Raw genomic sequence first — 58,388 nt, 5'->3', positions numbered from 1 at the left:
AATACAAATTGCTTTAAGACAAGTTGCTTTAAGATCTGTGCATTTTTTTTAAAAAAAAAGAGTATTGGAGCAGTTGCCTAGGAACACACACAAATGGCAATTCTGCCATTATGTAAACTGGGCTTCACAATTTTGCCATCCCACAAATGGGATTCGCACATTTGTCATTTTCAAACGATGCACACCCTCAAATATGCCCTGAACAAGATTTTGATCTAATTTAAATTCTTTTTTGCCATATCCTATTTCTCTTCCCGTTTTGCCCCTCCTCATTATCCATTCAGTCACGGCCTCACGGAGACAGTCACGCGCGTTCACGGCAGAGTCGCGACTCGTGCGGCGGCGTCGGCGGCGGCAATGGCGTCACGCCGTCCAAGCGCCTCCCCTCCTACTGCCTCTTCGTCGAGCAGCTCCTCGGGCTGGACTAGCGCGCCGTCCGCGCGGCCCTCGCCCCGCAGCGGCAAGCTCCACCCGGCGTGCGCGACCTCCTGATCCGGAGTCGTGCCTTCTTCCTGCTGGCGTTGAGGCTCCTGTCGGCGGAGCTGAGCTGCACTTGCCGGAGCTTCCCTACGACACGGCCAGCGCGGCGAAGGGCTGGTCGAGGGCGGCGGAGACGTCGTCGAGGTTGGACGCACCGACGTCACGGGCGAGCTTGCGGACGGACTGTCTACCGTGACTGAATGGATAAGAAGGAGGGGGCAAAACGGGGAAAAATAGGGCATGACAAAATAAATAAATAAGTTAGATCAAAATTCTGCTCAGAGCATATATGAGGGTGTGCATCGTTTCAGAATAGCAATTGTGCGAATCCCATTTGCGGGATGGCAAAATTGCGAAGCCCAATTTTCATAATGGCAGAATTGCCATTTTCTCTCATTGGTGAGGTGGTAGCAGCGGAAACTCAATGTGGACAAACCGTATTTGGATGTGTGCACTTCTGGTAATAACCAGATTTAGACGAAATCCTTTGTCGACGCCGTAAAAAATTTAATTTTGTCAACCGAGAGGCGTCGCTCTCACAGTCTCGCGAGCAAATTACGCAGGATTCCCAGCCGTAGATGTTTTCTGCAAGGACGAGCAGGCAACGTGCGTGTAATGAGCTCTAAAATTAGTAAAGGTTGTTGGCAAAATCGTTTGCCACGTTAGCTATATCTTTGAGCGAAGCTTGTTTGCCACTACTTTATATGTATGTATTTTCCAGGCAATAGGCGTGGCCTGAATTGCGCTTCTTGCGATCAAGAAATAATCTACCTAAACACAGTCACTTTCAGCTAACCCTTGTAGCCATGTTATCGACGCTAGAAATCCGGCTTGCGTACGCAGCTACGTCGATTCTTGATCGATTTCTAGAATCAACACATTCAAGCAGCAATTGGTTTGCCTGACTCTGACAGTCGATCTGAATAATGAACGAAAGATATATTGGAAGTCCTTAAAAAAGTCAAGCATCAGTAGTCAGTACCACCACCGCCACTGCGCCACATAGAGATGAGCAACGGGCCGGCCCGGCACGGCCCGGCACGGGCCCGTGCTAGGCACGGCCCGAAAGGGCACGGGCCCGTATGGCCCGCGTGCCACCGGGCCGTGCCTGCACAGCCCATCATGCCTGCCTGACGGCCCAGGCACGGCCCGTGGGCCGATTTTCGTGCCGGGCCGGCCCGAAAGGCACGAGGCCCAATAGTGCTTCGGGCCGGCCCATGGCCCAATATATGAAAAACACCAAATTTAATACAGAATTTAACAAAGCATAAATACATTACATTCAAGTCACATACATTAATATTTCACAATTCACATAACACAATATACTCTCAGATCATATTTTACTTGCCAAAAGTCACAAGTTTCACAAGTCATAGAACCTGATACTTCAAGTTTCACAAATTTCATTATACCGTGCCGACACCGTGCCTGCTGTTAAAAGCGTGCCGTGCCGTGCCGTGCAGCGGGCCGAGGGGTCGGCCCAAGCACGGCCCGCAACGTGCTTCGGGCCGGCCCGGGCCCAGTTAGGATCGGGCCGTGCCGTGCTCGGGCCGGGCCAAATGACCGTGCTTTGGGCCGTGCTTTTGGCCCGCGGGCTGCATGCTCAACTTTAGCGCCACACATGTCGTTGTAATTCCCTTTGCACCCCCAATTGCTCGTTCTGATTTCATGCCCGAATTCACCTCCGCTGAAAACCAAAAATGAAGCTGATGGATACTAGCATGTTCCGCATACTACTCAATTCATCTTAAATTATAAGATATTGATTTTTGTATCATCAAATTCGACCACTCATTTTATTCAAAAAAATGAAGCAAAATATCACTTATTTTATCGTGGCTTGGTTTTTTAATAAAATTTCTTCAAAAAAATTTGAATTTAACTATGTTTGTAAATTTTATAGAAAAACATAGATCTAAAGATGCATCTAAAAAAAATTTGTACTAGAACATACTATATTATATATTCAATGTGTAGATCTACTGATCTGAAGTTCAACAAAATTGAGTTTTCTATTTTATGATTTTTATGTGATTTACTGTGATTTTTCAAAAACATTCAGCCAAAATAAATAAAAAAAAGGTAAAACCGCTTTCAAAACCAGGTGAAGGATGTAATGTGCACGGTTTAGAGTTCAGAGATTAAAATCAAACTTTCGCAAAAGTTGAGGGACCTAAAGTAGACTTTTTCCTTTTCCTAGAGGCCGTGGACAACATTCACCAATGCTGAGATGAAGGAACAAGTCTACATGGGCCTTGGGTTACTGGACTTTCAATTTGCATCCTTGGGCGTGGTCATGTTATTATGTGCTGTGTGTGTGTACTGGGCCATTCTACAGTCGTGCACAAATGGCCAGCCCACAGGTGATAATAATCCAGCAAGGATGCCGTACGTCACATCAATCAAGGCATGACGGGGGTGTTTAGTTCCCCTTTTTCCCAAAAAAATTTAGGTTTTAGTCCATAATTTTGCAAAATAGAACTAAATAGTATGCAAAAAATTTTGGCAAAAAAGGTGATAATCTCCGTTTTGAAATTTGGCCTCAAGAGGCAAAAAAAAAACCCAAAAAGAACCTAGGCTCTCATGAGAGCAATAAATGCATTTTGGATGGAACTAAACATGACCCTAAAAATTTTGTCATTTTACATTACATTATTCTAAAGTAGTTGGCATTTTGGATTCTATGGAAAACTAAACACCCTCCGAAATTCCTCCTCCACTCGAAAATAAAATGCAAAAAAAGGAGCCACGAACTTCCTGTGTGCAGTACAGAGTCTCTGAGAATTTCTCATAATTGTTAACTGTTTTCCTAATCACACTACACACCCGTAATAAGTAAACATGTACTACTAGTTAGGCCTTGTTTAAATTCATTTTTTTTTTGAATTTTGACATTGTAGCACTTTTGTTTTTATTTGACAAGTATTATTCAAATATGGAGTAATTAGACTTAAAAGATTTGTCTCGCGATTTATAGGCATATTGTGTAATTAGTTTTTATTTTTATCTATATTTAATGTTTTATGCATGTGCCGTAAAATTTGATGTGACAAAAAATCTTGAAAGTTTTTTTTTTGTTTTCGGAGTGAACTAAACAAGACCTTACATAGCGTGCACGGTGCACGATGTGGAGACTGCAGAGGCTGTTTTCCATTTCAGGCCTTGTTTAGTTCGCAAAAATTTTCAAGATTTCCCGTCACATCGAATCTTTGGTCGCATGCATGGAGTATTAAATATAGACGAAAATAAAAACTAACTGCATAGTTTACCTGTAATTTGTGAGATGAATCTTTTGAACCTAGTTACTCCGTGATTGGACAATGTTTGTCAAATAAAAACGAAATTCTACAGTAGCTAAAAATAAAAATTTTTGCCAACTAAACAAGGCCTCAGAATGAAAAAACACGTACAGTTTGTTTCCACAGATTACTCACACCAGACCAGACCTGGGCTACAACTACAATTTCCTTCCATTCATCTCTCTTCTCGACGTGTCCTTTGCTGGTACCTTCCTTTTCCCCAGACGACGGGGCAAGAAAAAAAAAAAAGCTCACAGATGACAGATACACGGAGCACATGATTGTGGAGGAGAGGAGTCCATCATCGAGCAGGTACGGGCACAAAAAGGTTTTGAGACGAGAGGACACGGACACAACAGGGCATGGGTTGAGATGGCGGCCAGTAGAATCCTCGCAACGTGCGTGCCGCTGCAGCTCGGGGCTGCCCGCCCGGTCGTACGCCGTGGGCACGGAACAGCTGCCGGGGCCGGGGTCTCGTCGTCTTCTTTGCTCTGCAGCGCCGGCGCGGCGCTCGTTGCGGCCTCCCGTTGTCGTCTCGTTGTCTGCACGTGCCGTAGATGCATGGCGTGGGGACGCCTGGCCTGGCCGGAACAGGACGACAGGAGAGGCTGTGGAAGGGCATCCGAGGCTGCCTCGCTCTGGCCGCACAGCTGGAGTGAGTGCATGCATGCAGATGCAGAGACAAACTGCCGGCTGAGTGCAAGAAAGGCCCCGGCCGGCCCCGGGGCGGCACTTCCGCCTCCGGCGGCGCGGCGCGTCTGTTTGCGCCTGTGTGTCCGTCGATCTGTCATCTGTGGAGGAACAAATAGGGTGCGTTTGTGAGGGTGTACCAGCCCAGCCTGGCTAGCCCATCAGGCCCAGCCAAGCCAGGCTTGTTTGGAGCAAGTGCTGTTGTTTGTGTCATTGTATGAAACTAGCCTGGCCCAAAGTAGCTGGTGTTTGTGTAGCAGTTGGGAGCCAGGCTAACAGGACAACTACCTCAACTACCTTATGGAGATTGTGTTTGGCACATATGAAACTCGGCCAGGCCCATGATCAGAATACAACAATTCACATGTTTTGAACTGAATTTTGCAAAGATGCAGCAAAATAAACATAACACACACAGAAATCCTCCTTGTTACAACATCTAAATTGGGCCTCAGTTTTAACATCATTGCCCATTGGAATTAATTTAGTTCAGCATACAATACTTAATCTGAAAGCTAGAAAAGCTGCAGGACCTACTTATTTGCAGGACAAGTGCAACAAGATTTAGATACATACATAACCATGGCCACCAAGAGCACAATCAGAGATATAGCTATAGGAAGAAAGATGTTCATTGTACCAACAACTTGCTTGGGCTCAGTGATGCCTTGTTGTTTGGGAAAGCGATTGGTTTCCATGGCATCTTCATCACAGCCCAGGTACTCTAAGAAAGAGGCTACTGCCTCTTCCTTTGTTGGAAACCCCTGGTAGCAGTTCTTCTTAAAACCAGCAACCTGTGCATTGCAGTCAGCCCAGTCTGCATACACTCCAGGCTTGTATCCCTTGTACACAACATACCAAGTCATGTTCCTTCAAAAAAACCCGAACATCAATTTAGATTTCAATTCTGCTAGTCTTTGAAATGGAACTGAATAAGCCTCAGTCATAAAGAACCAAATTGAAACAACTATGACTGCGGCATTGAAGAACTTCAGTTTGGTTTGAACCAAATGGAAGTTCTTCCATGCCGCAACCATTTGTTGCTTCATTACTACATCATGTGACATCATAGGCTAGGACATAAGCACATAAAGGGGGGGCCTCAGACCTTATTGACTTTGCACAATTTATTCTTAAGACAATCTTCACTGGTGGCAACTTTGAGGATCCCAAAGAACTGTTTCATGAGTACCATGGGGCCATGAGATACATCCATCCTCAGCCATCAGGTGGTAAGACCAAGACCTGTTGCATTGGGGATGGATGTATCCCATGTCCTGATGATAACCATGAGTGAATGCTAGCCTTACAAAACAAATGTAATGGAAAGCCACCTCAGTAATCATTGGTAGCTGTAATGGAAAATCCAAACATTTGTGTTGGATCCTTTGGCATCTGGAGGACCATAAACTTCTAGCCATCACCTTGAGTCATAGACCCAATTGTTGCTGAGTAAAGTTTATGGTTCCTTCAGATGTGATGAATGACACAACAAAAACAGGAAACCCATATCATAAATTTTTGTCATCATCGGCCAAGAAGAAACCAAAAAGCTTCATAGTACACAGGAAACATGAAAGACAAAACCAGTGTAGACAAATAACAGTGTAGACAGAATTCAAGCATGAAATAAACAACAGCCAACAGAGGCTGCTTAAAGTATGTTACAAATACTAGTTCTGGCCAATTAACTAAGGGCTCAAATGCTGCCCACACTCCCAACTAAACTGAACCACCAAAAGGTTAGGTGTTAGTAGAACCACCCTGCACAAAAGCCTAACAAGTACCCTGTACTCCAAAAGAAAGGGAGAGTGGGGGGGGTGGAGGAACTATACATCTCAACAGTCAACCCCCACATGGACATGCACCCATTGATGTCCAACTACATGAAGTAGTGCTTGGCTAGGTAATTCCTAAGCCATAAGGTCCTATGTGCACCACTCATTAGCACAAAGCCCCTAGCTTGTGCCTTGTTGTCCAGGAGGTGGCCATAGGCAACCAGCAGTGCGTCCTCACTGTACCCCTCCATCTCCATCACTGCCTGGTACAAGTTATCCTCCACATAAGCAGCACCAGTCTCCCTGAGAGCATTGGCCACATTATTCACTCGTCAGACATGTTGGTCAGCATAAGCATCTCATCCTCACTGAAATTCCTCTTCCTCTTTCCACAAACAGTAGAAGCAGGCACAAAAGTGGTTTTGCTGCCCTCAGGGAGTATCTCAGTTTGCTTACTGCTGTTGGTCATGGGAGGGGGCTCAACCTTGGTAGGAACACTGTCAGCTTGAGACTGACCAAGTGGTTCACCTGAACCTAGTGCATACCTACCTGTGGCAAGATTACCCCCAAAAATGGCTTCCATCTCTGTGTAGAACCTAATGGGAGTGTTTAGGAACTCAGAATCTTTTGGATGGTCCTGAAGAAGGGGTTGGAAAGATATAGTTATAGTTGATTCACTACAAAAAAGAGGGTAAGTACACATAGGAAAGAGGTGAACTCATCTACCTTGCAGTGACCAAGGTAGTGCTCCTGCTCAAGCATGATAGCATTGGTGTCACTATCCCATAAAGCCCCACTAAGGTCCTTCAACTTAGCAACCCTAGCCCACTTCTGCCTCCACTTCCTCAGGTGGTTGTAGACCTGAGTTGGGCTCACTATCTCACCACAAAACTCCTTAAGGCATTTGGCCACGTAGTTGACATCCTTGTCCTTGAAGACCTTGTCAGGCCTGCTACCATCACTAACAAGCTGAGCCATCCTCCTAAGCACAAAACCTGAAGTGTTGTTGTTCCACCTCATAACCCTACCACCTCCAGCATTTGCAGGAGCAGGAGCAGGATCTGCTCCTTCTGGGGCAGCTACAGCACCTACAGGAATAGGGTGGGCAGCAGTCGACCCAACCCTGATCATCTCTTCTAAAACATCAACACCACCATCCACACCAACCAAATCAACACCGAGTTCACGCATCCTAACATTTGGTACCAACATAAAATGCAATTAGACACCCAAAGGCATAATGGAGAACGCAGATTGCAAAAAAAAACAATTCAACAGAATACCAGAATTACATGAAATTACATTTGGTCTCAGCAGCAGCTCGATTTCACCTTGGGCTCGGGGTAGGCGAAACGGAGAGGAAGCAGATCTGGAAGTAGGGGAAGCGGATCCGATGGGAGTGGACGAAGACGAGTCGGAGAGGTGGAAGAAGAAGCCACCAACTCGGAGTCCCGGCACAAGCAGCACCAAGGCGGCGCAGAGGTTCCACCGCCGGGAACGGAGACAAAGCCGACGCTTGCCGCCTCCGCAGCCGCGCAGTGGTCACCGCCGCCGGTCTCTCACGAGGTAGGGTTAAGGGATTTGAGCTCGGAAGGGGAGGAGGAGAAGCGCCAGGGCGGGTACTACTTATAGCCGGGAGATTTCACCAGGTGAGAACGCGCGCGCGGAAGTTTCACCTTCCCGCGCGAGCTCCCGCCAGCCACCCTCCACGCCCACGCTGCGCCCCGAAATCGTCCACCGCGCGCCGCGAGCGACCAGGCTGGGAAGAAACGAACCCTAGCGGCGTTTCCCCAGGGCCAGGCGGAGACGGCGATTTTGGCTGCCGGAAGCCAGGCTTCAGAATGGGCCAGGGAAACAAACACGGCAAGTTGCAGCCCAAAGGCGCAGCCGAGCCGCTGGGCCGCCCCCGCAAACGCACCCATACATCCTTGAAAATGTCACCTGCTGCATGCAAATAGTCCATGGTGGAAATGATGTGTACGGTTTCGGTATATACTCACGCCCCCATTTCTTTGGACACAAAGTAGACGGAAACGCTTGGTGCAGGTTAATCTGCATCTAATTAATAAGCAATTCCGTTAACACATCGTTAGTGTGCCTAGCTAAGTAAGTACTACTAGCTATGGTCCTATACACAATCCTACTCGGCTACTCCTATCGTATTACACATCATTCAATTCGTTGCGGCCTAGCCGCTGTGTATGCAGCTCTTGAACCTACAGTAGTGCTAGTAGCTAGCGACGAGCGCAACCCTGTCATAGACTCGCAATGCAGCAGCGCGGGACACGAATGGCCAAAAGCATCGTCGCGTGCACCAGCTAGCACCACGTACTGTGCGCGCGCGTACATGCATGTACGTACAGGCACGGTGCACCAGCTCCGTGTAGCAGCGCGCACAGTCCGCGCCTGTGCGGAATTGATGCCCGCGCGCCCTGCCCGTAATAACGTCGCTGTGCGGCGACTAGAGACTCGTCACTGTTGCCCACTCCACTTGAAGCCGCGCAGGCGCTGCAGCTACCGCTGGGCAACAGTCTGACCAAGGCAACGTATAGTAGGGCCTTGTTTAGTTCCGAAAAGTGAAAAGTTTTCGATACCGTAGCACTTTCGTTTGTTTGTGACAAATATTATCTAATCATAGACTAACTAGGATCAAAAGATTCATCTCGTGATTTACAGCTAAACTGTGTAATTAGTTTTTGTTTTCGTCTATATTTAATGTTTTATGCATATGTCACAAGATTTGATGTGACGGAAAATCTTGAAAACTTTTTGATTTTTAGGATGAACTAAACAAGGCCAAGGAGTAATGCCATGAAATGTGCGCTGTATATTCTAGCTGCGAATGGCGTACATGGAGCAGCAAGTAGTAATGGGTAGACGACGTACAGTACATGCGTACAGGTAGCGTATACTAGTGGTAGATGAGTAGGTATGCGTAGGAGGAGGACCGAGCAGCGCACGTAGAAAACGCGGGCAGTGTGCCGTACCGGGCAGCATGGAGCCGTAAGGTGCGCCGGGGCTACCGCAAGTCGCAACTGTGGGGAGCACATGCTGCTGCTGGGAAGTGATGATTAACCAGTTATTATTATACATGTAGTATATATATATATCCGGCCACCGGTTACGACAAAGCAATCGTGCGTGTGTATGCATTATTAGGTTAATGGATTCGTGTATTTAGCAGGCGGGAAAATCCGCCGCGGATCTCCCCTTGTGCGTGCTGCTACCTGCATGCATGCATGCTTGCGGTCCAGTACGGGCGGACGCACGCACGTACACGTCGTGTCATGCCAAGCCGTTTACCAGTGCGTTCAGTGCACTGGCACTTGTTTGATCCGCGTGACAAAAGATTGGTGTCGTGCGGCGTACGCGTACGTGTGCGCCGGGGTCAGGGTTTTTTTTTTGGGGATCAGGGGGTCAGGCGTCAGCATGGAGAAGACGAGCCTACGATGGAGCGCCCACCCACCCGGACGGAACCGAACATTGAGGCGCGCAGTTGGGTCATTGGGCCGCGTGGTGTACCGGCGCCCCGTACGCGTGATCTGCTGCATGCTGCCGGCACCACCGCCGCGAAATTAATGGGGGCACATGCATGCCCACCCGCCCTCCCGCGCGCCCACCCGCTCGTGTGCTCTGGTGTGTGTGACGACGATGGAGCCGGGACGGACGGGAACCGCCGTCCGATGTTTCCCGCGTGGACCTTTTCCCGCGCCGGGAGCCGAGGCGGAACGAGGGCAGGAATCGGCAGCCAGGTACGTTGCGTTAGTTTTTTTTCCTTATTCCTTTTATTCTTTCCGTTTCCTTTCTTTTTCTTTCCTTTTTGATTTCTCTTTTTCCTTTTCGTGATTTATTTTTATTTTTATTTCTTTTATGTTTTATATAGTTATTTTTATTATTATTTTCACTTTTTATATTTTATATGTTTTTTTATTTCTTTTTATTTTTTTCCTTTCTTTTCTTTCTTTTTCTTATTATTTTTATTTCCTTTTTTCACTTTATCTTTCACTTCTCATTTCTTGTTATTTTCATGCTTCTTTTTTATTTTTTATTATTTTGTGTTTTACATATTTTTTATTATTCTTTTCACTTTCTTTTATATTTTGTATGTTTCTTTTATTTCTTTTTTTCATTCCTTTTTTTCTTATTACTTTTATTTTTCTCTTCACTTTATCTTCTACTATTTGTTTCATGTTGTTTTTCATTACTTTATTTTATTTTATTTTATTTTTCTACGTCTCCAACACATGCGCGGTATGAATTTTTATACAACCACTGGGTTCAGTATTTGATGAACTTTTATCGTAACTAGTAAGTTGTTCATTACTTTCCTTTTTTATTTCTTTTTTATTTTTCTTTTTCTTTTCTTATTTTTTATTTTGTGTTATTTTACAGTAATTAATTATTATATTTTTCATATACATATTTATTTCATATTTTCCAATATAATAATCATTTATTATTCATATTTTATGTTTTTTTCTCTTCTTTGCTATTTTTCATTTTTATATTATTATTGTTATTACTATAATTGATTAATTTTAATTTATATTCTGCTTTTTATTTTCTATATTTCATGAGATGTTTATATGGTATAGATTTATGTTCTACGATATTTCATGTGGTATATAATGTTATGTCCTGTGATGTTTTTATGATGTTTCTGTAATATAAATTTGATGTTTTATGATACTTTTTGTGATGTTCACATATTATAAATGTGATGTTCTATGATGTTTGTATGTCCACATGGTATAGATGTAATGTTTTATGGCGATGTCCGTACAGTATACATGTGATGTTCACGTCGTATATAATGGTGTTCTATGATGTATTTCATGATGTTCATGTAGAATACATGTGGTGTTCTATTACGTTTTTTGTGATGTTCTATGGTGTATCTAGTGGTGTTTACTTACTATATACGTGATGTTCTACGGTATATTTAGTGATGTTCACTTACTTTATATGTGATGTTCTATTATATATTTAGTTGTGTTTATGGTTTATTTAATGTTGTTCCTGTAGTATATATGTGATGTTCTATTATGTTTTCTATGTTTGCACAATATACATGTGATGTTTTATGATGTATATAATGATGTTCACATAATATATATGCGATGTTGTATAATGTATTTAGTGATATTTTATGGTGTATTTAATGTTGTTCACTTAGTATATGTGATATTCTAGTCTATTTAGGACGTTTAAAAAATATAAGTGTTATATTGTTTTTATCTTTTCTTTATTATGTTTTCTCTTATGCTTTACTTTAAAATTTATTGTCATTTGTTTATGTTATCTGTCTATATTTATTTTTATATCATATTATCATAAATCTAAACTAGAATATTATTGTTCTGAACTGAGAATATTTTTTTATTGAAGACGGAACATTGTTTCTATAAACCTAGAACATCATCTCTGCCCAATAATGTTCTATCTTTGTAGGATAAATATTCGTTAATAAAATATTATCTAAATATATCCATGTGAGATCTTATTTTGAAGAATTTATTGTAACAAAACCGTTGGTGTAATCGGAATTTAATTTTATTGATTAGTATAAAAGTTATGACTTTTTTAAATCTGTTGAAGACTATTTAATGCGTCAGCTTAGTTGACGTGGAATGAGATGAGCATAGGTCAGTCTAGAAATATCTACCCACGCGCTGAGCCAAAACCTGTCACTTCCTACTATTGGCCTATACTTACTAGGCGGGAAAATCTAGTACCAAGAAAATTCGGCGGGAATTGCCGGACGCCGGACTCGGTCCGAACGGCGGGACCGCAAGAGGCCCCGATGGAGCCTGCCGGCCGGATCGTGCACCCCGCCGGCCAATGCAACACCCGTGCATGTCTTCCTGCTGGGTACGAGTTCGTACTTTGTTGCTGGATCCAAGCCTGAACGGACGGTAAAAATACTTACATGTGTCTGTATTATCGTTCGTTGGTTCTATAGCAAAGTAAAGCTTAAACTACAGTAAGTTGGTACCGAGTCGTGCTCGGGTCCACACCCCTGGGTGAGATCGTTCGATATAGGAACCTCGTTACCGCCAGTCAGTCACTTGAATACTATGCTGCTAGCAATGCCTCAGCGGCAAGCAGCGTACGTGCCTTGTTGTCGTATTACGGAACGCAGGACACGTTCAACTAACCATACATGTGACCATCATGTACGACTACTCTTTGGTCCTTACTCCTTACCATGAGTGCTACGTGTCGGCTGGTAGTTCCGACGCCGCAGCCGGGCCACTTGCATTGGGTTCAGAACCCAGACCACGACAAGTTTCCGCGCGGGCAGCACCATTGCGCGAAGAAGATGGGTCAGGAATTCAGGATCACCAAACAGCACGCATGGCTGCTTGGGTATGCTGCAATGTGCAGGCAGAACAGAGGAGGATAATCATGGTGTAATCAATCAATCGGGACCGATGGATACCCTTGCTTGTCGGCGAGGCGAAGACGACGACGACGACGTGGACGGGGATCCCGGAACAGTGGCCGCGTATCCATCGCGCGTACGTGCCCATGGCCAGACGCTAATGAAGGGCCCTTGTCCGCATCTAACAACCGCCGTTTTGCATTTCGCATCCGCCGCATGGGGCGGGGGACGGGGGTGGTGGGAGCACTCTGCTCGTGACGGATGGGGTCCATGGCCCATGGGGATGTGCAACAGAAGCAGCGATGATACGTACTAATCCCTGTTCGGTTATTATTGTTCAGAGTTGTGGCACCATCTGTTTCAGCGGCCAAAACTGGGCTGGCCTTGTTTAGCTAGTCTAATTAAAAACTAACTAGGTTAAAAATATCCATCTTACAAATTGTAGATCAATTATGTAATTAGTTATTTTTTATATATATTTAATGTTCTAGGTATGTATAGTAAAATTCGATATTCAGAGGAACTAAACAAGGCCCGGGTGAGCCAACACTATTTTGCTGAACAAAAAGTTCAGACTCCAGAGTTTTTGTGCTGAAACTATGTTCAGACTTCATCGTCTTCTGACTTCCAGAGTCCAGGCCCAGCAGAAAACAGGTCAAGTAAAATATAACTCTACACTATGAGAAAATGGATCCAGCAATAAAAAATGAAGTTTGTGTGGTCGAAGAGGCCTGGTTTCTTTTTTTTCATTTTCTAAGAAGTAATGTGTGTACTCCTGGAGTAATATTTGTTAATCTCCCGACAAGGAATCGTCGTCTACGTTAGTGCTCCACCAGCAGCACTAGTCACCCTAATCTATTGTCTATCTATACTAAGTTCCTACTAGTAATTCAGCAGCATGGGGGAGATTGGGGACAATGGAGGCAGGAGGTTGTACTGCCAACCATGAGCTACCTCTTTGACTCCCTAATTAATGATGAAGATCAACTTGCACATCAAACGTGGGCACGCAAAGGAGCATCCTAGACATGGGTGTTTGTCCTCTTTGCAAAGGACAACACAGCCCCCCTCACTCTTCCTCAGTCCTCACTCACTCCATTTGGAACTAGAGGAAGCCCACCCTACACCTCTCTTCTCTCAATGTGCCTCTGCTCAGTGCTCAGATTCCAAATGTGGTGTGTGCTTTACTTCTTTCATTATTGCAATTTGTCACAGAATGGACAAAGCCCCATCACTTAACAAAAGCCCATATGCTGTTCTTTTATATATATATATATATATATATATATATATATATATATATATATATATATATATATATATATATATATATATATATATATATATATATATATATATATATATATATATATATATATATATATATATATATATATATATATATATATATATATATATATATATATATATATATATATATATATATATATATATATATATATATTATATATATATATATATATATATATATATATATATATATATATATATATATATATATATATATATATATATATATATATATATATATATATATATATATATATATATATATATATATATATATATATATATATATATATATATATATATATATATATATATATATATATATATATATATATATATATATATATATATATATATATATATATATATGCAGTCTCCATCTCTTCTGACTTTGGGGCCACAGCAGATCTGCATGCTGTTTACTACCTGGAAAAATGGTTTGTTTGTTGCTTGCTTAGGCCTTGTTTAGTTCGCGAAGGAAAAAATTTCGCGACACTGTAACACTTTCGTTTGTTTATGGTAATTATTGTCTAACCATGAACTAACTAGGCTCAAAAGATTCGTCTCGTCAATTTCGACCAAATTGTGCAATTAGTTTTATTTTTGTCTATATTTAATACTCCATGCATGCGTCTAAAGATTCGATGTGACAGGAAATTTTGAAAATTTTTGAGTGGTTTGAGTGGAAGTAAACAAGGCCTTAGAGAACCGAGTGTCTCACTTTCTTTACTTAACCTAGCAGGTCAGGCCACACTTTGGCAGCTTTGAACTTTCAGACAGCTGCTTTCAACTTTCAAGCATAAAAAGTCTACTACTCTACATACATCCCGGTGTGTTTGTGTTTAGTCCTACTAGGCCTCAACTGCTGCTCTGTTAACAAAGGATTAAAGCTTGTCCTTTTGCCACCAATATCATATTTGCAATTATTAACATATAAACAGGATGGAACCCGATGCAGGAAAGCGACCAAGAGTCCAAGGCTTTGGAGTTTGGGCAAAAAGAATTCCACATCAAGCAAGCAAGCCTCACAGATTGTACACATCCTCACTCTACTGTTTTTACGTACTCTCTTTTTTTTTTCTTACTTCTAACCAAGAACACCCCTCCTCCTCCTACCCCGAGCAACAAGATGTTGCTGCTGCTCCTGCTGCCAATCGACAATGCGAGGCGAGCATGTCGCACACGGCCTCCCTCCTGATGTCGTCGAAGATGAGTGTCTCTATCCTGGCGCCGATCTCCCTGACCTCCGGCCTCGGCTCCCGCCATTGCCGCGCGGACCGCGACAGGTCCAGCTCCATCATCGCCGGGATCCTCGAGATGTCCCCCGCGATCTTCTCCCACGACGAGATCTGCTCCTCTATGGACCTGCTGCCGTTCCGGACCGTCGTCTCCTCATCGGCTTCGTCGTCCACCTCCATCTCGCAGAACTTGTCGTGGAGATTGTAGCTGAAGCATGGCGAGGCCGGGCCCAGGAAAGACTCCGACGGAGGTGAGCTCCCGGAGGTCGATGGCTTCTCGTCGCCCCCTGTCGAAAGTAACAACAAAGGAAACAGATTAATTAACATTGCTTTTTCACATACTAGAGTGGATTATTATTCAGCTTCAGCCAGTGATTGAGGATACTGACGAACTGAGAACAAATGACATGTGTATAATAAACACCCAAAAAATAAATACTTAAGAAATTTTGTCCTTAAAGAAGACAAGGAACATTTACAGACAAGAAAGAACATTGAAATGATAACAAGCCGGCAGGAGTAATAGAGTACTCCTATTTTCTACAATCGAGTAGTAAAATGTATAGCCATGGTAAAAGAAAATTCGCAGCTCATCGGCTGCGAAAGTAGAAACTGAATTAATAAGAATGGCAGTAGATGTGCGCGCGAGCGAGAGAGCTTACAGTGGGAATGCACCGGCGACTCGTCGTCGTCGTCGGAGTGCAGGTCGAGAACGGAGACCGGGCTGAGCTGGCGCGACGAGTCGACGTCCATGTCGGCCTTCCACCCCATCCGCTCCTCTTCCTCCCCATCGTCCCCAGGAAACACCATGGCGCGAGGGTCGCACTCGCCGCTGTCCCCGAGGGAGCGGCGGCGCAGGCGGCGGAACTCGCGGGAGCCGCAGGCGCTGGCGCCGGAGAAGCAGCCGGCGCCGCCGCCGAGGTCGTCCCAGCGCAGCACACGGCGCATGGCCCTGCTGCCCAGCACCTTGCTCAGCGCCGACCTGAGGCCGCTCGCGACGCCGCCCGGCGAGCTCCTCTTCTTGATCCCGTGGTTGCAGAGCCTGAGCAGCCGCCGGCACGCGACGGCGGGGCAGCAGCCTGTTCCTCCTCCTCCTGCTGCTGCTGCTGCTGCTGCTGCTGCCCCGCTCGCGCTCGAGCCACGGCCGCGCCGGGGCCGCCTTCCCCTGGCGGCCTCGACGAGGAACGGTTCCTGCTGCTCCTGCAGCAGCTCCGAGAGCCTCCTCGCGGCGGCCATCGCACGGACCCCCTCGCTGGTCTCGGCGCAATGCGCGAGTGCGGCCACGCAGCAGCTCAGCGGGTTGTCAAGCACAAGAAGGCGCTGCCACGGACGATGCCGCGAACGAGGGTCATGGAAGCGGCGCGGCGACGGCTTGGCTGGGCGCTGGAGGAGAGGAGGGAAGAGGAGGGGTCAGGCAGGCCTCAGGGGCGGCGCGGGTGGTTCTTTCTTGTGCGCATGTGACGGCAAAGGTAGTGGGGACTGGGGAGTAGCGGAGGGACGGGGATCATAGTATTCTCATATCCTGCGGTGGGGTGGGGTGGGGTGGTTCGAGCTCGGGAAGGGGTCCCCGCGGTGGTTGTTGGGTACTAGTGGCAGTGTGGCACTGCCGGGAGGGACGTGCGTGGAGTGGTGAGTGAGGAGTGGCCGAGTGGGACTGTGGGAAGGGAGTGTGGCGTCCGAGTGGGAGGGAGGTGCGTGGCTTGGGCCTGGGCTGGCCACTTGGCCAGAGCCCGTGGCAACTGGCGAGGGAGCGACGCCGTGACCGCCGTGCGAGGAGGGAGGGACCCGTGAGGGAGAACGGCTGGTCGTCTGCAGACTGCAGTGAGTGACAGAGGCGGATTCATCTGATGCATCGCAGAGTTCGCCATGCATCCCATTCCCAGCAGGGGAGAAAGGTGCGAGGTTTTCACCGCCACTGTCTGGCGTGGTAAAAAAAAATCAAATGAAAAAAAAACAAGCAACTGCATTATTACTACCTCCGTTTGCGTTTACTTGTCACCAAACTTTTACTGTAGCATTTTTGACTATATGTTTTTTTCTGCAAAAGATTTCTAAATACATCAAGTTTTCACATATATGATTTTTTATTGAATATACTTCATTAGTGTTATATATATTGAAGTATCTAAGATTTTTTAGAAGAAAAAAATAGATGGTCAAATTTGCTACAGTAAAAAATTAGTGACAAGTAAACCCAAACGGAGGGAAGTATATAATAATAATAATAATAATAATAATAATAATAATAATAATAATAATAATAATAATAATAATAATAATAAATTCTAAACGTGTCTGATGTCAAACATTATTTCTTTTGCTGTTGCTACTATCCAGCCCATAAAACCCTGAAAATCTTAGGTCAATAACTGGTTAAAAAAACACACACGAGGGGGTGTCAAGAACCCATTCCAACGCCGTGGGGGAGGGATGCTCGAGAAACTATGGTAGGTGCTAGGGCTCACATGGGCTGATCAATTGTCTATTTGTTTGGCTGAAAAATCAGGGCTACAAGTGCTCTTCGTTGATTTGTTGTAAGAGAATAACATTTTTGTATGATTGACACATTCAACATATAAGCCAGTAAGTTACACCTAGTTTGGTGAAGTTTCCCCTTGGCTTTAACTTATCTACGCACCATATAAATATCTCTCTTTTTAAGATATACTAAAGATGGTGAAGTCTATATTTTACTCCATTCACTAACTCTGACTCCACATATCGTAGAAAGGACTCAAAGTCGTTTGCACCCATACAAAAAATAGAGCCTTAGTTGCATTTAAATAAGATGAAGTTATTTGGGCTAGTTCGTATGTTGTCTTGTTTAGGCTATTCTGTATATGTACATGGACATACATTGCGTTTTATAAGTTGAACCTGATAAAACATCCTACAAGCCCTAGGTCACCCTCATTGTAGTAAGATGCAGTAAAATACTGAGCATTGCTCTATATGGATGACGCGAGAATAGTGAATCCACATTGTGAGGAGTTAGTTCATGAGGAGCCTAATGACTCCAGTCTTTTAGGCGTAATGATGTCTTAGTAGTATATTTTAAATTTTTGCTTATTTATTCTTAATTGACAACATAGATTCTTCTCTCTCTCTCTCAATAATTGAATATATCAGAGGAACTTCAATAGACTCTCTAATTGGATATTTAAATATAGACATCATATTTTTGAATTTCTCGCTAGTCAAAGATACAGACCGAGGATGGCTGCTCTCTAAATAGCACACACGATATAGAAAAAATTATAGGAGGGTACACATATATAGAAAGCGATTTCTACTCTAATAACTCTCTAAATAATAATTTATATAGTATATTTTAGAAAGACTTTTGAAAATGCACTAGATTCATCAACGAGAGAGAACGATTAGACATCACTTATCCTAGCTATAGCGTCACCGTTACGAGTTTACACAAATTCTCTAAAGAACTCGTTAGCGTACCGACGAAACCGATCAGTGGCAGTCGTCGAAGCAGGACGCAACTACAGATTGGTGCGCGATTCACGTACCAGTCTCGCAGTTACTATCGCTTCGCTGCCTCAAGTAATCAGCCAGCGAGTCAACTGTGGATCATTAGATGCCACCTGAAGGTGCATCAGAAATCCAGAGACGTGGCCACAGAGCCCAGAGTCCAGAGACACACAGGCACAGGCACCGGGGGTAAACGGCAACAACAAAGCTCCAACGAAACGCCCAGAGGTTGGCATGGCTTGGCTGGCTGGCTGGCTGCCATGGCAGGCAGCAGGCGCGCCCTCATCAGTGGAATTGCCAGGCTTTTTTGCCCGTCAAAAATGCACGAGCTGCTGCTAGCCTGCTATTGCCGGTTCTGTGCTCCGTCCAGTGTGAGGCAGTACGTGAAGCCCCCAGGAGATTCAAACGCCGGGTCACCATTTTCCCTAATGCCGGAGTTAATTCGAGGATCCGGCCATGCATGCTCGTCACTCGTCAGTGACTCGTGCAGCCAGCAGCCCAGCTGGTAAAAGTGTGTCTGCAGACAAACTACTAGTGCTTATAACAGTGCTGCACTTGCACGCCCCTACCGGCTTTTGCTGCCGGCCATGCATGTCCACTTGTCCAGAGAGAGGAGCCCCTCTCACTGTTGAGTGAGCAATGCCCCTCTCCGGAGGGACAGCGCAAAGGGGGCAGAGATGCTAGCAAGCACGAGCGACCCTAGCAGCAGGGTGCCTAGCACCTTTTTCTTGCGACGCGCAGGACATGGGGCTCCATGGCTAGTTGGCTACTGCTGCTGTCTGCTCCCATTAGCTCCTGCAAATGATAGCGCTCCCCGCAGGGAACTTTTGCGAGACGGAAGGCCATGAAACCTGTGAGCTATCAGTGGCACTGTGGCAGCGTCTCTGGCTTCGCTGCTTCCTTCCGCTCATTGGGGGCCTTTCTGCTGGTGAAAATTTATTAGTAGCAGCTGGAAGTTCCGAGGAGCCGTAGACGATGAGTCGATGATAGATCATGGATGGACACACAGCTCTATGAGTCGGCAGTGGGCTGCATCAGAATTCAGAAGCGATGGGTGGGCAGTGGGCTGTATCAGAGTTCAGAAGCGGAGCCGGGAGCCCGGAGGAGATTGGTTGCTTTGCACTGTGATGCGTGAGCCGGTGGCAGGATTCAGGATCACAGTCGAGGGCGATGGATCATACAGTAGCCAGGACAGGCACAGCTCCATCTGTAGCTGGAACCTGGAAGTAAAAATGCTTGCATCAAACGGGTCAGCAGGTGAAAACGGACCTGGGACATTTGAACAGTGAGTGAATGGCTGGCTTTCAGTTCAAGTGAAAAATCGAAAATCAATTGAACGGTGATGAGTTTGGTAAGCCAAGTTTTTTTTTTTGAAAAAATGGCAGGAGCTCTGCCCTTCAATTAAGAACTGGAGTAAAAAAGGTGTTTTATGTACAAATAGGACCAAAAACAGTCCAGTCGGTACAGCAGCAAGAAAGAAAAGCTCCCTATTGAAACACTCTTGTTCTTTGCTCTATATCGTCTTTAATTCTCGTGGCCACCTGCATCACCGTTTCATAGGCGTTGTTGAATATTCGTCTGTTCCTCTCTTTCCAGAGGTTCCAGAAGATATAGATGACCATGCCGTTGAAGCGTCTTCGCTCCGGACGAGGCACTTTGCTTGTAGTTTTTTTCCACCAGTGACAAATATTTGGGGGTCGTTCTGTTGCGGTCCCAGGAGGATGTCAAAATGTTCCCAAGCTAGGATTTGACTCCAAACTGCCTTAGCAAATGAGCAGCATAAACATAGGTGTAGCCCAGTCTCCAAAGACCCATTGCACAGCACACACTTTTCCTCATGTGGCCAACCCCTTTTCACCAAGTTGTCTGCTGTTAGTAGTTTCCCGTGTAACAGGATCCATACAAATACCTTGCACTTATTTTCCGCAAGTGCTCTCCAAATGAGGTCCCTTCGAAATTTGGAGAACGAGCCTCTGAATTGGGCACGGTACGCTGAGCAGGTGGAGTAATTTCCATCTGCCGTCCATTTCCAGGTGATAGAGTCTTTGACACCTTGGGTGAGATGAACATCCTGGATTCTGATCCAGAGGGAGACAAATTCCTCAACGTGGGTGGCAGTGGTGATGCGATGGCCTAGGGAGCGTATCCAATTGTCGTTACAGAGTTCCTGTTGGACTGTTCTATTCTTCCTGTTGGCTAATTGGAAGAGATTTGGGGCCAAATACTTAGGTGCTTCTCCCTCAAGCCAATTGTTGTGCCAGAAACTAGCCTTTTGCGCCGTCTCCTATCCAGTTTGGTAAGCCAAGTTTGCAGAGGCTTTTAGACCTTTCAAGAAAAACAGGGTATCCATCTTGTGCTAAAAAGAAAGAAAGAAAAAAAAGAGCAACGTACTCCGCGTAAGTGCCCCTGCGCAGCCCCGCGCGCATTGCCCGGTCTCGTGTTAGTCACCCTAGACTCCGCGGAAACGCTGAGGGGTACCATTCACCACTTTCATTTCATGTAGCCTTTGGCTTAGGACTTTAGGTAAACGAAACGTGACTTCTTTGTTTCAGCGTTAATACAGTTAGGCCTTGTTTAGTTCACCCCCAAAATCCAAAACATTTCAAAATTCCTCGTCACATCGAATCTTGCGGCACATGCATAGAAAATTAAATATAGATGAAAATAAAAATTAATTACACAGTTTGTCTGTAAATCACGAGACGAATCTTTTAAGCCTAGTTACTTCATAACTGGACAATGTTTGTCAAATAAAAACGAAAATGCTACAGTATTGTTTTCCCAAATTTTTTTGGAATTAAACAAGGCCTTAGTAGCTCAATGGCGCGTCATTTCAAATACATGTTACTCCCTCCATTCTAATAAGTATCTTTTTCCTCTATGAATTAAGACATTATTACACTATATGCCATTGAATTGATTGTATTTTTTTAGTCCCTTGTGTGCCACCGCATCTATTGTTGCATATAAACCATGTTGAAACATGTCCTCTTTAAAAGTCTAGCTGAAATTATAAAATGAGAGAAATCCTCAAAAATCTTTAATATTAAAATAATTCTCATACACAGGGTTAAATTTTAAAAGACCTACGAATTAGATGTTAAATGTTGAGAGACGTGCGAACTCAGGGTTGAATATTAAAAATCTCTGGTTGTATTTATGCAATGCTTAAAAGCCGGGACCTAAACTTTAAGCAGCAAGAACATGTGGAACTATACCCCTTATAAAATAAATCCCGTGTCATCTGAAAATATATACTGTACTTGTCCGTAGCAGTAGTACTACTGTACGTCTTTTCAGCACAGCTCGCCTGATCTGATGGCCGAGACAGTACTCTCGTATCCGCCGGCCGGACCGCGCCGTTTATCTCCGACTTTTCGTTCATGTCAATCTTGCCACTGAAATCAAGAAGCAGGGCTGTCCTGTCCGGTGTCCGTTCCAAAAGAAAGAAAACAAGTTCGCTTGCTTGACGATGGAACCCGTTAGAGCCTAGCTTTTTTTTTCAATTTTTCTTATATAAAATAGATATTTTATTACTTTCATTTGTATTTAATAAATATTGTTCAATCATAAACTAATTAGGCTTAAAAGATTTATATTCCAAATTATAGACAAACTGTGTAATTAGTTATTTTTATCTATATTTAATATTTTATGTATTTTGCCGCAAGATTTGATGTTATGAAAAATCTGAAAAATTTTACAATTTTTTCAAAGAACTAAGCAAGGCCCTAGTATCTGCACATCACAGGTGCCTTTCACAGGAACTGCACAGTCGGCAGGCCATGATCATCACAGCACTGCAGCATACGCAAATAGGAATTAGTTTAATCTCACAAGAATAACTTAGAAACATTCAAAAGTTGTCACATTCCAAAAAGTAAATGGCAGAAATAAATTTGATGGTCGAACGAAGTGTTAAATCTGTACGTTTCGCTTGTTATCTACACGGACAGACTGTGTCTACTCTGGTGGCTGATGGAAAACAAAGGCACTAAGCATATACCTTTGTTTTCATTGCGTGATTGGAGTTGTCCTTTAATTCAACTTGAGTAGAAAGACGACTCTTTCTTGCTGAAAGGAGAAGAAGACGGGAAAGCCAATGGGCCAGTGACGATGCGACGATGCTGATGGTACCAGGCTTCTTTGGGCCGCCAGTCCACATCAGGCCTTCTTGTCAGTTGGGCCAAGTCGCCAAGTCCATATAAACTCGTAGTACGTCCGTGGGCCCCTCGACACAGGACCGAATCTGAACCGGTTCAGAAGGGCGACGCCGGCGTATCGCGCTCGCACGCCGGACCCTGCTTTCGATGTGGCGATGGGACCGACGGCGACCGTCCACCCACACAAATCAACGGCTAATCGCAGCCGAAAACGATGTTACGATGTTAACGACCAAAGCAGTAGAGCTTTATTTTCATGGCCAAGTTAACATTTGACACCATCTGTCTGCCATTTCATCAGCACACCAGACATCGAGACGGAGACATATTAGGGGCCTGTTTATTTCCCAATAATTTTTCAAGATTCTTTCAAAATTCTCTATTACATCGAATCTTTGAACGCATATATAGAACATTTAAAATAATTAATTATATAATTTACCTATAATTTGAAAGACGAATTTTTTAAACCTAATTAGTCTATGATTACACAATAATTATCAAATACAAACTAATTTGGGTTTAACCAACCACTACACCACAACCTTTAAACAGCGACTGATTTAGAGTTGCTGAAAGGGGTATACAGCGATAGACAGTCAGTTGCTAAAAGTTACAACAACGGACCCCTGCAGTTGCTAATGAAGCCGTCGTTATATGTATATAGCGACGGACATAACCTTTGGCGACGGATAGTTCGATGTTCCAACTTTTAGCGCCAGGCAGCCTGTTAGAGCTTTTAGCGACGGACAATTCATCGCAATAGAAACTTTTAGCAACGGACGGTCCATCGAGCTCAATTAAATAGGTAGAAAAAAAAATAAACCAGATACATTTAAAACTGTGTAAATTGAATACTCGTTCAATTGTCAAACTCAAGTACATATGTAATCATGTCACTTAAAATCAGGCTATCCTAATCTCAACATATATTGCGAACTTAGTTGGGTTCATGTCCATAAGTTTACTACATGCTTGCTTCTGACACCTCCGAGAAGATCTTGCAACACCTTGAGAAGAATTGCCTCTAAAAAGATTCTACAACTCCTAGGAATACCATGAGAAGATATTTATTGCCTACAGCAAACCTGCATAAGGTACATGGAACTCCACTAGTAATCTTAGTGTTAGCAAAAAAAAGTTCTTGTGTAGAACTAGACTCTTTGTATGTCCAATACAACTTGGCAAAAACATTTTCAGAGAAACAAGATTAACACACAACTCATCAATTTGGCAATTGGTAGTTTTAGTTGACCCTAGTTGTTTTAGTATTTCAGACTTTTTCTCAGAGATTTCAGTGTTCCAATTCAGTGACAGTCTCAAAACAGATAACAAAGATAATAACTAAACAAGACAAGCTATAAGCTATCCTCTGTGTAATCCACACATCCAGTACTTGTAAATCTATATGATCGAAAGAAGCTGAAATTTGCATTGCATATTGGCACATAAAACAGTAAATTCACAAAGGAAGACAGGAACATACTACAGATCTCATAATAAATCTTAATCTTTGAAAGAAACTGAAATGGATTTAATAAGAGATGATGAGCATCTTTTTAAGGAATTACCATATTGTAAATAAATGATACCCGACTAGGAAGAAACAATTCATTCTCTTTTATTATGCAAAGAGGCTTTATGATCCATTGGTAGACAGACTACAACCAACAAAGAATGACAATTATTAGCCATGTTAACCCTTACCATATGAAGAAAAAACGTACTAATAAACTATTAAAGAAACATACCTTTGCCGTTGCAGTGCAGAAAGAGACTACCTGATCTTCTTTTGTTGCCCTACGGCCCTACCAAAATGCAAGATAATGTTATGCTCCCAAAGCACTAATAAGTGCATCCGGTGTAATGACATGAGGCTGATACCAAGTATTGTTAGTTGTTACATGTCAAACTGAGGACATAGGGCTTTTACAAAACATAGAATATTATGTTAAACAATTCTCATTTTTTGATAAGTAATGATTCAGATAGCTCAAATACTGGTAAGCTGCTTCTTCATATACATTTTCTCAATTGAAATCTTGTGTGCATCTACCTTTTTCTCCACTCTGAAAGGGAAAACCAGAGAGAATTGGGCTTGCCCAATCACTTGTTAATGTGAGCCTTTATGTTGGAAATATTTCCAATTTGCATCTAACTTCCCATTGCTACCTATTATTTTCACATCATTGCCTGTCTAAAACATATACTAAACAACTGCAAAATTTTATGGATTCTGCTCAAGACCACAATCCCTGAGCGTGGTGACCCTACATATTTTCAGAACTACCTTGGCTGAGCACTTTAGCAATTTTATGAATGTGTTTCTTCTGCTCACAAAACTTATGCAAAACAGAATTTCCATAAAAATGGATTGTGCTTTACAGACACAAGCATAAGGGCAACAATCTATGCTATTTCAGAAGCTTACATGAATCGAAGAATCACCAACAAAGGATGGAGTTAAATCCATGTAGTATAGCAGGCCAACCAGTAGGTGATTAAAGGGCTAGGATGAGAGAAAAAAATAAATCAACAATGATTGCTCAGTTTAGTTGCAGACACTCATGCAGTCATGTTATAATAAATAGTAACCAACTGAGGATACCTTCAGAGTTGTGGTATTCTATACTAAACAAATTCTGTGCATAGACATGTATCAGAAATATAACATGAACAAGTTCTATACTCTTTCAAGTTTGGTTCCATAATCTGGGTCCATGTACAGTTGTATACTCGTGAATGTATTATAAGACAAGACCTAGCTAAGTTCCTTCATGTACCTTGTATTGTATTTTTCGATCCCCAATCACATGGCACCAGGAAATGCACGAAACAAATGAGTGTTTACTTCCGCTGCATCATCTTCTCCTTGTAGTAGCTCTTCTTGGACGACATCTTCCCTCTCCTTCCTGCATCCCTACAAGCATTTGGGGGGACTAAAATCTCAACGACAAATTACAGAGCCAGATAACAGACTCGGGAGGACCTTGCGCTGCTTCCAGAAGGAACTGGCGACCTGTGCTGCGGATATGGGCTGCGCCCTTGCCGTGGTCGCGGGCTCGCCGGCAGCATGCTGTGGCCGTAGACTACCTTCAACTTCCGCTCTCATCCAATGCTCGCATCAAACAAAGAGGAGATTGAGGCGGCGCATCCTACACTCGAATCATCGAATCAAGTCAAGAAGGGAAGGGGATGGAGAAGGAGAAGATGCAAATGAGGAGAGAGGGAAGGGGGTCTCGCTCGAGGAGGGGCACCTGGATCTGCCACCCGGGCGCCTAGGTGGAGGCGGCGGCCGTCCAGCGCCGGTGCCGAGATGCTGAGGGTGGCGGCGGCAGATATCCACCAGCCAGGCGGCGGGGGATGTCTCGTGGGCAACGGGCGGCCGGGTAGGCGGTGGTGGCTGTCTTCAGGCATACGAGCAGGGCAGCGGCGGCGGGGTGTCGAGGCGGCGTGTATGGAGTACTTCGCTTGTTAGGCTGGTGCTGACTTAGGGTATAGAATATGAGTTCTGGGCCAAAATTTCACACGAACGGGCTGAAAACATTGGCCCAATATGCAGTTATATTTAGCGACCCACGGTTCGACTTAGTTAGTGCTATATAGCAACTGACCATCCAACGTAAAAGCAAAATATTTATAGCAACGAACCATCCATCACAGTACTTGATATTAGCAACGGACGGTCCGAGGATAAGCTTTAGCGACTCACTATTCAATGGTAAAATCAACTTTTAGCAACACACGTTAGATGCTATTGTAGTGTTGTGGTGTAGTGAACTAAGCCTAGGAGTATATGCGTGAGCATGCATGCATTCATAGGTCTTATTTAGTTCAAAAAAACTTATAAAATTTTTTAGATTCTCTGTCACATCGAATCTTGCGCCACATGTATGGAACATTAAATAAGGCCCATGAATGCATACATGTGGCGCAAGATTGCCACATGTATGGAACATTAAAAAAATAACTAATTGCACAGTCTGCCTTTAATTTGCGAGATGAATCTTTTAACCTCAGTTCATCCATGATTGAACACTATCTGTCAAATATAAACAAAAATGTTATGTTGTTTATTTTGTAAAAAAATTTAAAACTAAACAATAGGCCATGCATGGCCCATGCCACCAACATCACATCACGTCAGACCGAATCCATTCAACGGACCCAGCAGAGTGATCGAAGGCAGTGTGGTAAACATCAACGACCCAGACTGATAAACTGATAATCGTCCACCGTTTTCCGAACCTTCTTTTAAATTATCTGTTTCACCCATGATTTATGATAAAATATAGTAGTACGTATCTCACTACTACAGAATGAGGCATTGGTCGATGTCCAAAATGGCCAAAAATCTCGGTCTTTTTGCGGCCCGGGGTTAAAGACCCCTTTAAAACCGGTTCGTAACACGAACCGGTGCTAAAGGGTCATGCCCAACGGCTACTGACAGGTGCTGTCGGGGCAGAGACCCTTTAGCACCGGTTCGTGTTACCAACCGGGCCACGGGCCGAGGCAAAGCCTTTAGCACCGGTTTGTGTTACAAACCGGTGCTAAAGGGTGACCCTTTAGCACCGGTTTTGTTTCTGAACCGGTTCTAAAGGTCCGGTTTATAGGCCGGATCACTCCTCCTCTCTGCCCATTTGAAACCGATAGCACCATTCACCATTGTTGTTCTTGGAGCTTCTTCTTCCTCATTTGTTCTTCATCTCCGACGCCCATTGTTGATCTTCTTCGACTCCGTCATCGTTTCTTCATGTTTGGAGGTGACTAACTTTTGTCTTTCTTGTCTTTTTCATGTTGTTTTTGGCTTGTGATGTTCCTATTATTTTTAGCTCAAATCCACGTTGTTATTTTGAATCATTCACATGAATTAGTATCCATATATATATATATATCATATTTCATGGTTGACCTAGTATTAATGTAGTTTGCAAGAATGAATTATAGTATCTTTTTATGATCCTAGAAAGTAGGATAATTTAAATTAATTAGTTTGTTAATATCACTTGATTTATTTTTATTACTACATATAATGTCCATTGTTTCATATATGTTTACTAGTAAATGTGGAATTTATAATTGTTTAAAAATTGAGTATGGATAGTAGATGGCAACCGTGACCGGGTCTTCGGTCTCTCAACGGGTTCAAAAGCGATACCGTCCGGAACTCCCTCTCATTACTTGTGGCAAGTGTGGGCAGAAGATTTTGATGGAGTACAAAGTGTCGAAAGAGGGAGTAAACAAGGGTCGTATATTCTACAAGTGTCCAGATCGTAATGTGAGTTATTTCCAGACATTTGCTTATATATGTGCATATTTTTTTAAAAGATATTAATTAAACTTTTGATTCTCTCTTTTAATTTCAGTGGGACGGTACCGACGGATGTACAGGTTGGTACTGGGAGGAAGAATACATTGAACACATTAAGAAATCTTTTGCACAGGTGGTTGAGGCTGAAGGTGGTGAGGCAGTGAGCCGACGAAAGGAGTTTAATGATGTTGATCAAGCGAATGATCTATCTATTATAGTTGGGATCGGACGCGAACTAATTATGTTGCTTAAGTGCATTTTAGTTTTGGTTTTTTTATTGCTAGTTGCAATTGTATTTGTTGTAGCCAAGCTTTTCTAAATTAATCAACTATGTATCTTAGACATGTTGTGCAATAAGATGAGAAACTATATATGTGCATGGTTTTCATAATATATATGTTATATTTAATGCAGATGGTAACACGTAATTGGATGTATAATGCCGATCGGCGCTCCGAAGAGTTCATTAATGGCGTGCACTATTTCTTAAGTGTGGCCGAGTCAAATAAGAGGGACGGTTTCATGTGCTGTCCATGTGCCGTGTGCAAGAATTTGACTGAATATTTATTGACGGTCCTTAATGCTCACAATTAACCATCAACTAATCATAGAAAAGGATCCAAATGCAACCAACACCTAGACTTAGGGTTTTATCTGACAAAATTCCACAAGTTTTGGTGTTTGTCTATTTCTGCAGGGGGTTATCAGGAATTATGGAAGAAAGGCCCACACGTCGGGTTTATATAGAGATATTAACGTGCCGCGCAATTTTCTATCATCTAGAAGACTCCAGAAGCCACGGGACCGAAGCGGAAGACGAGAGGCCTCAGGGTCAAGGCGCCCGCCCTAGTCCTGAGGGCGCCCGCCCTCAGCCAGAGTCCAATCAGGACTCTCTTTCGGGACAACGCTCCACCGACCTAATACTTCAAAGAAAACCACACGATTAATGTCGGTTTGATCCGACGGCCCAGATTCACTTGAAGGGACTATAAAACCAGACCCCCCTGGCCCTTGGAGATCATACCTCTTCTACAGAATCAAAGCTAGGGTTTCAATTCTTCATCCAAGTAGAGAGGATCCCTCTAGTTCTTCTAGTTCTACCTCTAGTTCATCTAGTTCTAGTTCCTCTAGTTCTAGTTCTAGTTAGTTCTAGTTGTAATCTAGAAAATAGGAAGAGAGAAGAGGAGAGCGGAGGAGGAGCCGGATCTGTCGGATCTTCCTCAACATTATACTTTTGCAGCAACTGGTTCGTTCTTCATCGTTCTCCAGGTTCTTCAATTCATAATTCCTGAGTTCTTTAATTACTTTTATTTACATTCAAGTTATTTATTGGATTCCCGCTTGCATCAAGTGCTCTAGTCTTTATAACGCTAGAGTAGTAATTAATAGATTAGACGTGGTGTTTAGTCTTGCAATTATCTGGAATTGCACCCAATCCTGCGGATTGTTGTGGTAGCCTTAGGGTAGTGACAGCCCTAACGGTCGACGTATTCCACCTCGTTCGGATCGGTGTTTGTAGGACCGTAGTCAGACCTTCCTAGCCCCCTTCTCATCTCTTTCTGTGGTTAGTGCTCTGATGTCCCGATATAGATAATCTTGAAGTAATTCTTGATTCTTAGATCAATTATAGAACTCTTAGGAAACTTCCTCTCTTCCCACCGAAAATATTCATATAGTTATCCTTGGGCGATCTTGGATCTTAATTAGTACACTCACGTTCTCTGTGGAAAATCGATACTCTGGAATACTCCCGGGTGAAGGCTACATCGGTATCCGTGCGCTTGCGGATTTTTCTGTTTGCGTTTAAAATACCCAACAATATTCTAACTCAAGAACTCTTCATTCACACTTATTAAAGTCTGGTTTCGTACCAAACTATATTTGTTGGACCAAACATGGAGAAAGCGGGATTATAATGGATGAAGGTGAAGAAGAAGAAAAAGAATTGGACCATGCCAATATTATTGCTCAGTACGGTGGCTTCAATGATGTTGCAATGGGGGGAGATAATGAAGAAGAGGTGGCGGCAGAAGATGATTGGGGCGATGATGCTTTTGGTGATGCCATCCGTGATGCACAAAGAGAATGTGAAAGTGATAAAGAGAAAGCCAAGTTCGAGCGCATGCTAGAGGACCACAGGAAATCGCTATATCCCACCGCTGAAGAGGGGCAAAAAAAGCTGGGTACCACACGAGAATTGCTGCAATGGAAGGCAAAGAATGGTACATCTGACAAGGCATTTGGGCAGTTATTGAAGATCATAAAAAAGATGCTTCCGAAAGGCAACGAATTGCCCACCACTACGTATGAAGCAAAACAGGTTGTCTGTCCTTTGGGATTAGAAATCCAGAAGATACACGCATGTCCTAATGACTGCATCCTCTACCGTGGGGAGGAATACGAGAATTTGGATGCATGTCCAGTATGTAAGGCATCACGGTATAAGATTAGGCGAGATGATCCTGGCAATGTTGAGGGTGAAGAACGTCATAGGAAGAAAATTCCTGCCATGGTTATGTGGTATGCTTCTATAATACCACGATTAAAACGTCTGTTCAGAAATAAGGACAATGCAAAGTTGTTGCGGTGGCATAAAGAAGACCGTAAGATAGACAATATGCTGAGACACCCTGCCGATGGATCCCAGTGGAGAGCGATAGACAGAGAATTTCTAGATTTTGCAGATGATGCTAGAAACTTGCGGTTCGCCTTAAGTACAGATGGTATGAATCCTTTCGGTGAGCAGAGCAGTAGTCACAACACTTGGCCAGTTACTCTATGTATCTACAACCTTCCTCCACGGCTATGCATGAAGCGGAAGTTTATTATGATGCCGGTGCTTATCCAAGGACCGAAGCAACCTGGCAATGACATAGATGTCTACCTAAGGCCATTAGTTGAGGAACTTCAACTTTTATGGAGCAAACCAGGAGTTCGCGTGTGGGATGAGTACAAACAAGAGCACTTTGACCTGCGAGCATTGCTGTTTGTAACAATCAATGATTGGCCAGCTCTGAGTAATCTTTCAGGCCAGTCAAACAAGGGATATAATGCATGCACACATTATTATGAAGACCTTGACTGTGTATTTTTGAAAAAATGTCAAAAGGTCGTGTACCTTGGCCCCGTCAGTTTCTTCCTGTGAACCACCCAGTACGAAAGAAAGGCAAGCATTTTAAAGGCAAGGCAGACCACCGGACCAAACCTCTCAATCGAACCGGGGATGATGTACTCGAAATGGTCAAGGATATAAAAGTGGTATTTGGAAAGGGACGAGGCAGCAAACCTATTCCCAAGGATGCTAAGGGACACATACCCATGTGGAAGAAGAAATCTATATTTTGGGAGCTACCTTACTGGAATGTCCTAGAGGTCCGCAACGCGATCGACGTGATGCACCTGACAAAGAATCTTTGTTTGAACTTGCTCGGATTCATGGGTGTCTACGGGAAGTCTAAGGATTCACTTGAAGCACGGCAAGACTTGCAGCGCATAAAAGAACGAGACAACCTGCATCCAGAAAAGACAGATGATGGACGTCATTAATTAAGCCCTGCTAGCTACACTCTGAGCAAAGAAGAGAAGGAAAGCTTGGTTGAATGTCTTAGCAGCATCAAGGTCCCATCTGGATTCTCCTCCAATATCAAGGGAATAATTAATGTGCCAGAGAAGAAATTCCTGAACTTGAAGTCTCATGACTGTCACGTTCTAATGACGCAATTGCTGCCGGTCGTTTTAAGAGGAATTCTACCTCCACACGTACGTCTAGCCACCGTAAAGCTATGAGCATTCCTCAATGCAATTTCTCAGAAGGCAATCAATCCAGAGCAACTAGCTACTCTGCAGAATGATGTCGTTCAATGTCTCGTCAGCTTTGAGTTGGTGTTCCCTCCATCCTTCTTCGATATCATGACACACCTCCTAGTTCATCTGGTCAAAGAGATTCGTATTCTCGGTCCTGTCTTCCTACACAACATGTTCCCCTTCGAGAGATTCATGGGTGTCCTAAAGAAATATGTCCATAGTCGTTCCCGGCCAGAAGGAAGCATTGCCAAGGGCTACGGAACAGAGGAGGTCATAGAGTTCTGTGTTGACTTTATTCCAGACCTTGACCCAATTGGCATTCCTGAATCTCGACACGAGGGCAGACTCAGCGGAAAGGGAACACTTGGGAAGAAAACATATATTGGTACGGGAGACGATTACTTCAATAAAGCACACTACACAGTTCTCCAGAACTCCTCATTGGTGGAACCATATGTTGAGGTACACAAAGATTTCCTACGGTCCTAGTGGCCCGGGAAGAATGAAGCTTGGATAATGCGTCAGCACATGGAAACTTTTGGCGATTGGTTGCGCAAAAAATGTCAAGGTGATGAAAACATTGATGAGCAGCTTTATTTGTTGGCCAGGCAACCATCATGGCATGTCCTCACATACAAAGGGTACGAGATAAATGGTAACACATTTTACACAGTTGGCCAAGATAAAAGGAGCACCAACCAAAATAGTGGTGTACGCGTGGATGCCACGGATCCAAATGGGAACAGACAAACATATTATGGACGCATAGGAGACATATGGGAACTAGTCTATGCAGCTAATTTTAAAGTTCCTTTGTTCCGGTGCCAATGGGTGAAGATGACCGGAGGTGGGGTAACAGTCGACAAGGAGTATGGGATGACAACCGTGGACCTTAACAATAGTGGGTTCAAAGACGAACCATTCGTCCTTGCTGCAGATGTGAGTCAGGTGTTCTATGTCAAAGATATGTCTACGAAACCAAAGAGAGGAAAAAATGATGACCACTCAATCATCAATGAGCCAAAGCGTCACATTGTCCTTTCTGGGAAAAGAAACATTATCGGAATTGAGGACAAGTCAGACATGTCAGGCGATTACGAAAGGGATGATCGAATTCCGCCCTTCATAGTCAACAAAGACCCAAGCATTCTGTTAAACAATGAGGATACTCCATGGTTACGGCAGGATCATAACCAAGGGTCATACGTCAAGAAGAAGTTCACTGTTGTGTCGGCTTGACTTTGTATGAAACTATATTTGAGAATTGTGAATTTTGATGTGTGTAACAAACTTTGTTTTCATGACTTTGTATTCATGACTTTTCCAATTGTTAGAGATCATCAAATGCAAAAATTGTCATGACTATATGTGTCAATTGTGGATTTTCAACTACATCTTCCCAAAACTTTGTCAAATGCAAAAATGGTCTATATATGAAATGTAGATTTTGATGAGTGGAACAATATTGGTATTCATGACTTTTCCATTCGAGACCATCTAGGGTTCTGAAACCGCTGCGTGGCTATGAGTTATATGAAAATTCAAAATTCAGTGGTTCAAACTTTTCCAAATGAAAAGTTGACCATTAGAAAAAATGTAGAACTTAATGAGTGTAGCAAACTTTGTATTCATGACTTTTCCATTTGGGACAATCTAGGGTTCGGTCAAAGGGTGTGTTTGTAAAAACCAATGCTTTGACTTTGGTCAAACTTGGTCAAATGGCCCATTTGATGACTTCAAATGAAAAAAGTTTGAATACAAAGTTGTTAGAGATCATCAAGATCTACATTTTATATATTGTCTATTTTTCCATTTGGATAAATTTGAGCCAATCCTAAGCACATTTGTTCAAAATCCAAGACGGGTTTTGGTCAAACTTGGTCAAATGACAAACTAAATTACTTCAAATGAAAAAATTTTGAATACCAAGTTGTTAGATATCATCAATATCTAAACTTTTTATATACACAACTTTTTCATTTGAGAAAGTCTAAGTTAACAATACCCACCAATTCTTGAATCTCATACAAACTAAATGAAACTATATGTGTCAATTGTGGATTTTCAACTACACCTTTCCAAAACTTTGTCAAATGCAAAATTGGTCTATATATTAAATGTAGATTTTGATGAGTGGAACAATATTGGTATTCATGACTTTTCCATTCAAGACCATCTAGGGTTCCGAAACGGCTGCGTGGCTATGAGTTCTATGAAAATTCAAAATTGAGTGGTTCAAACTTTTCCAAATGAAAAGTTGACCATTAGACAAAATGTAGAACTTGATGAGCGTAGCAAACTTTGTATTCATGACTTTTCCATTTGGGACAATCTAGGGTTCGGTCAAAGGGTGTGTTCATCAAGATATATATTTTTATATGATTTTTTATTTGATGAAAACTATACCCAACTAGCATTCCTAGTAATAAATAACAAAAATAAAAAGTTTTACGTCAATATGATGTGAAAATAAATTTCCAGTTGATTGGATATAGTTTTTGTAAATTTATTGGAATAATATATTTTTGCATTAACAAAATACTAAATATTTCTTACAAAATCATTACAAATTATAAAAATACAATAATATATTTAAGTTTAAAATTTTTCATGTGTACATTAAAACAAATTACAATATATGTCACTGTTTAAAAAATATTATGCAAAAAATTTAATTTACTATACAATTTATAATATAAACTGTATGTATAAACAATTGAAAAACCCTAAACTAAAAAGCAGGGCCTTTAGAACCGGCCCATAGTGGAAACCGGTGCTAAAGGGTCCTGAAAATTTCAGAAGCCCGCCCTAGCGCGCGCTGTATCCTTTAGCACCGGTCCGTGGCTGGAACCGGTGCTAAAGGGTCCGCCCCTATATATGTGCGTAGGAGCCCTGGATCCGGCAGTTCATCTTCGTCTGCAGCGCCGCCGGGTTCATCTTCGCCGCCGTCGTTTCGGATCCCTCGCCGCCGCGACAGTCTCCACCAGCGCCGTCGTGACCCTCCACCAGCGCCGCCGCGGCCCTCCGCCAACGCCGCCGCCGCGACCGTCTCCGCCAACGCCGCCACCAGCTAGAGCGCGCGCGCGGGCCACAACTTCTCCACGATCTCAAGTACTTCGATCCGGCCGTCGTCGATCTCCTCGCTCCTATGTAGATCAATCAAACTTCGGCTATAAATAATCTGCAAAATGAATGAATTGTTATGATATATATATATAATAAATGTATATATATATATGTATATATATAATAAATGTATATAATAAATCTAGTGTTTTGTATATTTTAGGGTTTGTACTATTATTCTATTGTTTTTAGTTTATTATTCTAGTATATTAGTAATTCTAGTGTTTTGTATATTTTATTGTTTGTCCTATTATTCTATTATTTTTAGTATATTATTCTAGTATATTATTAATTCTAGTGTTTTGTATATATATTATTGTTTGTACTGTTATTCTAGTATTATTTGTTTAGTATATTATTCTAGTATATTATGAATTCTAGTGTTTTGGTATATTATGAATTCTAGTGTTATTGTTAGTATTATTTTTTAGTATATTATTCCAGTATATTATTAATTCTAGTGTTTTGTATATTTTAGGGTTTGTACTATTATTCTATTGTTTTTAGTTTATTATTCTAGTATATTAGTAATTCTAGTGTTTTGTATATTTTATTGTTTGTACTATTATTCTATTATTTTTAGTATATTATTAATTCTAGTGTTTTGTATATATATTATTGTTTGTACTGTTATTCTAGTATTATTTGTTTAGTATATTATGAATTCTAGTGTTTTGGTATATTATGAATTCTAGTGTTATTGTTAGTATTATTTTTTAGTATATTATTCCAGTATATTATTAATTCTAGTGTTTTGTATATTGTAGGGTTTGTACTATTATTCTATTGTTTTTAGTTTATTATTCTAGTATATTAGTAATTCTAGTGTTTTGTATATTTTATTGTTTGTACTATTATTCTATTATTTTTAGTATATTATTCCAGTATATTATTAATTCTAGTGTTTTGTATATATATTATTGTTTGTACTGTTATTCTAGTATTATTTGTTTAGTATATTATTCTAGTATATTATGAATTCTAGTGTTTTAGTATATTATGAATTCTAGTGTTATTGTTAGTATTATTTTTTTATATATTATCCTAGTATATTATGAATTCTAGTGTTTTAGTATATTATGAATTCTAGTGTTATTGTTAGTATTATTTTTTTAGTATATTATTCTATTGTATTTCTTATCTTATATAGAATATATATATGTATGGATGCAGACATAGAAATGGCTGACCGTGCTCATGATGATCCTGATTATATGGAAGATGCCATTCAAAATATAATCGACGACGGTAGTCAGTACTTTGTTGATTACCACGAGATCATGCAAGGCAATCCTACTGAGCAACAAGAGGGCAATGCCCCTGAGCAACAAGAGGACAATGCCCCTGAGCAACAACTTGTCGTGCAACAAGAAGAAAATACTGGCGAGGTATGTAAATGTAAATATATATAATTAATGCATCTCTTACATTAGGTTTTAGACTTACTTGGTTATTAATTTAGTATTTTTGTTTCTATATCTACGTGTAGCCTTCTGGATCGACCTCTACAGGGAGAAGCGTATCTCCACGAGGGCCAAAGAAACCGTTGGAGGGCCGCTATGTAATCTCTGAGTTTGAGATAGCTACAGGCAGACCACTTGGTGAACATGCAAATAAATATGTTAGTCACTGTGGATATCTTGTGAGAGATCAAATACCGATCAGTGCTCGTGAATGGAGAGAGAAGCGAGGTGCTCCTGAGATCAGTTTTGTCTCTGCTCGTGACAAGGAGTTAGTTTGGAAAGCCGTCACAGACGTTTTCACCATCGACACCAACGATGAAGAGTTGAAGGTGCGAATTTATGACTGGACTATGAAGAAGATGGCAGTACTCTTCCAGAATTGTAAGAAGACTTTGTACAATAAATATGTCAAGAAAAACAAGACTTCAAATTTCAACCTCAAGCAATATGTAAAGCTGAGGGCCTTCTGGGATGACTTTGTGCAGTACAAAACATCAGAAAAGGACGAGGAACGAGCCATTAGAAACAAAAAGAATGCAAGTAAAAAGACATACCACCATCATATTGGATCAAGTGGTTATAAGAGTGCTGTTCCCAAGTGGGACCGAATGGAACCGGAGATGCTTGCTAGGGGGGTCACACCCGAGACAATAGCAAAGAATTGGAGCGAGCGCTCCAAGCATTGGTTCTACGGTCATGGGGGAAGCGTGGACCCAGACACCGGGGCGCTAGTTTGGGGCCAAGAAATCTCTAGAGCAGCAGAGAGACTAGTCCGTGCACGAGAGACGGTTCAGTCTGGTGAGTTCAGGCCTAACAGGGAGAAGGATGAACTCACCTATGCGCTTGAAAATCCTGAGCACGGTGGGCGTACGAGAGGCTATGGGGCAGTTCCGTGGCTGCAATCATTCCAAGCCGATCAAGATACCTACAGAAGCCGCCAGAGAAAGAAGGATGAGGAGGCAGAGCGGATCCACCGCCTAGAAGCTTTTGTTCTGCAGTCAGAAGAGCGCGAGAAAGCTCGTGAAGAATGGATGCAGGCGGAGATTCAAAGGCAAGTGCAAGCAGCACTTAGTCAAATGACGAAAGGGCAAGGTACATCACAGCCTGAGGTCAACGTTAGCCCCCCAGGCCAGTTGAAAAGCAGCTGCGCATCCACGGAAGTACCAACCATTCAGGATGACACGAAGCTACACTTCCCCGTGGATGATGTCACAGAGGCTTTTACTACCTGTGAGCTGCATGTACCAGATGGGAATGCAACAAAAAAGGTGGCTATCGCTGTTGTCAACCCTATCGACCGAACGAGAACTCCAAGAATCCATAATCGTCCAGTACCTGGTGGATATGCTAGCGTCTCGGTTGATAGGGTTGAGAAAGGTTGTGGCAATGTGCCTCTAGACATAGAAGGGGGAGACGGAGAAAAGACCTTAGGTGAAGCTGAAAAGACATTTATTTGTTGGCGCAAGCGCTTCATAATTATTCCTCAACATAGGTTTGTGTGTGATTTTACTTCTTATATTATTTATTATGTATTGAAATTAAAAAAAAGTTTGCTCATAAAACTTGTAATTGTTTTCTTTGCAGGGACTCCTCCAACCTAAGTCTAGTTCTCTCCCCAGCGCATCATAGTGCTGCGGGCGGTGACAATGCTGGATCTCCTCCAACACCTACGGCGGCCACACCGACCCCGCCACCGCCTCCACCACGGTCTCCACCTCCTCCACCGAGGTCTCCAACTCCTCCACCACGTTCTCCAACGCCGAAAAGATCGGCCCCACCACCTCCACCGCCTGCACCGCCCTCTCCAAAGAGTGCACGGTCGGTCCCCTCGCCTTCGAAGCGAGATAGTCAGAAGCGGTCCGCCCAAGAACGACCGAAGTCATCGGTCCCACCTCCAAAGAAGGCTGCCTCAGCAAAGAGAGCTAAGACGCCAGAAAAATTATCTTATGAAAAGAGTGAAGAGGAGTTAATTGCTGCATCCAAAGCTGAGGTCAAACAATTTTTTGATAAATTGAAGGAGGATAGTAAAAAGCGGCAAAACCTAGAAAAGCCGTACTTTTATGTAAAGCCATCAGAACTGAGGCAGAAGGTGGCGGACCAGCAAAAGAAGCAACGCGAAGCTCAGAAAAAGTCAGCACTTTTGGACTATGAGCGGTCTCTGGTCAAGTCTTCACAGGCTAGGAAGAGAGTAGAAAAGGGGGTCCCACAGCTCGGAGAAGTATCGAAGCCGGTGCCCCCTTTGATTGTGCCAAATCAATACGGCTCAAATGAAGACTTGATGCCAAAGAAATCCTTAGCGTTGTCTGAGCTAGACTCACTTGAGCGTTACTTTGGACAGAGCGGATTAAATATGGAAGAAATTGTCGCTATTCTCGGTTGCCAAACATTTGAAAAAGCTGAGGTAGTTGATCCATAGAGGGCAAGATATGAACCGGGCAGGAGTCTATTCGACCCTCAGTGTTTACATGAGCTCGGCACACAAATGTTTGCAATAAACAAATGGTGCATTGAGGCGTCTAAAAGGGGAGACAATTGGATTTCTGTTCGTATTAGACAACATCACTACTTCCGTAGAGATGACCTCATATACGTGCAGTTCGAAGAAGTGCACCAATTATGTCACCTCGACGCTCTTGACAAATCTCTTGTCAGCTGCTTTTGTCTGTAAGTATTTTTTTCTTTTTATTATACTTCTAACTTCTTTAATTACATGTATATAATCCTTACACACTTAGGATTTGTATGTATATATGCAGGCACCAAATGAGAGAGCTCAGAATGAGAAATGACAATAGTATTGGGTTCGTTGACCCTTATATTGTTTTCAAGGCTCCGCAGGCAGTGTGGACAGCAGCTCATGAGACAGAAGTCTGCACCAATCTTATGAGGTTCTTTGTGAACAAAAAAAAAACAAAAAATACTCTTCCCCTTCAACTTCGAGTGAGTTATATAGTTATTAAGTGCATGCATTTTTTTTTACTTATTATTACTCGAGACAAGTTTTATATAGTTATATATAGGCCTGACTATATATGTGTAAACAGCTTTCACTAGATACTCATGGTCATTGAAATTCCTAAGAACCGGTTGATAATCTTTGACTCAATGAGAAAACCACAAGAAAATTATCAACAAATGGTAAACATTATTCAAAGGTACGTAATGTCAATCTCAGCTAGAAGAATATCATAATATGACTTTGTAATTATTAGTTCACGATCCACAATGGCTGTCTGTAGGGTTTGAGAAAGATTCATTGACCGTGAACATCTCAGTGGATGTAAAGCGCCACTTAACATAATGCATCCACAAGTAAGTTCTACTAACTAGCAAACTTTCGCTAACATTTAGCCTTCTTATTGTCGTGGTCGTGAATATTTTATATATATATATATATATATCGTACAGTGGTGTTTAAGACAAGAAGGGGGGAACAATCTATGTGCATATTACGTGTGCAAATTCATGATGGCACAAGTCAATCAAACACCCACAGAGACGCTCAGAGTACGTTACATGTCTCTTTTCGTTATCTCCTGAATTATATTGAATAACTTAGATAACTAATACCTTTTTTATTTATTTCAAATTAAAGACAGAATGGTTGAGGGAAAAGGTCCTACAAAAAGACCGAATCAAAGCTATCCAAGAGACGATAGCAGGATTTCTCCGCGAGCAAGTGATCAATCCAAACGGCGAGTTTCACTTCAACGGCAACGAAACTCTTATTCCAAACAACGATGATCATTTGTATCGTTTGTAGACATTGGGAGAAAAAACTCTATGTATATATGTGTTACGAATTTGGTACATATAAAACTATATATATATATAAAGCTTTTTACATATCTATTTAATTTTTGATGTGGCCTATTCATTTTATTATAGGCAAAGCTTAATTATTAAGCTAAGCCTATAATTTTCATTTATATATGCTTAATATGCGTGTAATATAAATATATTATTGTATTAGCAAAAACATATATTGAAAAACCTATTATTATATATTATATACAAACAATAAACAGAACCGAAGAAGTGAAATAAAAAAAAGAACCCCTACCAACCGGTGTTAAAGAGTCCTGTAACGTGGTAGCCCTGGCAGGATCCTTTAACACCGGTTGGTGGCTTTAGCCCCGGTTCGCCGAACCGGGACTAAAGGGTGGGCCCTTTAGTCTCGGAAGGGCAGCACCGGCTCGAGAATCGGAGCAACAGGCGCTTCCCGATCGGTGCTAATGCCCTAACGTTCTGCAGTGTCTACATGCTTTCAGGACGCTAATCGATCGTCCACTGAAGTTCGTTCACGCTATTCCCCGATCAAACAAGCTCGTGCTGTCGTGCACGCAGGCGCTATAGCAGGATGCATGAGCAAACGCGGTTGCAGCTAGCATGCCTGCATCGCGATTCCACGCTCTACGCGATCAGCGAGGCGATCGTCTGCTCAATGTCCACGTGCCAGACGCTGCCGGCGGCGTCGTACAGGCGCCCGAGGCCGCGAGGCGGCGGGACAGCACGGCGGCCTCGGCGCGGAGCCCGGCGTTGGCGAGCAGGGCGAGGGCCAGGCGGCCGCGAGCGGCGCGCGCGCCGGCGGCCAGCTCGCGCCCCCTGCGCTCCAGGACCGCGGCGGTGTCGCGGAGCTCGTCGAGGCGCCGCTGCTTCCGCGCGCGGGATCGCCGCGCGGACTCCCGGTTCGAGATCCGCCGCCGAAGGCGACGCTCGTCGGCGGACTCAGACTCCCCCGCGGCGGCTGTGTCGACCTCGGGCGAGGCTGTCGCCGGAGGTTGAGCTGGGAATGGGCTGGCTGTGGGGTCGAATTCGAAGCCCACTTGCGGCGGTGTTGCCGCCATCGCCGCGAGGACTTGCATGTCGATGTCGTCGATGCACGGCATGCAGCCTGCTGAGAAGTCCATTATGGACAGAATGGTAATTATCGCGTGCTTATCAGAGGAGGAGGAGGAAAAGGGAGGGAAGAAGTGAAGGGCTGCGGTATTTATATATAGTCGGTTTACGAGGGCATTCTTGTATTTTTGTTTGTTCATTCATGATATGGGTCTAAATGTTATAGTCATATACAGTATAGTGCTAAGTGATAATGCGTGCTTTATAGATTCGCTAGATTTGTTTTCAAACACCAGAGGCAAACCCATATGAAATTACGAATACATGCATGCACTCTTGTGACTCTAGGAGCATATTTGAGACTTCAGTCAATAGATCAGTGGACATATATAGGGTATCTTTGGATGACGACTTGGCTAGCAACTGCCAAGCAACGCATCCTGGTTACCGATCGACATAGCAAATCGAACGCTGTTGCCTGGCAGGCAACATCCAAACAAACCTGTATTTTGTCTCGTTGAGAGAGAACCAAAATATATAGCTAGCTATATGCAAGAACCCGTGGGCTATAGAAATTAGAGAAAAAAAATGGAGTGCTTGTGAGGCGCTGCGAGTTATTAATTTAGACCTAAAGCTAATTATGTCATAGGTTCTTAGAAATGCATACATCCATTTTTCTACACCGTGTTTGATTTTTGTGCCCGGGTAATTACAAGCTGCACCAAAAAAAAAACGTAGAGCTTAACAAGGTGCAAATTACTACATGAATGCACTACAAGTTGTTGAAACTAAAGTCTCTAAAGTTATGTTTCATCAAACTAAAAAGAGTAACAAAACATCATGGTTTAAGCATGACAAGATAGCGAAACATTTTTTTTCACAGATTTAATTAACGTCCATGATAAGACAAAGACATACAGTAGGAGTAGATGCTTTAGTAGGATTTATACATGGGGTAAGGTGGTGGCGAGGGAGACATTTTTGTGCTGGATTGCGGGTGTTACGATGGAAAACGAAACCATAGGGATTTTATACTAAGCTTAATCATGAAGGAAGGGCGAGATATTTTATCGCCCGGTCGTTCTTTGTTATCTTGAGGACTAAAGCAGATTCGGTTAGCACTGTGGTTAATTAATCTGATCATTCTAGTCTTGAACAGTCCTAATCAATAACACGACTACCATGGCTAGAGGTGGGAAGGACAATCCCAATGCTACCTTAGAATCAAAACATCATGTTGATACCTTAATATTTTAACGAAATTGGCTGAAATTTTGTTGAAGATGCAACTAAAAAAATCATGTTAGGAACTTAAAGTTTTAGCGAAGTTGATTAAAATTTATTGAAAATGACTTAGTGCGGCAGTTAACAACTTCGTGCACATTTAGTATGTCAGTTATATTAACAACTTCTGCGTATGAGCCCACCACAAAAGCTAGAAAAAAAACTCTAAGTACACACAATAAAATGTAGCAAAAGATTGACTGAAATGAATTGAATATAATTGACAGTTATTCAGTTATCTTGTTGATTGATGAAGTAACTAACTTTTGGATGTCTCTCAAGGAGGGCACATCACATGAGAACGGCAGGTTTGGCAACAGTTGGCAATAGATTAATTATGGGGTTGGGTTATAAGATCCTTGACACTGGTGAGAAGCAAAATCATAAAGTGGCACATTTGAGTGTTTTGCTAACGAAATTTGGCAAACCTGGTTTCAAGAAGGATATCACACATTGTTGTGAATGAAGACATAAAACGTTTGGCGGTCTACAGAATGCATATATATACTCCGCCATGTTTTAACTCGCCATATGACCCATGACCATGACGAGCATGTGGAAACTAGAGCGGAATAAAGTGAACACACAAGTTAATTCGCGGTCCTAGTCGTCCTCCAAAAGTTACATATAGGTTAAAAAAAGACGAACCTTTAGCCACATAGAAATACTGTCCTATATAGCTTTTACAATGAATATATAGTTTATGCTTAAGTGCTCAACCACTGGGCACTGGGCAGCACCATCCCTCGTATGGGAACTCAAGAATTAATAATGCAGTGCACAGACGCAGAATAATGCAGTGCTAGTGATCTCAGGTGTCACCAATCATCAGATATACTCATTCGGGCACTCAAGACCAAAGGCAAAACTAATAACACGACGTCCTAATAAACTTTGATCACCGTTGGAGGAATATCCTCTCCCAGCGCACTCTACTAATATTTTTTTTAAGAAAAAAAGGGGCAACAGATTTGCCGTGAAATTACATGACAAGAAAAAAAACACACACACAGAGAGAGAGAGAGAGAGAGAGAGAGAGAGAGAGAGAGAGAACAGTCACATAACACCTCACTGTTCGAGGAAAAAAAACATAATAACTCACTGAACACCACTCAACGCTGCAGTGGTCCGGACTGAAAGGGAAACTACACCTAGAAAGCTCTGGAGTCCAAGCGACCAAGCGCATTACTTTCACTGAATACTCCTGTATGTTGCGATGAAACTTTCTGAATTTCACTTTGGCTAAATCATAGTCTTGTGTGATTATATCCAATAATCCAATGGTCATGTGATCGCAACACAAGCTCACCAAAGTGGGCGGTGGCACGCAAGACGGCAAGAGATGGAACACCGGAACAAGAAAAAGGTGCAAGCAAGCACATTCATCTCCGATCGATCCTTGAATTTTAGTGAATCGTCTCTACACATGCACGCACTGTCCTGTCCAAGGAGATCAAGAACGCACCGCCCATACAGTTACCGGTTATGCTTTTAGCTGGCTTTAGAGCGGGTAACGACACGCTTCGGGTTTGTTTCGCTAAAGCAAACAGTGTTTGATTTTCCGTAAAGTTATTAACCGGCTGGCTACATTCAACGAACCACTCTCATGCGTTCCAGTGTCGTCCAAATATATACGGATTTTGAAATCGATGCTGCTCTTGTTTATCTGAAATGCTAACCGTAGTGTTGGTTGTTGAGCAATGGAGACAGGACAGCCCACTTGAGCCTGTCACAAGAAAGGCTCCAAGCTAGCCTGCAGTGTACAGATGGCATCATGCCATCATCCCAAGGTACGCATCTCTACATGCGTGTACTTTGTTCATCTAGAGTTGGTTGCAGGCATGAGCATGAGCAGTACCAATCCATGGCTTTACATCGCGTAGATTTAGCCTTTGAGCTTGGGGCCAAACAATGTCTGCAATGCAATATTTGGTGGCCAAAAGAAAGCCAGACACATGGGGTGCATCAACATCTGGGGATAAAGCCGCTTGCTGGTGCTTTGTTAAGCTGGATTGGGATACCGAAGGAGTTCAGCTTTGAACAAGGTTTGCATGCATGTGGGCGGTTTTGGTCTGGTCCTGCAATGAGACATGCATTGGGGACGCACATGCACTGCTCGCCTGCTCGGGGAGATTGGAACAGGTGTCCGTCGTCTGACCAATGCAAGGGACAGAGAGGCTGGATTGGAACCAGTGGGTGGTTTTCCTTTGCGCAAACTGCGCTTTTCCTGTTAAGCTATCGTATCTTTGTTCGTCCTTTCCGTCACCGGTGCAACTCTGCGAACCTATAAGATGATGGGAGCATAATTATGTCTTATATACTAGTTTGTTATTGATTGAATTGACAGCTTTGGGTCCCTGTTTGTTTTCATTTTTAATCTGCGGTTTGGGTGAATTTGCACCGTCTGCAACAATTAGGACATTTCGCCTCATAACACCCTCCAACGGGGTCTCGAAATGATTTTGATTGTTGGAGATAGTTTCGAAGAGGTCATGGAGCACAACTATCCGCCACAGGCTCTAGCACAAGATTTGCATGAGGACACCGGGCTATACATGGCCAAACGGATGGCCTAACCCTCACACAATTTGGCAGGGCACGACACTTTAGGCACGACAACGATGTTGTGTCGTGCCTTGCCCTGTCACCGTGCCTATGTCGTGACAGGGGCATGGCACAAGGACCCTTGAACCATGCTGCTGGGCCAACAATGCCTATGCCAGCTCTGGCCCACCGTACAAGGCTATGCCATAGCACCCACCACATTAGGCCGCTGCCTGCCGTCGTCGCACCACACAGCCACGAACTGTTGCTATAGATTCCGCGCAACTATTGCCTTCCATGCCGCCCTCAATGTAGGAAGTAGACGAGTAGCTGCTGTGCCACGCCATTGCCACTGCGTCTCATTGTCGTTACATTGCGCCATGATCACTACTGAAGGAGGCCACAAGGAGAAGCTGCAGGATGGAGCTAGTGGAGGAACATGAATGTCGGCCTAGGGAGCAAAGCCGCGAGAGGGACAAGGAGTCGGACTGGGTCCGGCGATGTGACGAGAGGCAAACTCAGATGTGTGGGAGATTGGTTTTATAGCTAGAATTTGTAAACCAATAACTATGGTTTATCCCAAGAGAATATAATGATTCAAAAATACCAGATCACATCGTGTTGGCTCAAAAACCATGCCATGCTTGGGCCGACACTACAGTCCGGTATGATGCCCTAGGCATGGGCACAAGGCCTACCTTGTAAGACCAAGCCCGAGCTGTGCTTCTTTTGCATGAGCCTACACTAGCCTAGTAGGCCTGGCCCATTTGGCCAAGTATACACCAAGTCACTTTGCTCATCTGGTCTCTCTCCTCTCTTTAGGCTTCAGTGAGACGACGAGGCATGCACTAGTGTTGTGTCTCTTTGAGCCTTCTCCTGTAAGGTCATTGCGGCTTCAAGTGATGTGCTTTTGAGGTATTTTTGTACTCTGTAGTAATGGTTGGGGTGGAGTAAGGACCTCCCTGATTAGGGTTATTCTTCGACCTACTGCTCCAACCTTGCATTTGTCTGGTTGTGGTGGCGTTGGTGTCGTTGCTTCTGCTTCTCCTCATAGGAAAAGATGTCTCTTCCTTGAGCTAGCAAGATCTCTGCCTAGTTCTTTCTGGGATCTTTAGGTGTTAATCTAATGATACAACTCTAAATTTGGATCAAGTCACCATTTTTTAAGTTTAATCTATATAAAATAATATCAACATTTATGTCCCGAGATATATTTACTATAAATATATTCTTTTTATGATTAATCTGATTATATTTATTTGGTATTATAAAAATCAATATTATTTATGTGTATTTGGTCGAAATAGATATTATTTTACTTTTTGAGAAGCAAAAATTGCTTTTTTGGACGATTGCTGTAGTATTTTAGCAACAAAATATGCATGTGTATCATAAAATTAATAACCCCTACAAGAACTGGTTATTTTATTTTTAATATAATCATTGCCTTGTGAGAGTAGTGTAGTTCAAAAAATTTCTGCGCCAGGCTGAGAACGATTGAAGGAATAATAACAAAAGTAAAGTCTTCTAGGCTTGGCCTTCGGGCAGTCGGCCCTCGCCCGGGCCTATTAGACTGACCGAAGGTGCTATTCCGGTTCCGGGCCGATACTGTGCTACAAAGGCTGTTGGGTTCAGACTGCAGATTCTGATATTAGGCTTGGTCTGCAGAATCTGATCACTGGGGGCGCCGAGGGCAATTAGCGTCGTCAATTCTCCTACAGAGTGTTCGTTGTCATGAGTTTCTCCGTCAAATTCCAAGTCCCAACAGGTCCAAGTTATCAAGTCTGTGGGTGCGTGGACCGGGTGTGGGGTGGGTTCAGCCCCACTAGCTTTCCTAGCTAGCTTACTTCAGCCCGAGGATTATTCATATGCGATCATTGTTTCACTGAGATTCCTCTTGGTAAAGTTAGCCCTGACCTGACGACGCTACTATAGGCAGTTTCAATTTGACAGTCAAAATTAGCAGGGGACTATCCATGCACCATGCATGCTAATTCTGTTTCGATTCATGCGCTTAAGCAGTGAGTGAGCGAGTGAGTGACGGCACCATTGAATTCGCCGACGAGGCCCAGCCAACACGGCGAATCGGCGATCGAGAATATATGGCGCGAGAGCGGCATCGAGGAACACGGGTAGCTAGCTCCCGTCTCCGGCGACCCAACAGTGACGCGACACGACGTCGCTGCAGCAAATTTGCCCGAGCGCGAAGCTGCAATTGCTTGCTCCGTATGAACAGCGCGTGCGCGTGGCTCGCTCGATCAACGCGCTTGAATCAACTTGAAGTTGAAGCAACAGCAGACTTGGCCGCGCCCGGACTCTATAGAGTCTTTGGGTCGCCGTCGCCGGCAACAGACCAGCCAGTCGCGCGCACACAGCTTTTCTCACTGCCTCGAGCCCGGGCATGTATAGCAACAAGCATCCTGTCAGTGTCAGCTCGCTGGAGCTAAGCCTGAAGGCTATATATAATATATATCACCAATTTAACCACTACACGTACTTACTCCATCCACCACTTATATAGATATCACCAAGAATGTGCCTCAAGTTTGCGTGCTTTGGCTGCTGCCCCCAAGACGAGGATGACTACAGCTCGGTGGCCAACAACACTCTGCCGCGGGGCCGGCAGCCGTCGCCGTGGCCGCAGCAGCACCAGGGCCAGGGCTTCGCCTTGGTGCCGCAACGAGGGATGGCTACGGCTCCACCGCCGGCGGCGTCGTCGTACGCGCCGCAACACACGGCCCGCGTACACGTATTAGGTATCCGCTGAGGGAACATTTGAAGCGCCCGGAAGGCCGCGCAGAGCACGCTACACTGAGCCGGCCGGAAGGCATTAGGAGGAGCAATGAGAATGCGTGATGCATGCTTGCATTTCACCGGTTACTATTTCACCTATTGTTATGCGACACGGGTTTATATGTAAACAAAAGGTGTAACGTTGAATTGCTTTGTAATGTATTTAGGATAATTCGTTGTTATATATCCAGCTTGTGCAGCATGTGCTCTAAACGGGATATATATCGGCTTGGTTTCAGGGCTTCACGTCAGTACTTAAGTTTTGCTATACATCGCGCTTCCCTTCTTTCTTTCATCTCTCTAATAGTTGTTCTAATTTCAGCAACGACCCTTAAATCTGAGCCCCTATTTTTATAGGACCCGCTTGTCTAGACCTAGATCGAGGAGGTGTGTTGGCCAGGAGGCGAGGATAGCCAGAGCCCACGTGGACCGACAACTGATCAAGCTTCCTTTTCTAGCCGTCTCCTGAATCACCATGTTGGACCAAGGCCTACTAGACCGCATCTCCCTTGTCTCTGACTCCCACGTTGTGTGAGCAGTGGAGGCTTTGTGGGGAGCCAAACTCTCGATTCTGAGCCAAGTTTTAGGAGGACTTGTTTTTTTTGAAAGAATAGGAGGACTTGCTTTGGGGAAACTGGCCAAGAGGAGAGGTGCTGAGTAGAGGCGGATGGGTGGTGTGGACAAATAGGTCAGAAGAGGTCACAAGGGGTGCATGAGGTCGCACTTTGGGTGTTTGGTGACAGAGGGAGCTTGAGATTGGGGCAGAGCTCCAAGCTAGAAGGCCCACTTGAAGTCACAGTTATGATGATTAGTGGTAGAGGGGAGCTTGTGGGTTTTGGCAATTGGCGAGGAGAGGAGGTTGTGGGTTTAGGCAATCGGCGGGGAGAGGAGCTCAAGGAAGTTGGATCTCGGCCAAACTTGGGGAAGATTGCCAACATGAGGCGGAGATTTGGTGTGAGAAGAGGGGGAAAGTGAGCGATTCTGCCTAGCGGTTAGGTCGGATCATATGATCAACAACTAAAAAAGAGAAAGGGTGGTGATGGTGCAGGTGGTGCAAGGGTTGAAGGCGAGCATGGGTAAAGAATCAGAGGAAAAAGAAAAGAAAACAGAAAGTAAAAGCTCTGGGCTGAAGCCCTAGGATTGATGGTCAAGTACATGTTGGGGAGTGGGGGGTGATTTGAGGGCCTTCCTACTTTGGGAGTTTGAGGATGTTAGAATTGTGTTTTCATCTAGACCCTTACATTTAGATATATGGGCACTTATAGAGTCGCTCTAAGGTGTGTGACACATCTTATATTAAAATTGAAATTTTAGAGATGTTCTGATTCTAATTGTGAACCCACTAAATAAGTGCTAACTAACAAAAAAGAAGGTAAGCTTCAATTTCCTTTAGCAACTGTGGAGCTATCCAACATGTGAAGAAAAATTGAATATGCAAAATGTTTTATGAAAACATACATTATAGCGTCTATGATTTCTCTTGCACACATATAAATATTAATGCTAGCGATTAATTCAAGCAACCAAGCAGTACAAATTAAATGTGTAGTCTTCAGAAGAATATCATTTTTTTTGCTTTTCGAGGAGCCAATGAACCTTAAGTTTGACTAATTGTATTAAAAAATTGCTAATATTTATGATACAAAATAAGTATTATAAAATAATCATAGAATATATTTTAATAATTATCTAAGTGGAGACATATTTTTGATAAATCTAGTTAGATATAAGAATATAATGTTTGATTTATTAGTGACTTATGCCTTGTTTAGATCTATTTCTTTAGATTTTGCTACTATAGTATTTTTGTTTGTATTTGGTAAATATTGTCAAATTATGTACTAATTAGGCTCAAAAGATTCATCTCGCAAATTACACATAAACTATACAATTAGGCCCTGTTTAGTTCCCCACCTAAAAAAAATTTTATCCATCCCATCGAATCTTTGGACATATGCATGGAACATTAAATATAGATAAAAAAATAAACTAATTACACAGTTTGGTTGAAAATCGCGAGACAAAACTTTTAAGCCTGGTTAGTCCATAATTAGTCTTAAGTGCTACAATAACCCACATGCGCTAATGACAGATTAATTATGCTTAATAGATTTGTCTTGCAGTTCCACATGAGCTATGTAATTTGTTTTTTATTAGTTTCTAAAAACCCCTCCCGACAGCCTTGCGACGTATCTGATGTGACACCTAAAAAATTTTCATCTCCAATCTAAACAGGGCTTTAGTTATTTTTTAATCTATAATTAATGCATCATGTGCCGTAAGATTCGATGTACGAAAAATCTTAAAAAGTTTTTAAATTTTGGATGAAATTAAACAAGGCCTCAGTTCAAACCTAGAATGATGTTTTCTTTTGGACGGAGGTAGTAGACTTCTTTAGAAAAGCTGCATACTAGCGGATAGGTAAAGATGGCAACGGGTACAAATTCGTTGGGTTTTACCATCCAAACCCATACCCATTAATATAAAATATGTCCACTAATAAACTCATGACCCGTCACAGGTTTGATTTTGTGCCCAAACCCATGCCCATCGGGTCACGGGTATTTAACGGGTTGCCCGTGCCCGTCACAGCAATGTCATAAGATGGTCATCAAGTCAAGTGAGCAAGTCTACTCTATAGCGCACCAAAATACTTAAAGTTGAATTAATTGGCAATGTGGGATTCATGTTATGTGTTATTACACCTCCACACTAAAAATTTGCGAGTTCTGACAGGAACACTCACCTCTAGCATGCACTGGGCCATGACCTGCTAATGCACGGTGCCAACATCTGTCATATCGTTGAGTCCACATGAACTGAGTGCATGCACTAAGACGCGCTAGCTAGCTGCAGCTTTCACATAAGGAGCTTCTACTTCAAAAATATGGAGCATGCATCTTCTCTATTTCGTTTATTTTTTCTTGCATTTTGTACTTTATGTACTAATTATATTGTGTGATAATATGATGAATCGGGTTTAAAAAACCCATGAGTTTACGGGTTTGGGTACTACACACCCAGACCCATGCCCACAAACCCGCTGGGTCTAGCTTTTGCCCTATTAACAAACCCACGGTAGCGAAGTTGACCCATATCCTTACCCTAACAGAGCAAAAATCCATCGGGTTTCGGGTATCGGGTACGCCATCTTTACGGATAGGCGACTAAGACCAGCGTACAATATATATTTTAAAAATATAAGGGCCACACACTAACATTATTTGTTCGCTTTTCAATATAAAATTTTCATAGTCCTAAAGTTATAATCACTAGCACCACAGCGCCATCTAATCAACTTGATGGCTCATGATGTTTAAATTCGGTTAGTAGCTAGCTAATAATTGACGCACTCATCAATAATCACACAGTGACTCTAGATGAAAATTTTGTTTTATACCTTTTTCTAAAAAAAGAAATTAGAGATGTTTCATACTCCTACTGAATTTTGGACAAGCTAAGCTTGGAATACTGCTACATCATACGCATCCAATACTCAAACAAAAGAAATTGTTGCTTGTGTGTGCATCATCAGTGCATGATGAACTAAGTAACACTATAAATTCCGGTCCGGGCCTAAGTGTAACTGATGGCTCTAGATAGTAAGATCTATTATTGCACAACTGAAGGAGGAAAAAGAAGGAACAAAAAGGAGCTAAGTTTAGAGGTATTTAACTTTGAATTAACTTGGATACAGTGAAACATCCTTATATACACTCATAATTTAAACAGAAATGTAGTAGGAAATAGCATTACAAGGATAAAACTTACTCGAAATAGGACGAACGCTGCAGCTTAAGACGACGACAACCAAAATTAAACCACGCGAACAACTTTTTTTTTGAACAAAAATATATTAATATCGTACTCTAAAAGTCCCCACTACCAGTCCTCCTGCCCTTGCCGCACCTCCTGGCTCCTCGCCTCTCCACGCCGGTGGAGTTACCGTTGCCGTCGTCGAACATGAGCGGCGCCTCCGAGTCCCTCTGCTCGTCGTCGAGGAGGTCGTCGTACGTGCGCACGTTGAAGCACGAGCACCGCTCCAGGGACGCGAAGAACACCGCGGCGATGCCGCCGCCGACCCAGCCGGCCACGCGGTCCAGCGGCGGCCATCCACAGCCGTGACCTTGGCCGGCGGACGACGGCGTGCGGCGAGTGCGCGGCTCGCCTGAACGGCCGCCGCAGAAGGGGGCGCCCCACCTCGGGGACGCAACAATGGCATCGGAGGTGAGGGCTGGCATCCGCTCGCTAGCTAAGGTGAGCGCTGCAATGGCGATGGCATGAAATGCGAGCAAGCTAGAAAGGCCAACTAGCTCGCCCACCTTTAGGCTGTGGTGTTCTTTAATAAAGAAGAAAAAAAAGGAGCGGCGCCGAATGGTTAAAACCACCGCTACTTTCCAATTTGCCCTTGGCAAAAGTTTTAAAAGATTTATAAAGTGGTTATACACGTGTTGATTAGTGTTTTTTCCCCCACGGGCAAATTAGTGTAACATTGTGTCTTACACCCATATCTTTTAGATTTACACATAATATGTAGTGATAGGAATATCAATGGAGAATTCTGCGTTGAGGTATAGATGCTAAGATGCACATCCTTACCCCCATAAGGCCTCGTTCGTTTAGACCTGATCCTCCCCGAAATCATTCCCTATAGTCAAAGATAGTACAAATTAAAAAACCATTTCAAGTTGGAATTATTCCCTGTGTCCAATCTCTGATAAATAGGTTTTAAGAGATAAATTCTTAAATCTCGTCTCTATCCCTGTTAAAACTCATAAAAATATTTTCTCCCCATTTGCTAACAATAACTCCAACTCGGGTGGCTAGGTACCGCAACCGTCCCCAAAAGTACAAGAGGTGTAGGCCGATCTAGCGCTCATGATGATGTGGGGTGGGAACTTGGTGGTGATCACTAGCTTGAGATGACGATAGCGCGGACTGAGACTCCAGAGAAAGTTAAGGACCTAGCTCGGCTCGGAGACGGGGTGGCCAATGTCGTGAAGTTGATCGGCAAGGCATTTGATCGAGCTTGGTGTAGTAGTCGTTGATGGTCATGTCACCTTTGATGAGAAGGTTGTTCAGCTCGGCCTCAATGTAGACGGCACGTTGGACTTGGATCTTAATTGGATTTCTTATGGATTTGAATGCTAATCCCATTGCCACCTCTACTCATAAGCTACCCGTAAATCTATTCGTGCCTTGTTTTTGTCCACATGGAGGGGCCCGGGGGAGTGAACACGAGGAACAACTCACTAGTCAATATACTCACATAGGGAGAGCATCGAAGAGCCGTTTAGCGTTTAGCGATCTTCTTCTTTAGTCGCTCTTGCTGCTATTGCTAGGTCGTCCAAAAGCGCATCCAATTTGGTGGCCAACTCATCATATAGAAAAGCAGTCGCAAGTAATAAGAGCTAGCAGCCCTCGGCCGGTGTATTTTTTTTTGGAGGGGTTGTATATTCTTTTTCCTTGCAGGATGATGACATGTGGTCACATTATATTAGGTGCGCAGAAATAATGCCACGGACGTAAATAAATAAACAGATTTAGCGCTGGAGTAGCATGATGATGTCCAAAGTGAAAGTTGCTCTCCATCATGGCGGCATTTCGCCACCTTTTTGAACTAAAATTGCATTATGCGAAATTTGGCCATGCGGTGAAACCCAAGTGAGATACTGTTAGAAGACGACGCAAATAAAGTAAACTGCTGAATTGGCAGCCAGTAGTCGTTGTCGTACAATATATATGATTCGTGTGTGTGTATATATATATATATATAATACGCGGCGCCGGTGGAGGGCCGTACGCTCTCCACTGCCCGACGCCAGCGCGCCGTCGATGCGTTCGGTAGGTCGGCCGGCGTGGCTCGACAGTGCCATCGATGGTTCACGTGAAAACTGCTGGTAGTTTCACGGTGCGTGTGGGCGCGTACGCACGAGTGGTTAGTACATGCGCGCTCCGGGTCACGAGATGGCGCCCGTCTCGGAGCCGTGACGTCGTGCAGCAGCCGCGCCCGCAGGGTGCGAGTGTGTCCGCCGACCCGTCACATCGAATCTTTGCTCACATACATAGAGTATTAAATATAGAAGAAAATAAAAACTAACTGTACAGTTTACCTGTAATTTGTGAGATGAATCCTTTGAGCCTAGTTACTCTGTAATTGGACAATATTTATCAAATAAAAACGAAATGGTACAGTACTTAAAAAACAAAAAAAATTACGAACTAAACAAGTCCTCTATAAAACTGTAAATAAATTGTTGCATGTGCCACCGCCAACTTTTGTTGGCAATAACATGGCTGACTTCAGTGGCAAAGACAGGGGTCACAAATTATATACGGTCTAATTTGAGTTTTGCCGGCCTACTTTTTAACCTTTCATAAGGGCACTCCCAATTCAGGTGGTTTCTATAGATATTAATTGTAGTGTCACCTAAGCATTTTGCTGATGTGGCAAGAGAGTTATTGAAGAGAGAGAGCAAAAATCATAGAAACTGGTTCTAAGTTAGAAATTATGTCTACACAAAATCCAAGACATGAAGTGATATGATTGGGTAAGAATGAAGAGAGAATGAATGTGATTGGATATAAAAATATTCTATAAAAACTATTCATTGGGACTATAGTTTCTATATATAGTGTCTACAAAAATTAATGGGTATAGAAATTACATGTAGTTTCTAGCATTGGGAGTGCTCTAAGTATTAGATAGAGATCAACATAAAGGGTGATCTAGCATTTAGTTGCAATGAATACAAAACATAACATCAGGATTCACATACTTTGGAGTCCATCCATCATTGGTGCAGTAGGGATGCGAGCGTGAGATCGATGTAGTGGTATGGTGGTGTAGTGTCAACCCCTAGGACGCCAACGGCACTAACCAATCACCTTGGTTGTGCCTGTAGTCAGGAAAGAAGGATGTCGGCCTTCAGGTTGATCCAGTGCTCTCTTAGGTTCGAGAATCGTGCATTGGTCAAAGGAGAATCTGGGGCAACCATTGGTTGGTTTGGTATCTATCGATCGTTGCGTGTATGGGGGTTCACCCTAGATTGACTCAGACAAAAGGAAACGATACTTGACCCTGCACCCTTTCGTAATGGTACCAGACATACATTACGCAATTCCATCAATAAGCACAACCAAGCACAATGAATGCTGATTTTGGTCTTCGGTCTTTCACCTATATATTTTCATGTAGAATACAAACATTCCAATAGCCCTTGTAGATACGTTGCCGCATCATTGTGTCACTGCTAATTGTGTTAATGATCAAGAGAATGGTATGTTTTTCTAACCACCGTGATCTCACATCCCAACTGCACAAAGTGCACCAGAGCAAAACTTGGACTCATTTTAAGAATTTGGAATGAGCGAATTTCACAAGAATTGGTAACATCCACAATGAATCGCTTGCTACGAACAAGACAAGAAAAAGCAATTTAACGATGCTTTGTAGATAGAAGCCACTGCTTTAGCATATGCTCCAAGTTTTGAACTGAAAAGAATTGACATCACGATAGGAGAGATCAAAATTATTAATCAAGCAATTAAAAAATCACATGGAAGGGGAAGGGTAACTACCATTACACACTCACACATTTGTGTCTTTCCGAATCAATCATTGTGCCCTACAAACCACAGTCATACATACTCTACTCCATTCCCTCCATCGTAGCTTCCCATCCGAAACTTATTGAGTACTACTAATTCGTGTTCCCTCTAGGCATTGGCTAGAGAATACACATTGGTGGTAGAGGTGGTGGTGGTGCCAATGGTGACAAGAAGAAGAACGACTGACAATCGAGGCGAGGAACAAGCCATGACAGGGGACCAAACGGACATGAAGCACTCGTGGAGATACCGTTTCATCCTTCGATGCCACATGGAGACAGAGGTGTTGCTCACCATCGACATCCTCCTGTGTGCTACTATGCATACACACGTGATCCACCCTTTAGGAATGTTATTACGAGGCGACTGATGTAACCCTCAACAAGTTTGACCTATATACTACCCTCTCGTATGATCCACTATTAGACATCTTCTTGAACATATTGAACAACACCATGCCACACCTAGCCTACATTGGCCATTCTACCTGCAAGGCAAGGACTATGAGCCTTTCAATAGCTCGCCAGGGAGGTGCATTAAGCTCCCCATTTGCAACTGATGAGAATTGAGAAATGCTAGCTTGCAGTGATAATGACATGTACCTCAGTGTCTTCCAGAACAAAAAAGACACTTGCACATCTTCAGGGGGTACAGGCACATGTTTCCTAGAGTCAGTCTTGAATAGCCTAAGACTAGATGAGATGAATTATAAACTTGTTCGTGGTAGGCATAAGAACTTGTATTTGGAACCCCTAGGGAGGGACACATGCCTATAGGCAATGCAAATATTTGGTATATACTGACATGAGACAATGCCTGAGCCACATCGTAAGATGGCTGTTGACGGTCCTTAATGCTCACATTTAACCATCAACTAATCATGGAAAAGGATCCAAATGCAACCAACACCCAGACTTAGGGTTTTATCTGATAGAATTCCACGAGTTTTGGTGTTTGTCTATTTCTACAGGGGGTTATCAGGAAATACGGAAGAAAGGCCCACACGTCGGGTTTAGATAGAGATATTAACGTGTCGCGCAATTTTCTATCATCTAGAAGACTCCAGAAGCCACGGGAACGAACGGGAAGGCAATCGGGCTCGGAGGCAGGGCGCCCGCCCAACTCTCCTGGGCACCCGCCCAGCTACAGTGCCCAATCAAGACACGTTTTGTGGATTATGCTCCACCGACCTAAAGGATCAAGGAAAATCGTGCGATTAATGTCGGTTTGATCCGACGGCCTAGATTCACTTGAAGGGACTATAAAACCAGACCCCCTGGCCCCTGGAGATCATACCTCTTCTACAGAATCAAAGTTAGGGTTTCAATTCTTCATCCAAGTAGAGAGGATCCCTCTAGTTCTTCTAGTTCTACCTCTAGTTCATCTAGATCTAGTTCTAGTTCATCTAGTTCTAGTTCTAGTTCCTCTAGTTCTAGTTCTAGTTAGTTCTAGTTGTAATCTAGAAAATAGGGAGAGAGAAGAGGAGAGCGGAGGAGGAGCCGGATCTGTCGGATCTTCCTCAACATTGTACTTTTGCAACATCTGGTTCGTTCTTCATCGTTCTCCAGGTTCTTCAACTCATAACTCCTGAGTTCTCTAATTACTTTTATTTACATTTAAGTTATTTATTGGATTCCCGCTTGCATCAAGTGCTCTAGTCTTTATAACGCTAGAGTAGTAATTAATAGATTAGACGTGGTGTTTAGTCTTGCAATTACCTGGAATTGCACCCAATCCTGCGGATTGTTGTGGTAGCCCTAGGGTAGTGACAGCCCTAACGGCCGACGTATTCCACCACGTTCGGATCGGTGTTTGTAGGACCGTAGTCGGAGCTTCCTAGCCCTCTTCTCATCTCTTTCTGTGGTTAGTGTTCTGATGTCCCGAAATAGATAATCTTGAAGTAATTCTTGATTCTTAGATCAACTAGAGAACTCTCAGGAAACTTCCTCTCTTCCCACCAAAAATAATTATATAGTTATCCTTGGGCGATCTTGGATCTTAATTAGTACACTCACGTTCTCTGTGGAAAATCGATACTCTGGAATACTCCCGGGTGAAAGCTACATCGGTATCCGTGCGCTTGCGGATTTTTCTGTTTGCGTTTGAAATACCCAACAAGCTTTCTGGCGCTGTTGCCGGGGAACGGTAGCTGTGCTAGTTTCGAACCAAGTCGTCCGTGTATCCTTTTTCTTTTCCCTTTTTTTTACCACACTCACCTTACCATTTTCACCATACCACATGGATTTCACTCTAAGCATTGATGAGCATGGAATTTATTTCATAGCCACTTCATTTACTCCATGCTCATATGCAACATCTTCACAATCCATTGGTCTCTCCAACATCACCACATTCGAGATCTCCAACCCCCACTTCCTTTCTATTTATAAAAACTTTAAAAGGGCGGTTGTCGATGCATATGTCTATATGAAGTATTGCAGATCTCGTTGAGTTGATCTTGATATAGGTCAGCGTTGGAGGGGAAACCACTTCGCCGACATAAAATTAATGGTTTCCCAAGGACAAGCTTAGTGTCCTAAAACAAGCACTGATCAGATTGTAACATGAGCTTTTAACTATTTGCAACATTACCTTGAGTGTTGAGCATATAAGGATAATTGTAAAAATATTCCTTCGGGTATTCTTGTCACTAACCTTTCTAGGATTGGAGCAAGAAGATCGGATGAATGACAAGCACAAGGTATGTACAACCAATCATCATACAACATTGAATTAAATTCATCCAAACTTGAATTTTGCAAAATTCAAGCTTGGGGGAG

General features: G+C 43.1%; 4 protein-coding genes across 5 annotated transcripts; all 4 read right to left on the bottom strand.

The window, feature by feature from the left end:
* Nucleotides 4,815-12,895, bottom strand: LOC110436243. Of its 2 annotated transcripts, none has more exons than XM_021462750.1 (2): nucleotides 12,693-12,895; nucleotides 4,815-5,342 (listed from the first exon to the last, which is right to left on the bottom strand). In XM_021462750.1, the coding sequence occupies exons 1-2, from the start codon at nucleotides 12,851-12,853 to the stop codon at nucleotides 5,006-5,008; spliced, it is 498 nt and encodes a 165-aa protein (XP_021318425.1). In that variant the 5' UTR covers nucleotides 12,854-12,895; the 3' UTR covers nucleotides 4,815-5,005. The 2 variants fall into 2 exon arrangements, with proteins under 2 accessions (XP_021318425.1, XP_021318432.1); XM_021462757.1 differs by lacking the exon at nucleotides 4,815-5,342 and adding an exon at nucleotides 12,162-12,624 and having other exon boundaries at nucleotides 12,693-12,868.
* LOC8056726 lies at nucleotides 14,844-16,780 on the bottom strand. Its single transcript, XM_002464045.2, has 2 exons — nucleotides 15,847-16,780; nucleotides 14,844-15,471 (listed from the first exon to the last, which is right to left on the bottom strand). Exons 1-2 carry the CDS (start codon nucleotides 16,418-16,420, stop codon nucleotides 15,059-15,061), a joined length of 987 nt encoding a protein of 328 aa, XP_002464090.1. The 5' UTR covers nucleotides 16,421-16,780; the 3' UTR covers nucleotides 14,844-15,058.
* On the bottom strand, nucleotides 40,546-41,644 carry LOC8056725 (basic leucine zipper 43). The gene has a single exon (XM_002464044.2). The coding sequence runs from the start codon at nucleotides 41,574-41,576 to the stop codon at nucleotides 40,959-40,961; it is 618 nt and encodes a 205-aa protein (XP_002464089.2). The 5' UTR covers nucleotides 41,577-41,644; the 3' UTR covers nucleotides 40,546-40,958.
* On the bottom strand, nucleotides 51,639-52,348 carry LOC8054182. The gene has a single exon (XM_002464043.2). The coding sequence runs from the start codon at nucleotides 52,236-52,238 to the stop codon at nucleotides 51,867-51,869; it is 372 nt and encodes a 123-aa protein (XP_002464088.2). The 5' UTR covers nucleotides 52,239-52,348; the 3' UTR covers nucleotides 51,639-51,866.

This window comes from Sorghum bicolor, chromosome 1 (genome assembly GCF_000003195.3).
Source record: "Sorghum bicolor cultivar BTx623 chromosome 1, Sorghum_bicolor_NCBIv3, whole genome shotgun sequence".
NCBI lineage: Eukaryota > Viridiplantae > Streptophyta > Magnoliopsida > Poales > Poaceae > Sorghum > Sorghum bicolor.
Note: the sequence above shows the minus strand (reverse complement) of the source record. Positions and strands in the feature narration are given on the sequence as shown.

Coding starts and splice junctions, on each gene's coding strand:
- LOC8054182 (XM_002464043.2), bottom strand. CDS start 52,238: ATGCCAGCCCTCACCTCCGATGCCATTGTTGCGTCCCCGAGGTGGGGC.
- LOC110436243 (XM_021462750.1), bottom strand. CDS start 12,853: ATGCGGCGGATGCGAAATGCAAAACGGCGGTTGTTAGATGCGGACAAG. Junction 5,343..12,692: donor CGCCTCGCCGACAAGCAAGG/GTATCCATCGGT, acceptor GTTTTTTTGAAG/GAACATGACTTGGTATGTTG.
- LOC8056726 (XM_002464045.2), bottom strand. CDS start 16,420: ATGGCCGCCGCGAGGAGGCTCTCGGAGCTGCTGCAGGAGCAGCAGGAA. Junction 15,472..15,846: donor GTCGCCGGTGCATTCCCACT/GTAAGCTCTCTC, acceptor TACTTTCGACAG/GGGGCGACGAGAAGCCATCG.
- LOC8056725 (XM_002464044.2), bottom strand. CDS start 41,576: ATGAACAAACAAAAATACAAGAATGCCCTCGTAAACCGACTATATATA.